The following is a 54803-nucleotide window of genomic DNA, read 5'->3' on the forward strand; positions in this document are numbered from 1 at the left end:
GATTAGCAGATATAACCAACCTAGCCAGAAAACCTTCCTATCTGAGGCTTGTGTTGTGTTCTCACAGATGTTCACAAATTCAGTCACTGATTATTTTCAGATTAATGGCATCCTGCTCTATTAAAGCTTTGCCAAATCATCATTTCATTGCCAGTCTTGCAAGGTTTTGCGCATTCTCCTAAAGCCTCAACTCTAAAAGACATTGATTAGCCAAAAAGCTCAGCTTTCCTTTCTAAAGTCTGCAGCAATTCTTGTTGCAAGCTTGACTCACTAGGGCTCAAAAAACAGGAGTTAATCTTCATGTTTCCTTAATCACTCTTAAGACTTTTAGGAGTCTGACTCATGATTTCTAATGCCTACAGTTGGCAATACTGCACATATATATTACATGTGTCATACCATCCATCTGCCAGTAAGCAAAATCTTTACAAAAAGTCTATTTAGTTACTACTCATACCGCTTTTAATAAATGATTTTTTTTTAAAGTACAAATCGCTGATGCGAGAGAAGTTATATCACTGCACTAGTCACTCACAGCAGAGAGAAAATGAATTCCTCAGTAATCTGAATAAAAATAATTAGTAAAATCTACCTCCTACGCAGCCGTGCACGTGAAACCTAAACACAATAGAACTAACATTTTCTTAAGTCAGCAGCCTACAAAGCCAAAGGTGGTAAGCAGTGAAAATTCTTACTAAATTATCAACTGTGAAAGCATTATTAGTTCTGCTATAATTAAAAAACAAGTATAAGATGCACCTTGCTCCATATGAGGGGTCTCAGTAGCCTGCTGACTGATGCTCTTCACCCATGAGCAGAACACAACGAGCATGTTCCGCTCAGGTTAAAGACACTTTGCCAAGAGCTACTACAGATTACCTGTGTAACTACCATTGAGATGGATGCTTTCACCAGGTCAGCCATGTGGCAGCAGATTTGTCCTACGCTGTATTTCTAAGAAACTGCTGTAAAAAGAAGGGCAGAGTGCCTCTATTATTAATACGGGATGGTAGCATTTCATATTTTTACATTAAATTTGAGGCTAAAATTTAATATTTTGTTTATACAGACATTTAATCATTTTTATACTTTAATTTACAATGCTTTTGGCATCAAGTGACCAAAACAAGTCAGAGAGCCATATCTAAAGCAGAAAGCTTACAAACACATACAGTAAAGCTACTTTCAGGCACACTTGAACTATCCTTTAACTTGGCTACATATTTGCACCATGCAATGTATTTGGCTAACTTTGGCTCTGCTTTTGAGCTTAAAATAAATCCTAACTACATTTTACACACACTTTAATGATTAGATTTCCAAATGAATCAGAAATACCTAAATACTTTTGAAAAAAAAAAAAAAAAGTATTTGCAACTTGTTAATCTGAGTCAGAATCATTTCCCCCCCTCTCTGTGACTCTTAGAAGCACTGTTTTTCTAATTTTCTAGACTGCTTCAGAGAAACTACAGGCAAAGTAAGAAAGCTTAAGAGACACCTTTATTTTAAGGTGCTTGAAGAATAATAATTTAATTAATAATCTAATTATTAGTCTATAAATAAAGGCTAGCAACAGATGAGTAAATTGAACCACGGCTCAATATTCGCAAATATTACAGGCACAGATAGTATGTACTGATGTGATGGAAAAGTCTACTGTTCATTTTGCCAGGAACTGAGCATGTTTATTGGTTCAATTCTTGCTATATAAATATTAAACACACTGTTTTCTGGCATCACACCGAAACATCCACATGAACATATCATATGATTCAACACTTTAATACCTTAGTCTTCCCTAGTAGATCCAATATCTTGTACTGATAAAAGTTACTTGCAATCAAAACCTCTGGTCATTTCCAGTAACAAAATGAGAAACTACTCCATTCCTTAGGAGACGCTTTTAAAAGTTTGCACTGGTGCCAGGAGTTATCAGTCTGCATCTCACAAATTTGTTCATTTCCTTTATAAAGATATCATCCACTTTACGTATGATGTGACTGACTGCTCTCAATCAAGATGCAGGAAAGGCAATATGAACATTGTTTCCAGGCCAAAAAAGTACAAAAGTTCTTGCATACGTTTCCTTGTCACTGTAGAGCACAGGTTTATATGCTTGACTGATTTTATTCAGCTTGCCATAATGCTTAGCCCTAATAAAAAATAAACAAAAATATTTAAAAAGCTGCTATATGAATGAGAAGAAAAAAATACATAATGCATGTAATAGGGCGGTAACGTTGAGCTAGATCTTAGTAAGCATCTGCATCTCTCACTGTCATTGCTGACACCATTTTCCCCATGGCAATATGTATTTCAAACTTAAGAAAAACAAATTGTGGCAGAAAAGCAGCATGAATACCTGTGACTGTAGAGGCATAGTACCTATATTTACTAATTTCATACAGAAAAATGAGGCAGTTATGCAAAGAGCTGCAGATCCCTCCAAATCTATTGTTTCATAAACAAGTGAAAAAACTGATCATGTAAAATCATCAAGATTGTGCTGATTACAGACCAATACCTGAAGAAAATACACAAATGCTGTGGTATGTATTTACTCAGAAAAGCAAATAGATAACTTGGTTTGTCAATGCAGTTAAATTCAATCCCCTCATATCACCAAGGAGACACTACAGTGCGCCGGAACACAGCACAAAATATATTTCTTCATGCACCTGGCCTAAGCATGCTTACGTTGTGATTCCTATCCAGCATTTTCTCTAGAACTTAGTAAGTAGACTTTACACAGTGTGAACTGAATGCTTGCTGTATTAGCTCCATTAGTTGGTCAAGAAGTTAAAAGTGACATGCACCAGGCCGGAAGATCTGGCTGTCTGTCCAAGAGCTGCCACTGTTGTGCTTTTGCACAGCTTACTAGCAAGATAAAAGTTTGATCTGGGACTCAGGTAAAGCGCTCATGTTGTGCGCTTTTATCCTCCCCAGAAGGCTTGTAATTCCACCTCAGTACACATACATTTGGGGGACGCTTAAGACATCAGTGGGGCAATGGATAACTTCCAAGAAATTAAGGGTTTAATGTTATTTTTAATTCCAATAAATAATCTCACAATGTATTTCTCAAATGTCTTGATAAAACTATGATACAAACATTAAAAACCGTTAACAGCTTTTTATTTCCGATAAGCCTTTTATTTCCTCTTTTGACTGAAGACATTCCTCTAACATAATTCAAAGGTCATTGTGCATTACTATTTGAGAAATTCACACTGAACAGTTCAGTTATGACAGCTTATCATATAAATGCTGCTAGCTCACACCAACTGCAAAATGAAATCCAACATTTGCCTATAACTTGCATTGCATTTCTTTCAGAATGAGACGTGACCATATTTAAAGTACCACTTGGTTACTACTGCAATGGTCATCTTAGTATGTGGAAGCCTGAGCTTTGGAACAGAACTAACTATTCAATGGAGCTTGAAAAACATAATAACACAGTACGAAAATGAAATACAATGCATTAACTCCAGATGGTGCACATGAAAGAACAGCATAATTTTTTTTTGACATATAATAGGCTTAAAACTAAAGCCTAAAATTAGGAATAAAGCCGAACAGTATTAAAAGTTATTTTGTGTTGTTTATGGTTTTTGGTAATCTGAGAACACTTCAGAGAGTCCATTTCATAATTTTGTGGCACGTCGTGATATTACTCAGCTATCCTACCTAATACCAATTAGGTTAGAATAAGTACTGGAATGAGTAGTATCCATGTAGACTGATTTATCTCTGGCACCTAGGTAGTGGTGCACTCCTCGTCATCACATTAGCTGTATTACCTGCTTTTACCCCTATACTGTGACGATCCTCCCACAAAAGGTCAGCTAGCCTCCTTCAGGATACTACACCACACTTTAGGTTGAAGCAGCTGAACTGCCTTTTAGCCTGTTAAGTACCTACTTCTGAAGGGAAGTGCCCGTAGAGAACAGATTTACCATCTTTAGTAACACGCTATAATGATACTAGTATAATTTCTTTAAATGTACAAACAAAAAAACCTTAGATCTGGAACAAGAGTGCATGTGAGTTATGCAGAACAGCCACGCCAGTGTAAAACATTACTGTCCGTCCAAACTGCTTTCTCAGCTCAGCTCCTCCTCTGCAACACACCATCTCTGAAGTCCTCTGGCAAACTTGCTCATGTGAACACTCCCTAGCCTGCTTAAGTCAGTTTTTCAAACTTCTTCAGCTAATCTGAGTCATTCTGACTGAATCAGGTTAGGAAGCACTGATGGAGTAGCTCTACAAACAGGGACCAATTCATTGCAAATAGTTAAGTGGAGAAACCTTTCATCGGTCCAGATGGACAGGAATCCCATCAAGAAGTCTCATCAGTCCAGGACATTCAAGCTAAAGTAGTACACCTGCAGTTTAAGTACATTATTAAGCTTCTCCTATCCAGATGAACCTTTGGATACTCCATTCAAAAGTTTTGATAATTACAAACCTTTAGGGACTAAACTGACAAGCTACTTTGTTTGGCTACACAACTTTGTTAAGGCTACTCAAAAGCCCCTCCTCCCCCATCTGGTTAAAGCTTTTGCAATTCTTTTGCACTACTTCAGCTTAGAATAAAGTTAGGTTTAAAATAAGAAAGTAGTAAAAGAATAGTGACAGCAAGGAAGAGGAAAGTCAAGGATGCACATTATTTCTCACACATTTTTAATTGACAAGGCTTCCCAGGATAGTATCCCTTTGAATTTAGAAACAAGTTTTAGGTTTAAATATTCAATTACAGTAAAGAAGTGCAAAAGACTGCTACTTTTCTTGGCTGTTATGAGAGCAAGACAGTTTGTAATAGTTAATCCACAGGTGGCTTCGAGGTTTTTTTTTCCTTTTAAAAATAAAAGAAGTTTACATCAAGAGTACAGTGACACTAACTGCACCTTCAGATTTTAAACTGTCATGAGAATCATCATAACCTATTTACCAAAAATAGAGCATTAATAACAAAAGGCATGCAGAAACTGTCATTTTTATAGAGTTAAACACAGTCACACAATAAGGTTTAAACTCTGCTCATAACTTGCCTTGTATTCACAGATAGCAACAGTGGAACAAAAGATTCAACATATTACACACATTGCAACATTCCTGCAACAGAAAGGATTAAGGATGCAGTTTCAAGCAGTATTCCAGGGTCAATTTCCTACCGGACAGTAATTAGAATTTCAATTGACTTGGTTTTTTGTTTTCTGTTTTGTTCTGTCTTAAAGACTAGGGCCCAAAGCTAGAAATGAAACACACTCTCAAAGTGGATTTTGTGGTGTCCAGATTCTGCTGAGATTCAAAACTCCTGTAACTTGGGAAAGGCTAAAGCCCATGAAATTTTTTGGTATTACACAAATACAATTTAAAAAGTAGTATCGCTAAATGAGAAACTTTAGAAATAAGGATCACCAAATCTGCTTGGCTCCATGTGAAAGATTCATTCTACAACCGTTACCAAAATCAAGGTAATCTATATCTTTCCAGTTCAAAAGCTTTGACATACCAGCATGCTCTGAAGAGTGTCATTGACTGCCAACAGTAAATTTCAGATTTGCTTTGGCTTTATAGACTAAAGTTTGTCATTTACTTTTGAAAGACGATTCATCGCAGCTCCTAGACTCTGCTAATCTCTGGGAGGAATGTTTTCAGTTCTGCATTATAGGTAAGTATTCTAATTGAGGTTTTCCAAATCAGAAAGGATTAGAGCGATTAAATGCACTAGCCTATGATTTAGAGCCTTGAGTCCAGTTCTCTGCCCACTGTTTAAAATCTCCATGTCTATCTTTACGTAACAGAATTGTGAAGCAGAGTTCCGAATTAGTGGCGAGGCTTTGATGACATTCAAGACTAATTAACTTCAATTAATTTTTACTACTGAATGTATTGTCAAAATGCTATGAATTCAGTTCTGGGTAAATTCTTATCTCCAGAGCTCAAGTGTCTAAAAAGATCTAAGGAGATGTTCTTTAAGTCTGTAGAAGAAGATCCAATAATACAGCAAGGACTTCCCTCCCTATGTTATCACTGTTCCTGCCTCTCATTCTATGCACACTTAGCAATCACTCTTCAAAATATTAATCTAGAACAAACATTTTAGACAGCCAAAATTACATATTTCAACAGCAGCCACTGTGTACTTTATTAAGAAAAGAAATATTTGCCAGTTAAACTGCCATCACTTTATTGACTCTACTTACTTGTAGAAATCTGTTCTTTAATAGCAGCTCTGGAAATCATTTTCAGCCACGTAACACTGGATCACTGGCAAGGTACGCTCTTCTTGGAACTATGACACAGCCTTATCATCAAAAGAGCTATAGACATCTTTGCAAAACACAAAGCAAGCAACACATCTTTCATTCAAACAACAAAGCCATTCTTGAGGCAGATGTCATGCTAGCCAAACAGCCAAAAAAATCTTTTACATTAAACTATCTTTTCCATCATGGCAGTTTCACAAAATGAAGTGCAATTTGTGGGAAACAAAATCCATGAGATGCCAGTTATGCATTCTCTTCTTGTAACTGTGGAGTTGGTCTTATTTTTCAGGCTAGAGAGGTCAAGCTCAAATGAAAGCATGAGGTACTATGTTCATGAAAACGTCTGGTTGCAGATGCATCTGCTTTTGCCTCCCTTCCTGTAATAGTTCTATGCAGTCCTATGCATTAGAAGTCAGAACAAGGCTTCTTCATTCATCCGGAGCTGAAGTTGTATTTAATTCTCTAAGCAATTCAGAATGCAGTCTATAGACATCTCTGAAAAGAAGTTCTCCACTCCTTTTTAAGTAATCCAGTCACCACAGAAGATCCCCCTATCTCCTCAGCTCCAAGTGTTGTTTTAATCCCTTTTTCATCTTCATCTCGTAGCCACGTGGCAAGACAGTATTGTCATGGGCTATGTATAGGGGGATTGAATCTTCATTCAGAGCTTCAGTAGATTGCCCGAGGATTTTTAGTACTGTAGTAGGCTTCACATGCAGCTACGTAAGCAGATTCTGGAAAGAAATCATCATGGTATTCTGCTAAAAACCTGAAAAGAAAGCACACACACAAAAATCCAAACATTTAAGAGAAGCCATTTTAAAATCAATTTAAGCTCAGCAAAAGCATAGACTTCCAAGTTAAAAATTATTATACTTGGAAGTTGGGCATACAAAAATGGGGCACCATTTTTACTAGTTTTGCATAGTGAGAAACAGCCTTCCCCTATCACTCTCAAATCCAAACAGCATGACAAGTTCTGCTCAAGCTCCCAAATACATGAGTAAAAGCTACAATCAGAAAAGAGTGCAAAGAGCTAGCAAAAGAAAAATACTGAACAAAAGCAACTTCCCTGATGTAGTCACGGACTCTGTATACTATTTTCCACTTGTGTTTAGAAGAAAAAGGAATTTAAGTTATCAGCATGTCAATGCCTTATCATGTGGCCAGTAACCATTAAGCTAACCCTATCTTTTAAGGTAAGTAAAACCCCATGATTTGTCCTTTCATGTGCCTATGTATATGTGCATTCACGTCATTCCGGCAGAATATAGTTTCTGTCAAGAGCCACTGGCTAGAGAGACGATTTAACTATTAGAAGCTAAAATGGTAGTCATTTTTGCCTAACCAATAGTTTGGACATACAGTCTGAATTAGAAAAGAAGAATCGTATAGCTGAGTGGATTAAAACCATACAGTGTTTCTCTAACTTCATACTCAACTACACTGCCTTAACCAGGCATGTCCTTTGATCTTAAAAAATCCAAAGCATCAAAGATTATTGACAAGATTCTATATATAAGGCAATCAAAATTTCAACAAGAATATATTGAAATATATTGCTGAGCGTGCATGCAGAAAGGTTACAGCATAAAAAATGCAAATAAATGAAAAAAGGGTTCTCTCTACAATCCTTGTACTGAAAATACTTATCAGGCAAGTGCTGAAGTGGAAGAATAACTAGTTATTTCCTACCAATTCTGGAAAAAAAATTGAGAGCAGTAAGAAACACAAGCTTTTTAGAATAAATCAACTCTTCAGTGTGTTACCACTTTTATTTAGAAGGCACTTTGTCAGCTTCCTCCAAACTTGTTCATTTCACAGAAGTTACTTTCAGTAATTAATAGTGTAGAAGGACCTAGTCTAGTTTCTGATGTCGAACATTTTGGATTCAAGACCCACAAGTGAGCTGGCTTGGCAAACAATATGCTTCTAGAAGATCAAATAGCAGTTTGTTTTTATTTTTAAACCTGACCTAGGGAATTAAGCAGAGAAAGCTCTATTACATGACCCATAACAAGGCCTAATTAGAGTACCTGATTTCTGGCAATACTCAACGGAGGCAGGTACTGCCAAAAGGAAGAAAGATACTCTCTTGTATTTAAGGCAAGGATCCAACTGGCTCTGCCAAAAACTGACACTATGCGAGTTATAACAATAAACATGCAAGAGCTAAGTAAAAGTTGAAATTCAATACAGTCTTAATCTGTAGAACCCTAAGTGCGTGAAATACTTCAGTAGCTTTTGCTGTTTGCAAATATTCATACTATGCTAATTTCTCATTGGTTCCAACAGCAGCTGTGAATTTTGTTTATGTTAAAACAGCACAAAGCAAAAAGGATTACCTAATTAAGACTTTGAGAGATCATATTGAAAAAACTTCCCTGAAAATTATTCTACGTCAAAAAAATTGTATTTAATGTTACGGCTATATTATACCAACTTTCTCTTTGCTAAGATAAAGGCATTTATTTAAATGAAATAACAAAGTGAAAAATTTTTCCCCTGAAAAGGTAAAAGACAGTCAGTATAACAGACTATGCAGGGAATCTAGATTAGTTTAAGACTCAACTTCAGCAAACAAAAGAAACAAATATTTCTTTTCTTGAACAAAAAATAGGTCACATCTAGATTAGAGCCACCAAGATTTGATCAATACACTGTTTGAACCATACCACTTCAGTGAGTACTAGTCTTAGTCATTAACACCATTCACCACCTACTTTTTAGGCTTACCAGGACATAAGGCAGTCTAATACTGTATAAAATGCTTACTTCATGAGATACAGAGATACTTTTCAGAAAATCATTTATATAAATATGAAAACAATCCATACAAATCAGATCCTCGTCTTCATAAAAAGACGTCATTCATGTGCATTACACACACGTTTTACTCTATGAAAACCACTCAAAAAAAGTACGAAATTATAGCAGCTTAGAAGCGAATAAAGTACCTGAGTTATCAAGCACTGTAGTTAGCTGCAAATCACTTTCTAGATTGTTTGGGGTTGGTATAAGCAAGCGTGATAGGGCCGAAACTTAACAGAATCGAGTCTAACTCCTAACATACTCAGATTGCACAAAATTAAAGTGAGCCCAAACAGGATTTAATTAATATAAGTCCTTCATTAAAAAAAAAAAAATCTGACTTTAGGAGAGAAAGAGCAAGTGCAAACTATAGGTGGTGATCAAATTCCTCACGTCATTAGATAACGCTGTCTAAAAGACAGTACCAAGTGCTGGATCATACCGAGTATGTTTAAAATCAACATCAATAAAACAAAGGAACCTGCAGAGGGCATCTGTTTAGCTAAAGTTTTCAAGCATTTCAAAAGGACGTAACAGGAAAAACGTTTATTTTCTCTTTGCTACAACTTCCTGGCTTTGTCTTAAGGTCATCAGTTGTAAATGGCAGTTTGGTACAAGCTAAAGTGACAGCTGGTAAAGATGAGAAAATTTAAACAGATGCTTGTGGCACAACTACAGCTCAGAAAAAGAGAAGCCAGACTGCATGCACTAAGATGTGCTTCCCATTGCTTATAACGTAACAGTTATGAAAGACAAAGCACCCAACATATTCAGGAGGTTCACATTACTTTCACTGAAGAAGGGGAAGTTGGCAAGAAAAAAAACAAAGGAAAAAAAGGCCTGGTCACCTTCTATCACAACCCCTTGTCTACCTGCGTGCAAAAAGCAGCATCCCTGCCAAAGCTGCCTTCTGCTTCAAACTACTACCATGCAGGAAGTTGGCACCAAAATATTAGGAGTCTCATACGACTCTCGGGCACTAGATATTTCACAAATGCTTTGCTTTTGGAAAAGCTGAAATAGCACAAAAAGATTAATTACACTAACAGCAAGTTGTGAGCCAAGATTTAAAAACAGAGGTTGCTGCACTTCCTTATTTAGCAAGCACAGTCAGTGTTCAGCTACATTCAGAAAACACGCTGCTATTTAGCTACTCAGAAATTCTTCCCTTATTCCTCACTTAAAATTCAGTTATCTGTTACATCATTACCTTTTACACTTATATTTTTCACAGAGCTTGTGCTTACACATAGCTTTTCTTTATGGAAAAAGAGACTTTACCAGTAACCAAGTTCTTTGAAGCAAACAGTCCACATACACAATCTAATGCAAGACTGTACATTTTTCTTCTCATCATGAGCATCCACATGAATACTTGTGCTTCATCCTCTTCCTCACAACACAGAGGTATGTGGCACAGTGCACCTATTCAAATTTCATTTCCTCTGTACTACAGATTTGTAGAGAGGCAACACTTCAGGAAGGGATAAGAAGGGATGGAGACAGGGGAAAGAGGGAAACACTTGGCCACCAGCTTGAAGAATTACAGTCAGAGTTCTTATCTTCAAGTGGCAGTCCATAACCAGGCTTACCTCAGGTGACGCCAAGCAATAGCTTCACAAAATATACTACTGGCTGTGAGTTACACAGGTAGATCTATCAAAAAAGAGGCATGCAACTCTTTCTTCATCCACATGCAAAGGCCAGTTGGCATATGTCAGGAACAGACATTTCTCAACCACTGAATTCACATGAGCTCTAACAGCATTATTTAGTAGTGAAAGAGTCCTTGTCCTGTTCAACACAACACATTACTTGAACAGTCTCTGCATGAAGATAACTACTGTTCTGCACGTCAGCTACCACGTGAACAGTCCCAAGGACTGCCTGAAAAGCATGAACATTACGAGGAAAACCTTAATTTGAAGAAGGATAGCCTCAACCATAAAAGTGTGAGAATGTGGAGAAAAGGAAACACTTCCAAGAAGGTAACACCTGGCACGCTTTCACCACAGCCCTGAATTCTAGAAAGCAGATGCCCCAATGAGATCAGTGGTGTGGGCTAAAAGCTGTTTGAAAGGCAACTGTAATGATCTCTCTAAACAAATTGGCTGAAAGAGCATGATGGGTCCTGACACAATGGGTGATCTCATCAAAACTGTCATTTACAGATGCAAGACCTGTCTCCGCTCAGAGACTACTGCTAAAAGTCTGCATTTCAAGCCAAAGTAGTGTAGTTCCGCACAAAGGTGTATGCCACCCTTCCCCCAACTGCTAAGCAGCTCTCCACCTGGAAGCCTGTTCAGGACAAGAACTCACCAACAAGGCTCATAACCTCAATGGAAGCAACAGAACAAGATTCCAGGCATTTACGCTCATATCCAGTTTTTGAAGAACCACATCGAAGAAATCAAAATATTTATCATGTTGACTAGACTCCTGTCAACTGGACTCTTGTCAGTTATCCACATACAAAACTAGTGAGATGATCCTCTCCAGCCTTTGAAGAGCAACTGCAGAGAACTACAAAAAGGCTGAGCTGCCAACCTAACATTCTGGATAATGAGGCTGTCTCAGTGAAAATTAAAAGTAGTAACTCCCAGCAGACCTTTTAGTAAAACAATCCTGCAAGACTCAATAGTGGAATTCTTGGCTGGTCTTGAGGACAAATGTGCACTCTCGGCAAGGCCAGCCCAGACCCCAGAATCAATTCTCAGAGCTAGCTTCCAAAACACGTGTTGTAACATATTTATAATATTTTGGACATGCTCTCATTTTAGGTGAGTGATTGAAACCATGGTATATGATTAGGAATATGCCCCTCATTCCAATACACAGGCACCTGATGGTTGAGTAAGCAAAAGAGAATAGCAATGCACATGGTTCAGTTCCAAAAAATAGTTCCTTGTGAGCTTTCCAAAAGCACTTTTTAACAATTTTGCAAGATAACAGCTGATTAAGTCAGAATAAGTTGAAATTCAGTAGCAAACAACTTAAAGATGTTTCCTGCTAGTTCATTCACCATGTGGAATGTTCCATCTCCTCCTTTTCAGAAAGCCACTAAACCTCTCATTAACTGCACATTAGCACAGACTAGTGGTCATAATTCACCATTGCAATTAGATATAATAAAATCACTACACAAAAAATGTTGAGCTATTGAAACCAGAGGATCTATTTCTTAAGGTTACTTCAAACAACTTGTCATCTTTTTAATGCACATTTTATCATCACAGCCTTCTGTATTTTGGTCACATACTGATCTGGCTCTCTCCCAAGGAAAACATGCAACACAGTGTTAAAGTACTTTTCTACCCATGGAACAGATTGGCACAATAGAAAGGTTATAAAACACCAGAAATAAAAATTCTGAGAACTGAAATGAAAAAAAATCAACTTACAGGTATACTGAGTTTGAAAGATTAGTGGGCTTTAACAAAAGAGAAATCTCTGACCATTAAGAACTTTTCTAGGATCCGAAAAGCTACATGATGGGCACACAAGGATAAGTGTATTAGAAATTTTAAAGGCACCATTTCAGGAACACAACTAATCATTTTTTCCATTCTTCTCAATTCCAGAATAAAGCATATAGCTATGACTTTCTGAAGGGCTGTAAAGGTTTGTGGGGTTTTTTTTTTGTTTGTTTTTGTTTTGTTTTGTTTTTTTAAATGCAGACTATATTGACCAAAATTACCTCACTGAAGATGGACCCCAAAATTACAGACAGATTGTGCGCTAACCTTAAGTATCTCTTAGTGGTCAAAAGTCCTGAGAACTGATCTCCATGATCCTGAGAGAGTTTTCCCAGTGAAGGTTATGTTCAAATCAATGGAAACAAGAACTGGCACTTTCTTGCCAATCATGTCTCATTATTTAAGCAGCATCTGGAGACACGCTAAATGCCTCGCAATACAGAGAAGGCATGTTTAATATAGCACAGACAGCATTTTATTAGAAATACGGCTGACATTATATAATTAGTTAAAAGGCAGTATTTATGCCAAAAACTAGTAACTGGCAGGAAGATTTAATCAGGTACCCTTGGTTAGTAAAAATTACTGGTTGGAAGATACTGAATGAGAATACTTATTGTGCTAGCCTCCACTGCTTGCTCCTGAAGACTAAATTCAAACTCTTACTGAGATTCAGTGAAATCAATTGGCAAGCTGGCCACTAAATTCCACTTCAGACTATTATTTTTCTACTGGTGCTCTGAATTATTTTAGAACTAAACAATTAGTTTTAAATGAAGGAGTTTTGTACTTAAATATACATAATATAAATATACAATATAAATAATTTTCTTTAGTTCTGCAAATTCTGTAATAAGAATTTCTTCATGAAGAAAAATTTATCAATTTCTGCTTTCCCCATGAAGATATCCTCATTATGCCCATTTGTAGAATGATGCACTAAGCACAAAGGGTAAAGCTTTAATTCAATATGAAATTCAAAGACGTATTTCATAGCCCTTAAAAAAAAATACATTGTCTGGGAAATTGAGATCAATCATGTCTAGCAGCAATCTGAGTTATGACTGGAGAATATTACCCAAAGTGAATGCAACGCATCTACCAAGTATTGAATAAACTCAATGAAATGAGCTTCCAGACAAAGTGGTGCATTAAATAAGTCCAAGTTTCTTAGCCCACAAGAGACTAATAGCACAAATGCTAAATGAAACTGTAAATTTAAGCCATATAATCATAAGTCCAAATTCAAAATTAGATCAGTATCTCTGCCAAAACTAAAGCAGCTATGTCTATCACATTAAAGTTTTATTTTAAAAAAGATAAACTGCTTATGCTTGGTCTATTCTAGCTAAAATTCAAAGAGGATTCAGAAATATGGTGTTATTAATGCGAACAGACAGCCTCAATTCCTTTTCTGCTATTAGAAGAGAAAAGAAAAAAAAAAAAAAAAAAAAGAACTTCAGCTTGTCACTCCAAACTGCATAATTTCTTTCAGTGAGTTGCTCTCAATAAACTGGCTACTATCTAATGCATATAGACTACGTAAGACGGTTCTTACCTTTCAGAAAGGTAGTCAGAGCAGAAATGAGGATAAAAGATAATTCTTAATAAACATCCACTAATCCTTTCATTCCCAAAAGGGAAGAGAGAATTCAAAATTTCTGAAGAAAGAACTAGTGTGCACCTCAGCTTCAAATTCTCTTAAGAAACAGATACAGTATAGAAGTATTTCTGTCATGAAGTCTGAACAAGTTTCTAGAAACGTAATTGTCTGAGCATTTTCAATAGCATATGGACAAGAGAAAGAAAAATCCAAATGAGATATGTCCTAAAGCTTCCTGAATAGGAGTTGAATAAAAAAAACATTAAGTTGTACTGGTTTCTGTGTACACTGTTTAAATGTGCAGTGCCATACCTGGAAAGGAAATCAGTCTACAAAGAATATCTGTGACAAAGCTACGTAAGACTGAACGGTTCATACTGCAATAACTGTAATTGAGAACCCTCTTGAAAAAGCTTCCCAATCTGACAACAAGCTCTGACAAAACTACAGAAAGCATGACTTCAGCACAGAAAATAAACCCTAAAAATGGCATCAACAAAACAAACACAGCATTGACCTAAAAAGCACTTGAAGGAAAAAAAAGAAAAACCACAGCCCTCAAACTGTTTTGTTTAAAACTCAGCAGCAACCAGACACACTAAGATTAAAGACTAGTAATCAAAGAACAGAGAGCGTGTCAAGACTTTGTTGCATTCTGAGATGTAACATTGATGTGCCATTGCTTGTCAGTTCTGACCTGATCAATTGGGGAAAAGGTAATAGCTGTGTGGACAATAGCAAGTAGTACAGCACAAGAGGAGTTAATCTATACACAAACCCTCTTGTACTAGCTACACAATACCCACACTATACTTGCTTGGGTCGGGAGGGGTGTTAATCTTGGTTTAGTTCTAGTCTGGTCTTAAGGACTTAAGGTCTTAAGGACTGAATGCCCCTTAGCACTGCAGCACTTTTCTGGTTAAGTGTTACCCAAAAGGAATTGAACTCACGTACTCCGAGTCCACTCTGCAACACAAGACAAAGCATGGTAAGTGGGAACTACTGGGGGATTTGCTTCTAAAGCTCAGTTCTATCTGACCTAATACGTTGATGTGGAGACATTCACTGATTTTTGATTTCCATTTATAGATAAATGCGCATTTCAACAAGATAGTCTCATGAAAGCATATGACCAATATGGATACTATCAGTAAGAACTTTTTTATAAGTTTGATCGTTTCCCTACTTGTACGGGGGGAGGTGAGCAGGGAAAAGAAGCCATGTTTCTTTCTCCTCTCTATTCCTCTCAACCTCAACCCATCCAAAACAGGGTATACAGGAACTGCATTTAAGGCAGTAAGGAGTTAAGACATGCTCTGACCAACACAAAAGAATCCGAAAGGGCAAGAGAAGTCTGATAAATAACTGACTGATCCACAGTGACTTAAGCATCCTAAATAATACTCACTCCAAGCAAAAATAACCAGTTTCTAGTTTCCAAGAGTAAGTGCTAATGCTGTCACCTTTAACTTGACAAGGACATTTTGAATATTAACAGTCTGACAAAGCAGAAACAAAAAACATTAATGAGTAAAACAAAAATTAAATGTTTCAAGAGGAAATTTTTGCTCTGTAGAAACCTTAAACATTTGAGGCTTCGTATTTTCAGTAAGCTGTTAAAGCAGTTTAAAGCTTTCATCCATCTCTGATTTTTAACAGGACTTTTGATGGGATAGTGCCATATTATTTTTTCAGTATGTTACTACTTTCATTTGACCAAAACCTAACAGAAGTTGCACATTTGTTCCAGATGCGTACCATTTACAACACTGCTTTCCTAAAAGCTTTCCTAGGCAAACTTATTTTTTTTGGCCATGCTGACACTACACTATACAATGCCATGCTCATTATTTGAACTAGCACTGCAGCGTCACGCAGAGACACTAAGCCAGAGTACCTGGAAAATAAAAGCTGATGCTGGTGCAAATATGACTGTACTGCTTCCAACTGTAGAGCTAGTACAGTAAAAAACAGTTTGGGTGTCTCTACAAGTCACTACATTGTGTGACAGAGTAGCCCTTTGGTTTAAAGCTCAACTAAGACAATTTATGATTTTTCTTTATACAACTAACACCATTAACAAAAGGTTCTAAAAAAACCCAAGCTTTTCCTTCCACTGTCTGTGCGACATCAATACCCTCAGATTATGCTCTCAAAAATAACAGTGCAGTTTAAACTTCCATAAAATATGCTTCTTGGCCAAGTCAGACATGTAATTCTAACCCATACTAGATAATAAGCTTTTATACTTCAGTTCTGTATCGCTCTGCATCTAACAAGCTTTAAGTACAGAGTTCGGCTTCCTTTCAGTTTGAATTATAGAAGCAGCTTATTCTTAATATTTCATCATATTAGCTTTTTCATACCCTTGCAGTTATATAAAATGAGTATCTTATTAAAAAAATCTCATGTTGTTCCAGAACATGGATCTATGTAACAACGCAATCACAGCTGTGGAAGATCGTGTCAGATTACCTCAGAAACATTTCGAAGTGTTTTACTAAGGCCTTTAGGTTTTTGTCAGGAAAGCACATCTTCCCCAATATTTCTGGTAACTTTACTGTAAAAAAGAAAAATAAAAGTGTTTATGCCTGTTCTTTTAAAAGCACCTTCTAGTTACTTTAATCCACTAAACAGAAAAGAGTACATAAATTTCACTGCAGCCTCCACTATTCTTTGTCAGTTAGTGATGGTTCAAAACCTTACCGCCCATAAGAAACATGCTAAGAAAGCTAATGCTGAAAAAGTTAACGCTGTTCAGTTTATTGACGTTTGATAGTGTATTGGAAGCAAGGCTTGTTTTTACAACGAGGGCTTACAGAGCCATTAAAAGTTGAATTTGTGAACAGCATTCTAAGAGTTTTAAACAGATTAAGTGTACCTTTATTCAAAAATAAAACTAAATGCAAAAAAGCACAAGTAGAAAATCACAGAAACAGACACTTTCATTGAAAAGAAATTAGAACAATTAAAACAATTTTGATTCACCACAGGGTTTTGCATCTGTTTACCAAACATCCGTAGCAAATGTTGAGAGCCATAGATATATGAAGGAGGTGGCGGTTGATCACTCGGTGGATAATTCTCTGGCATTAGTTTCCAGGACAAAACCTGGATACAAAACATGAAAAGTCTAGCTATGAAATCATTACAGCATCATGAGTAACTTGGTCTGCACAGAACTTCAGAATCAGAGCTTAATTAACCACTAAGCATATGAACTAATGTAAGTAATATCTTTTCTTACATAGCCCTACTCTGAGGTCTAGGACAGTAACATAAAAAGCTGTTACCTCATTCAATTCATTGTTTCTTCTACCTTCAAAGCCAGTAAAAACCGCACTCCCCTCTTTGCTAGGGGTCAAAGTGATAGGTGAAGATGATCCACTATGGACAGGGGTTTCTTAAAAGGGAAGCAAAAATAAAACAGAAGACATCAGACACACATTCTTCAAGAATCCACTCTATGTGACTATAAATCATTAAGCATAACCAAGGCCTGCTGCTAAAACATTTAAACACAGACATCAAAAAAAAAAAAAAAACCACTATCCAAAAGTAGCCTCACAGAAAAGCAGCTCCTTGCCTTCTGTTGAGAATTACTGAGAACTGCTGAGAAAACTGTATTTCTTCCTTGGGTGTAAAACTCCAGAGATAAACAGCTGACATAAAGTAAGGAGTGCCCACTTCAACCATTCAGTTCACAGTCCACACAGGTTTTAAAAACATACACACACACACACACATATATATGCACAAGGACTTAGCATGTTGTTTACAGCAACAATTTTAATATAAAAACTCACTTTTTTCCAGGTGCAAGAAGAGCTTTGGCATAGAAGCTGGAGTCTCAAGATGCCGCCGTTTAGGTTGCGGAGAAGCACTACTTTCTGATAACCTGTCGCAGTTAGAGGTATGGCGCGTAGAACGTCTCAGTGATTGTAGAATTTCAGGTTCAGCTTTTCGTCTTTTTGGTGTGGCTGGCTCCCCTGTCGTAGGCTGGCTGTCTGTTGACTGAGGTGTTGGTGGATTCAGTAGAGGAGGACTTGGGGAAAGTTCCTCCTGATTTCTAAGAAATCAAGTCAATTTTACAAAAGCAAGAAGTTTAGGGTTCTTCCCCAAAACAGATCTTTCTAGTTTCACAGATCTTGTTAAATACTTTTCAAATTAGATAGTCTCCTCCCAAGGAGTGGAAAATTTGATGAGACCCTTCTTTTAAATGCTGTTTTCCTCAAGCATAGACATTTACTTACTTTCAAATTTAAAAGTTAATGGCATCAATTTACATTTCAACTCTTTTCATAAAGTTACAAGGTAACTCCATGCCACTGAGTACCTTCAAATTTGTGAGTTAACCAGATAAAGGAAACGTTTATAAAACGCTGAATGTTTCTGTGAACTGCTTGCTTGAATTCAGAATTCCAGTTCTAAATTTTCCTATTCTAAATATACAATCATTGCATTTTCCACATGAGATAAGTGGTATTAGATTCATTACAATCAACCTACCTGTTACTGTTTGTTGAATTTTCTTTGATCGGAAGAAAGAATTTTGATGAAGTCACCTTCTTAAATTGGGCTTGTTCATATGGATAGAGCAAAATCAATGGGAGTGTGAAGTCAAAGGTTATTCGCAGCCCATCCACCATTTCTTTACATAGCTCAACACTAGCAGAAGGTAGGAAAAAAATACAAAGTTCAAAGCTGCACATTAACATTTTTCAATGTGATAGTGGGAAATTCCCCTTAAAGACAGATTAACGTATTAACTACTATATGCTCTGATTTCACCACTATACAATTAAAAGCATATTTAAGAGATAGTGATTGCTGCTCATAACTTCAAACAAATGGAAATTGTACTTGCATAATAACTTGCTTAATAAACTCAAAGAAAATCATGCAAACGTTCTGTTGTATTACTGTTTACCAGATTAGTAATGTTCACTTTATTGTAGGAAATAGAGTGAATCAGGAGTTTTTTCATGTAAACATTATTTTGGTTTTCCAAGTTTACAATGGTCAAAAAAAGGAGAGAGTCACCTGTCAGGAAATATAAATATTCAAACGATTGAATTTCTATCTAAAAGGTATACGTACAATGATCTATAGTAGCTGAGGTGCACTTTAAACTGTGCTTAAGAGCTCTCCTGTGAATCAACGAAATTGGATACATACGCAATAAAAGAGATCACGTTCCACTAGCCTGCTCCTGGTAACTAAAGTACCACATTTAGAAGCTACCAGAAATGTCTGTTTTAGGCTTCTGTAAAAGGCTTACTAAGTTCGGTGGTGGGAAAACGTGCTGTTCCAAGCAAAGCTAAGAATGCAGGGTCCACCCTACCCCCAACTCCTTATCACCTCTATGAAGGCATCCATCTCTCAAGTTTCAAGCACATGTGTGTGTATAGTGGCATGAACTTGATTCTGCAAAAATCAACTAAATCAGATAAAAATCCATATCTCCCTGTAGAGCTGCTTAAACTATTGCAGGTTTTGTTTGTTTTTTTAAGTCTAAACTGCATCAGAGGAACAGCAAATACAGGAATTCCATCATATCTAAGAAGGGCAATTACCTTGTGTATGAGAGCAGTAATGGTAATATAAAGAAGTAGTCACTGCAATCTCTCCTATCTATAGTCCCATCACAGAAATTACAAACATTTTCCCTAATAAAATACCTTCTTTACTGTGGAATTCACACAAATATACTCTTTCTAAAAGCATGACACACATGTGATTATCTGCTCATATTTCTGATGTCTCATTTAACTTATTGTTTGGGAGATTATACTACAAAAGAACAAAAGCATCATTAATGTGTCAAACAACAAATGACATCAATATAAACTGAACACTTGCACAAATAAAGATATTAAAAGGAATGGCATAATTGGGAACAACCGAAGTAGAATGTGGCAACTAAACTTACGACTTATTTTCTGTAAAATATTAGATTGCAACCCAATGCAGATTTAGATAAAGTAGCAATCTAGCCTACTATTGAGAAACTTCACATAACATTCAGACTGCAACCGTGTAGACTAAGTTAACAGACTTTGCATTTGTAGCACTATAAAAGACTACACAGATCAACTCACAAAACAGAAACTAAGATGCAATAAAAAAGGTTTTCAACTAACAAGACTGGTAACACTTAGTACTGAACACATTCAGTTTCCCTACATATTTACTGTAGAATTATGATCATTTGTCATAAAAAGGAATAACCACACAAAAAACCCACCTCCACACCTCAGGCTGGAGTTCCCTACGTTAAGTGTTCATATAAAACATTTATCCTTTATAAAACAAGATATGAACTGCATGTTCATACAACGTTCATTTATTTCAACAGGGGAATTCTTATATCGGAAACTCTTTCAGTGCTCAAAATAAACTCTTTATACAAACAGAAGCAACATATTCTTCCAAAACAGGTCGCAATATTTAAAGAAATTTAAGTGACAAAAGGGGATATTGATGCTTTTACATGTTTACTTTTTAGATTACAGGGACTCTCTCACCAATAAACAAACTCTTGCTGTTATTGTATTTTATGTATTTGTCAAATATTTTAAGTCTCATATACAGACAAACATATATATGCGTAAGTTCATAGAACTGAACAGTCTTGAAAAATTACACTTGAAAAACAAATTAATTTTCTTGGGACAACAGTGCTGGACTAAAGGTTACTTACTTCTTCTCTGGTGGCACATAATGAAGGTTCATATTGGCATGTGGAGTCATTTGATGATGCCGAGATCTTTCGTTGGCTGAAAAAGCAGCATTAATAGCAAAATGTTTCACATATGACTCCAGGATGGTTATTATATTTGTCTGACAAGGGAGCTTCACTAGCTGCAAAGGAAACACAATCTAATTATAACAAACTACAATATGACTAGTTTTAGTTTTACAAAACTAAAATATTGACGAGGTTTTGAATAAATTTCTATCGAATGAATTTGTTTCAGGAGTGATTAAGTCAATCCCTAAACTACATTTTTGATAAATCCTTTATAAACACCTAGAAAAATAAAAATATGGTCAGGTTGACAGGCTTACTGTACTTCAGGCTTTAAAGAACAGCCTGCACTCTAAAACACAATTAAGTACTGAGATGTTCACATCCTTAAACGCAAGGACAACTCATTGTTATAGCAATAGAGAAGCTTGCTCCCTATGCCCTTAACTCATTTTTCTTCTTTATACTCTAAGATTACCTTTGCTATAAAGTTAACAAAAAAAAAAAGGAGTTGTTATACACAAGAACTATTCTTGACATCCCTATGCATATTCATTCCATAGCTCTTATTTCATACCCGTTTTCTTCTGTTAATATAGTAACAGTCTTCTTCAAGCTTCTTTTTCAAGACTTCAGGAATTTCTATGCTTATTGCTCTCTCTTCCATGTCCCTTTTTGTGTGACTGTCTTGTTCTTCTTTCTACAAGAGAACACAAACACAATGCCGTTGTGCTTATTAATATGAATGAAAAAGAGCCTCCCTAGTCAGAACAGGTCGTTAACAATGAAACAAAAATAAAAGTTTATTATTTTCACAGTACAATAAGTATTTACTTAGACAGTAGTCTTACTATAAGCAATTTAACAATACTGCTTTTAAAACATTTGCAAATTCAGTTTTTAAAACTGAGATATTTAACACCAAGTAACAACTAGAAATATGTTCTGCTGCTTCAGATCAACAAAACCTTAGCACTTAGATTCCACAGACCTTCAGGAACAACTGCTTTCTGCTGTATTCTGTTAACGCTTTAAAAAAAATTCAAATATCTTCCAAATTCTAATTAAAGATCAGAGATGAGGTCTTCACAGTAAAGTAATTTCAAAACTCAGAAAGATCCTGCTTGCTATTAGGATTTGCCCAGCCTGACCAGACTAGTAAACTTTTACAGCACCTATAAATAAGGGTAATAGCTTGCTAGTAAGCCTCCTGTGTAGAAAGAGAGGGAAATGAACAAATTTGTACTTTTGGATTAATATCAAAGAATTCTAAAGGAACAGGTCATCTTTCATAGTTTTCAAAACCTCAATCACAGCAAGTACTTAAAAAGAATAAACAAATTATGCATGTTGATTCCAGCTAAATACTGGAATATACTATACACTGCGGCCAATACTTCAGTCATTTCAATTTTCCTAGAGTTTCAAACATAGTGTTAGATATTATTAAGTCAAGGAGTTCATGAATATACCATTTCGGTCCTCTCGTCAATGTCACTTTCTTCACTTTTTATTTCTTCATCTGTTGCATCATCACTGTCATCAGAAGAAGAACTACTTATAGCTGTATAAAAGAGATTTTATACATTTATCTCACATATCACATTGCAAAGCCTTAGATCAAATGATTATAGGCCCAAATTCAAAAAATAATCAGCTTGTTATATTTAATTGAATTAGAATTATTCATCATCATTAAACATGCAAATAATATTGACAGCACACAACAAACTTTTTAAATACGTAAAAGAACAGACGCTGACAGGAAATACTCCTGCACCTCTTTCAATTGGAAAAAAAAAAGACTCACTTTAGAAAATTCCCTAGATTTCTGAATATCAACAGATCTTTTCAATTTTTATTGGGCTTTAGTTGCGAAAAAGGGATTAACGTATTAATTTTTCAGTGAGGAGGTCTGGATTTGTGCAGCATCAGTTGCCAGAATATCAGTTAACTACCAATCTTCCTTCTGGCTTTCAAAGTGCAAAGAAAAATGCTAGAAAACAAAAAAGCTGGCTTAAGAGTGAAATCAGCAGCAGTAGCCCACTGACAAGAGAGACACCTTCCAGGTAGACTGAAAAAGGTTACTCCTTCAAAATATACATAGAAATATTAGCAAGAAAAACGTCTTGTTTCCTATCACCAAATAAGAAAAACTTTGCACTTGGTAATATTACCCTAAATAAAGCAGCATTAAGCTCCAAAGTAACTGACTACACTAGTTGAGCGGAGGTGACACAAAACTGAAAGCCTCTGGAGCACGTTAAGAAACAGCACAGGAATTAACTGTGTAGTCTGAAACAGAGTATGTCCACTCTTCGTATGGCTGCCTCAGCGTTCTTCAAATGGGACCACAATACTCCTGTATAAACCTAATAGCTAGGGGTACGGCGAGTCCTGCAACTTGCTTAAGAAATTAAAGGCATCATATCAGTTTTCAGAAAAAATGAAAACAAGCTCACAGTTTTCACTACTCTCGTCATTCTCCTCAGCAGGAAGGCTTTTTAATACAGAGTCAACACCAGGCAACCTGCAGCGTCTCTTCTTTCTTCCCTTTCTTCTCCTATAGAAGGTAAAATCGTTCACTTAATGTTAGCTAACGCTATTTGTTGATCCTAGCTAATGACATTACATGCAAATACACAGGAAGTGCACGTTTACAGTAATTTTTATTAATGCTGAAATAATCTGCACAATGCTTATTTGAGAGTGGATACCTTAATGCCTGTACATTACATCATACTCCTGTTCTCAGACCAGATCCTCAAGCCTTGGCCAACAAATATTAGATCACTGCATTTGGCTGAAAACTATTTCAGGTTTTCCTAAGTTATTTTCAAGTACATTTCTTTGGGAAGATGAAGATTCAATATGAATGCATTTTGCAGCACTAGTTAAGAACAGTGCAGAGTTATTAAATGTGTTAGTCCTTCGGGGTATGCTTTAATGATCACATATAGATATCATACCTTAGTACGAGAAAAGTAGCTCCCCATAATACACTGACTGTAGATATCTACACATAGAGAGATATCTGTAGATATCTGCGTGAGCTTAGAGACCAAACTCCCTTGTAGACGCTTAAATGCAACCGCTTGAAACTGAATCCTTGATATCAAAGGGTTTCTTACATGCGAGCCACAGCCTTCCGTGCCAATTTACGCTGTAATCTGCGATTTTCGTCCGTATCACGAAGAACATGATCTTCAGCTGCCCATCTATCCCAGCTAGCAAAAGGTCAAAAGAAAAACGTTAACAGTTAGGGAGATATTCCACTGACGATCACTAGTGAATTAATACACATGACACCTACAAAGTACTATTTTAAAGTCATTCAAAAGTAACATTTACAGTTGTATCACAAGGCTTGCATCCTTTTGTATTTTTATGGCTTTAAATCTCAAGATAACTTCAAAAAGCTCTTAAATTTGGACTTAGCATGGGCAGAGATTGCATTTATAGAATCACAGAATAGTTGAGGTTGGAAAGGACCTCTGGAGATCATCTAGTCCAACCTCGCTGCTCAAGCAGGGTCACCTAGAGCATGGATCGCGTCCAGGTGAGTTTGGAATATCTCCAGGGAAGGAGACTCCACTACCTCTCTGGGCAACCTGTGCCAGTGCTCTGTCACCCTCACAGGAAACAAGTTTTTTCTCAGATTCAGATGGAACTTCCTGTGGTTCAGTTTGTGCCCGTTGCCTCTTGTCCTGTTGCTGGGCACCACGGAGAAGAGGCTGGCCCCATCCTCTTGACACCTCCCCTTCAGATACTTGTATACATTGATAAGATCTCCCCTCATGTGCTTTTCTCTAGGCTCAACAGGCCCAGCTCTTGCAGTCTTCTTCCTAGGAGAGGTGCTCCAGTCCCCTCATCATCTTCACAGCCCCTCCGCTGGACTCACTCCAGGAGTGCCATGTCTCTCTTGTACTGGGGAGCCCAGAACTGGACACAGGACTCCAGGGGAGGCCTCACCAGGGCTGAGGAGAGGGGCAGGACCACCTCCCTCCACCTGCTGGCAACACTCTGCCTCATGCACCCCAGGAGACCACTGGCCTTCTTGGCCACAAGGGCACACTGCTGGCTCATGCTTAGCTTGTTGTCCACCAAGACTCCCAGTCCTTCTCGGCAGAGCTGCTTTCCAGCAGGTCAGCCTCCAGCCTGTCCTCATGCCTGGGGTTATTCCTGCCCAGGTGCAGGACCCTGCACTTGCCTTTGTTGAACTTCAGGAGGTTCCTCTCCGCCCAGCTCTCCAGCCTCTCAAGGTCCCTCTGAAAGGCAGCACAGTCTACATTCTGTGTGTCAGCCCCTCCCCCCAGTTTAGTATCCTCAGCAAACTTGCTGAGGGTGCACTCTGTCCCTTCCTCCAGGTCATCGATGAATATGTTGAACAAGACTGGGCCCAGCACTGACCCCTGGGGGACACCGCTAGCTACAGGCCTCCAACTAGACACTGTGCCACTGACCACAACCCTCTGAGCTCTGCCATCTAGCCAGTTCTCAATCCACCTCACTCATTCATCTACTGACCTTGATAATTAAACAACTTAGACCTAGATTTAACAAAGCATTTAAGCTCTTAATGCCTTGTTTTTATTAATAGGAGCCTAGGCGCCTGAAAATAGTTTAAACAGTTTGAGCCACAGTTACATGCCAAAGATAGATATCATATGAAATTTAAACTTCCAGCTATGAGAACTGAACCATTGAAATTTATGGATAAACACCCATGTGTCAACATAAGTAGGAATATTAAAGGCATTCACAAAACCAAAAATACTCTCATAAGTATCACTTTAACAAAGCCCTTTGATTTTTCTGTTTAACCTTTTCTTTACAGAATAAAGCAGAAGAATTAAAACTGTGCATGCAGGTTCTTACCTTCTGTTCCAACCATTAAAATGGATCAGATATTCTGGAATCTTTCTGCCTTTCTCATCTTTTCCAACAACAATATCAACAATCTGAAAGAATTATTGAATATTGTATATTAAAAAGATCAAAAGAAAGTGAACTTTCTAGCATTTAGGGAATTTAAGCATGTGGAAAAAACAGGCGTTTATTTATGTAAAAGAAATATTCCTAAACTTTTGTTAGTGAATATTGATATGAACAGAGGATATGGATTATACTTCAATGGCTAAAGAAGTTGCCAGCTTTTTTTTTTTTTTGTTAAATTTAGAGGACTTTAAAAACTGACGACCGCTAACCACCCTAACCCATTTCCAATGCTTTCAAGATAGAACTGCAAAACAACGTACAACCACAATATAGATAGGCAGATATACCACAGCTGGACAAGTAACATGTTCTACTGTGCTCTCTCTCTCTCTTCAGATCCTCAAAGCAGGAAACAATGTAATGCTATATATAAACCTCAGAAGTACTGCTCTATTGAGCAACATTGCATTTATTTTTTTCCCCTTTCACCCATGTAAAATACTCCTCTCTGGCAGACAACAGCTTGTTTTGACCGAACCAGGATGAGTATAACCATAAGCAAGAAGCCATGATTCTTGCTAGTGGCATTTTCTGACCAACTATTTAGGTGTGATCTTTCACCTTGTGGAAAGACAGAAAGACACATTACTGTTGCTTTCCTTCGTCTTGCCAGGAAGCATAGATTCATTGTCAAAAAACAAACAGACAACAAAAAAAGCAGAAATAGTCAGTCTGAAAGGAGCTGCAGCTCAAGAGAAAAAGATATTTCAGAGGGATCACTTCAGAACTATCTAGCCTGACAGAGCCAAGGACAGCTTTGCTGGAGGTTCGTGTTTCAAAGTAGAGAAGAAAAGGAATTATTAATTTGCGCACCTAGGTTAGCTACAGGGCTAGCAATTATAGCGCAGGAGGTTTGGGTGGTCAGAATGTAGGGCTACGCACACTAACTAAAGGGCAGCTCAAAATACTAGAGGAAGAAAAGGAGGCGTTCCTGATCAAAGAAGTCTGAAAACACTGACATACATTACTAGCAAAGTTGCAACAAGAACTAAGAATATGGTGGGAGATCCAGTTGCCATATCATTTTTCATCATTCACAGTATCTGAAAAGAACTCCGCTTACAAGTCAGGTAGAGAACGTTTAAGACTAAAAATTACTTCAGTGGTGTCCCACTAGCACCCAAAAAACAACATCACGTTTGCATAAAGCTGTACAATTATAATCATTACTTTTAAACCAGGCACAAGTGAGTCAATGAGCTTTTATCCAACAACTTACAGTCCACCACTCACTACTACCTTATTTCCGTATACCGTCCTGTACCCTCAGTACCATTTAAACCACTCCGAAAAGCGGGGAGCGTGCCAGGAAGGGCAGGAGAGCAAGGCGGGGGGGGGGGGGACCAAGCTACCTACAAAAGCGAGGGGACGAAACCAAGCTCTCAGAATCACTTTGCGGGCGACCAACCGCGAGCTGAAGGCGGGAACCGAGTGTGACACTTTCAAAGCTCTCTACCTGACGCGAGAGCACGTCCCCGCCAGCCGCGGCTCCATCGGCTCTTTGTCACCGGGGCAGCGGGACGCCTCGGCAGCGCCCACCAGCGGCGGGAGCCCCGCCGCCGCCGGCACTGCGCCGCAGCCGGGGCGAGGGGCACAGCTGCCACATACACCCTCCCCGCGGGCGGAGGTGCCGGGCTTCGGGGTGGGAGGGGTCCACAGGGGGCCGAGCCCCGGCGGAGAGCCGGGCTGACACACTCGGGGAGCGACGAGGGCGGCACAAAGGAGGGAGGAGGCGCGGAAGCGGCGCCTAATGGCGGCGCAGTAGCCGCCTCGCCCGGCCCGGCCGCCGCGGGGCTTCGCCCCGGACCAGGCACCGCTCGGACGGCGCCCGCGGCCGGCGAGAGGAAGGGACCGGCGGGGGCGGGCGCGGGGCCCTTCCCCCGCCGCGGGCAGGGCGGCGCCTCCCTTTGTCTCCTAGCCCCGTGACGGCGGGCACCTTCCGCGCCGCCGCCTCTTTTCCAGCCTCCCTCCCTGGGGCCGGCGTCCCTTCTCCCGCAACAAGTGCTGCTGGTGGGGCCGCCTCTTCCAGCTCTAAAGCAGCCGCCGCCGCCGGCGGGAAGCCACCTCGCCCCCCCCCCCCCCCAACTCCCTGCCGCCCGGGCGCGCGCCCGGAAGGGGAGCGACTCCGGGCGCGCGCAACGCCCAGCGCTAACGGCAGCAACGGCCCGCGGGCCGGGCTCCGCGCCGGCCCCGCCTCCCCGCGCCCGCTTCCTGCCCGGCGTGCCTCGCCTCGCCTCGCCGCGCCGCGCCGGGAAAGGGCGGGGGTGGGGAGGGGAGGGGAGGGGAGGGGAAGGGGTGCGCGCGCGCGCGCGCGGCGGCGGGTCACCTTGGCATCATAGAGCACTTTGGCCTTGGTGGGGTCGGGCTCGAAGCAGAGAACTCTCTCCCCCCGGTGGAACTTAAATTTCATTCCCCGCGAGGTCATTTGTTCATCATGGCGCAAAGGAGAGAAGCCCCGCCCCCCGCCTGGGGGGGCGGGGCCGGGGCCGGCCCGCCTCTCGCTGCCTGCGGCTCCTGAGGCGGCGGTGGCGGGAGGGAGCTGGGCTCGGGGTTGGGGTCGGGATGAGTGGGGCTGCCGGGGCTCCCTGCTGCCCGCAGCCAGTGCGGAGCGGGGAGGCGCCTTGCTGCCGCTGAGCTGAGCTGCCCTCCTGGGCCCCGGTCATGCGGGGTGCGTGGCCCCGGAGCGGGCTCGGCCAGGGGCGGCAGCGGCGAGGGCAAATGTCGTCCGGGCGGGAGGCGGCGCTGCCTCCCCGCCTCGAGCAGCGCCCTCGCCGCGGCTCGGGGTGCGGTGCTGGGTGGAGGGAGCCACTCTCGCCCCGCGGGCACCGGCGAGTGACCCGGCTTTGTGGGCCGTCCTGGCGAGCCTAGGTGTGGGCCCACGGTCTGGCGGTACCCGCTGGGTGAGCTGTGCTGCGCTGGCCGTGTTTCTTCCTAGGTGAGCGGTGTTCCGAAGAGCTTCAGTACCCCTACGAGATCCTTCTCTCTGTTTCTGCCTCGCCTGAGCGCTACCACGCAGTTCCCATTTGTCACGCTGCTTTTCTGTTCTGCGCTAAGCAGAGAACCATCACCTGCTCTCGAGCTGGCTGTTTATGTATTGTAACCTTCCTCAAGGTTTGCTTTCGTCTCCATTGTTCTTTCTGGAAAATGAAATAAATAGGATGTTGGACTAGAAACTCCGTTACTTCGAGTTTGATTTGTGTTTCCAGTGCTCAGTTGATTCTTACACAGAGCCTTGAAGAAGAGGCAAATAGTGGAAATAATCAGTTTGTATTTTTCTAACACATACATTTTATGCTGACTGATGCTTGGGAACCTGCATCACTGGGGTTCAGTCATGAGACTACTGCAGTTCCCACATGCAGTTTTTGGATGCTCCCTCAGGCCATCACAGTTTTGATACCAGTTCTGCATGTCCTACATGAGACCATAACAGAGCCAGGATACCTGCGTTTAGCCAGCCTTGTACAACAACCAGTTAATTTGTGATTTTTTTACCATTTCTGAATTTGCTTTGCCGTTAAAGATGTTCAGGTGATAGATAGCCATAAACAGAAAGAGGCCTGTGCCACTGAGCGTACGCTAGTCCAGCCACCCACTGTTTTGTCTGATGGGTAGAGAGGTTAAGGCATCTTTCCTTCGATGTCCAAGGCTGGCAACAAAAGAGGAAATTGGCAGGAATATCTTGGGAAAGGATAGGAAACTAGTGTCGCACTAGGACGTTTCTGAAGGAAAAAGAGGGGATAGGTGTCCAGGGAACAAGATTCTGAGAGTATACTTGAGGCCAGATGATAGGTTGTATTGAGTTCTAAATTTGTTTTGATTCAGAACTTAGTATTTTTCATACTAGGAGGTGTGAAAAAATGAGAACTTGCTGGTAAGATAAGGTAGAGAGGCCACTTAAACTTACAGAAGACAGCAAGTGTGAGAAATCAAGGGAGGCTTCTCTACATTGTTTAGAGCTCCCCACTGCTTAGGTCAAAAACAAGTCCCCAAGAATAAATGGGTCAACTGCAGAAAATTTTACCGAAGCTCCTTAAAAAAAATAGAAAGGAAAATGATGCTGGACACCTGCATAACAACAGCAGATTGCAAGGCACGACCATGTTTAAAAGAAACAAAAAAAGCAGTACAGCTAGTGCTTGTGTCCCTCCCTCCTAAGTGGGGTGCCAGGCACTCACACCAGATGATCCTCCAACTATTTCTGCCTTAAAAGCCTCATGTATTTCCATGCTGTCTCCAAGATTTGCCCCTCCATCCCTCCCCACGAGTTTCCGTCTTCAGACTTTGCTTCTCATTCCTCTTGCCTCAGCATCTCCCAGTTAAGCACAGCCCAATTACGTGATTTACAGCCAGACTTGACTCCTCCAGCCTTTTGCCTCAAATTTCTTCTCACTCAGGTTTTCTGATGGCTGCATACAGTTATGTGCCCTAGGCACTTAAGATCCAGTTTTTGCCCGTTCCCCCTGCCCCCACACTGGAAACACGCACATGTATGTACGCTCTTATCTCTCTTAGCCACCTTGCTATAGATCACCCTTGCCAGCAGATCCCCCACCATGCTAGATCTCTCTGCAAGGCTTTTTAAAAGGTGGACGTGAGCTGCACTTAACTGAAATGCACCCAGATGGAGCTCTGAGAGCAGAAAGATAAGCACGTTCAGGAAAAAACGGACCTGTGATAGCGTTACCCGGGAAATGCCGAGGTCTACCAGAAAATTAAATACGGAGCATCCATTTTCAAAAGTACCACATTCTCCAGAGTGAGGATTGCCAAACGGCTGAGCACACTCAAAAGAGCAAGGGTCATTTGGAAAATGATTGCAGTGCATGTTTATGTACATACTGTATGTGCAATGTCTGTGATGTATTTGCCTTATATAGCATATAAAGAAAAGGTCCAGTGCAAGATGTATCAGATTTACCAAACCTTGAAGAATTCCTCACTTCTATCCAGTAAGTCGATTAAAAAAACAAGAACAACAAAAACCAAAGACTACAGGACTCTACAAGGCTTGAATTCTTTGGGGTCAATATCCGAAATGCTGAGGAAAGGGAAGAGGGGTGAGGGCTAGGAAATTTCAGTAGAGCAAAACTTGTTTAATATCCCTAAGAAAACGGGATGAGCTGACCCGCCATGTATTTTGAAGAGATTCCCAGGACATTGTATCACTTCCAGGAAAAAAACCCACAATTCTGAAGTTCCTTTGGGAAACAAAGTGGCCTGGGAGATGAAACCCCAAATTGCTGTCAAGCAGTCGCAGCCAAAGGGATCATGAAGGTTAGTTTTGGGGGGGGGGGGGTTGTTTGTTTTTTTGTTTTTTTGAGGAAGTATTTCAACTGTCAGACTTCCTGTAGGCTCAAAAGACACTTTACAGACACCCCGGCGGTCACATCGTGTTTATTTACACAACGAACCCACCAGGGTTTGTTGCGAAGGAGGAGGGACGGGCTTGCCCCCTCCCTTCCCCACCACCAGCACAACGGCACAAAATGGAGGCGGTGCGCGGCTCCCCGCTCGCCCCCGCGGGGGCGCAAGGCATGCTGGGAGTTGTAGTTCCGCCGCGGGTGGGGGGGCCACGCGGGAGACCTGGACGGTCCCCACCCAGGAAGAGAAGGACTTGGGGTGGTTTTTTGACTTGTCCCTTTGTGCACAATGGTGCAAGAGGGCCAAAATCAGTTTTCATCTGCACTAATGGTCATACACTTCTAGTTTCTTCATTATTTTCATTATAACGCTGTGTATAACCTTAATTTTAGCTCCCATGTCTGCTGTTACTAGGCATCGAGCTATACTGGTAACGGCTTCTTTTCCACATCTGCAGGCAAAAAAAGAAAGAAAAAAGTGAGAGCACCTTAGAGTACCTCTTAACTATGTAGATGCATTTGTGGCGTGAAAATCATACAGATTGCTGTTCAATCAGTCAATACCAGCAGAAGAAAATAATTGAGTTTGTTCAGGTTTCTGCTAAAGAGTTTCCAAAGATACTGCCGTTCAAATTGGTTGCCAAAGATGTAGTGAAAGACTTCTACACCTAGAACACAAATTGCAAAAGTGTATTTCTAGAAGCAACAGTAGAGAGACACATTGCATAAAGTTAATAGTAAATTACACACTAATTATAGGTTGGTCTGAGTTTTATTAAATTGAAGGATATAACGGAAAATATCTCTAAGAGAAAAGAAAGGACTCCCTCTCAAACACTTGCAGGTCATCAGCGAAAATAAAACATGCAGGGCACGTGTTGTTTCACTACCTATTTCATCTTTTTTTTTTTTTTTTCTGGTCTGGAGGAAGGAGTACCACGTAGCACACGAGTGAGCACTACAAATATGAATACCTCTTAAAAAAAGTCCAGAGGGAGCTTTTTCCACAGGGTCCTGGTTGAAGGATGCAGTGATCAAAGACACAAACTTCTTCTGTGTTTGAGGAAAATAGATTTTGTATTTAATAAATAAACATCTTTGCCTCCAGGAGGGACCAGTTGCATCAACAGGTTCTCCTAAGGTGAACGAAACTGCGTTATCCTTAATATTGGCTAAGTGCTTGGATCAAAAAGAAACAATTTACATTTAGCAGAAGTCTATTCTATGTGGATATTTTTACTGTTAAGCGAGCTTGTAATATCCTAAAGACATATCCAATTAGTTTGACAGAATGCAATATTCATCTTTGCATTAGTTGCCATTCTTTTAATCTCCCCCAGTTTTCATTATTTTGCCTGGGATTCATATTAGGCTGGGAGTTATGTTGTTACCTGTGTCATCTTAATTGGCCCAGTGCTTAGCCCACACACACTGAATGGGGAGGCACATGACTTGAGGGCAGTAGCAGTGACTGGCACATCTGGCAGCGTTTCTATGAGCTGCAGCACCCACAGTGCTAGCAGGCTTCTTACAAATGCTGGTGTAACCTCAGCTCAGTTCTATTTCAGTGATCACTGTTATTTTAGCCCTGCAATCAGGTTTTCGTTGGAATGTCTCCTTCATTCTCTTTTCAGGCTAGAAAACACAAGCAGTATTTTTTAAGCATTCTGAGGGCGTTTTTGGCTTCATGAGGTGCTCGGGACATTGCTCAGATTAAACTCTCCTAAGATTATGTAATTTTCCTCCTATACCTGTATTTGGTCACCTGCAAGGGTTCCATCTCATGTTTTGTTTGTTAGAAAGCAAAATCATTTGTTTCAGAGCTGATCAGGGAAAAATAATACATTGTTTCTGGCAGAGTGACATTCCTCCTTCTCTGCCCACTCAGTCTTTCACATGTAATTATAAGCAGTGGTTTTAATATTACCCTCATGTAAATTTTCCCATTAATGTTACAAGCCATTCGAAGGACGCGGAGGAGGTCTACAGTAAGCAGAGCAGACAGTTAGAACCAAAGCACAGTTCGTAAGAAATTGGCAATAACCCTCTGAGAATATTTTGCTGCATAAAAATCTTACTGGATTGCGATGCATAGAAAATACAGTATCTGCACATTTAATGAGGTAAGGGCCTAGTTGTCCTTTCCTTGAAGGTAAAAAAACAAAAAAACAAAAAAACTTCAACACCAGCACAATGCTATCCTAGGTTCTTTTGAGATCATCCTTAGCAAAGCTCAAATGGTTAAGTGTTTAAAAAGGGGAACATGCTTCTCCAGTATCTCTAAACTACTTAGACTGTCTATCTGCTTCATTTTATTATGGCAAACCCCGGTCATTTCAAGTCTCCTACAGTTAAACCCTGGTAGTTATGCTCATTTCAGCTGTTTACAATGCCTTCATAAACCTGCACCCTTAATAGAGAAAATGAGGTAAGGATTATTCTCAAGAACCAGCTCTAGAGCGGCAATTCTGACATCACTTAGATGAAGCATATGTCCTACTTCATCATCACGAAGCTGTGAGTTTTTAAAAAAACCCTGAACCCTGAAACTTACTGTAAAGCTACAGGCACCTCTGCCAAAAAATGATCTTTCCTTCCATATGCTGCAGATGGGGAGGTTATCATTACCTATGAAGGATGTTCCTCATTAAGCTCTTGCTTGGATATCTGTTCCAAACTGAGCAGTTTCAGCCAAAGCAATTAGTTGCTTCTAGGGACGAAGCTAACATTTGTTCTGCTCTAAAACAAACAAACAAAAAAAGAAATCTCTGCCAGTTCTAATGCCCTCATGTCAGAGCAAGGTTTTCAGCAGAACTGTGGCCTTAGCATCACAAATATCCTTCTGCCATCCCTGTGAAGGTCAATCCAAGTTCTTCAAGTTGGGTTAAGTTTGTAACACTAAATAAAACAGAGCAAGGACTGTTCTCTGGCCAAGCGCCAAGACCTGGTGACATCCACATTACACTGCGATCGTTTCCCCTCTGTGGCCCTAAGACATAACTATTCTCATGTTTGTGCTTTTTTTGTTGGCTGTTTCTTTTAAGGTCCCGGAAAAAAGCTTGTCAGAGTAATGTTTTCATAGAGTGAAGCTGAGAATATGTACAGCGAGCCCTGGGGAGCGTGGGGGTGGTGAAAAGGATAACGCTGGGCAAGGGAGGGGAAAAGCAGGGAGCCTAATATGGTCTTTGGCAGTCTTTGGCAGACTGGCTGTTGTAGTGTATGCCGTCTCCTGCTCTATGCCTGGACACTGCCTGGGACAGTGCTAGCTGACATGGGCCATAACCAGTCCAGGGCACGTGCTAGCAATTAAGCATAATGGACAATTAGCAGTCCAGTCCTGAAGCTCGTATCCAGGCCCTGTATTTTTAGTGGTGCAAACATAGCCTTAGAGACCTTTGTGCAGAAACCAATCCACACTGCACATGATCAGTAGAGACTGCTTTAATTTTAGAAGGTTTCAGGCCAGGGTTCCCAAAAGCAGCTTAGGAGGTTTGTGCCTCTGGATGTTTTTTCCTGCTCCATCCACCATAGTCCTTCATCCATGCAGCTGTCCTGGCACAACTCTGTGCTGATCTGAAGATCGGTTAAGACCTTATAGCTGTAGCAAATCTGAGTGAAAGGTTGGGCTGAAATACAAGTACCATATAGTAGCAAATATTCTTTTAAAAAAATCGAGACTTAAGTAACTCCAGATGGACATCCCAATTACATTTGATTTCAATATTTTTTGCCTTGGTTTCTATCTTTTAAAATGGTGATAATACTTTAAGCCAGCAGGGAACCAAAACTTTGTTCAGAACAGGTTTTGAACATGTGCAAGTAATGATGCACATTTGACAAAGCACAGAAAAGCAAATGTAACAAATGCACTACCTCAAAGCTTTCCAGACAGCTTCCTGCATTACTAACGTGACTCTGACCAGATTCTCATGTGTAGTTTAGTGTTCCCAGTGAAAAGAAAGGCCCAAGCAAAGCTGACATTTCAAATACTTAAGTATAGATTTAGGTAGAAAAAGTTTAGGGCGGCTCAAGCTCAGGTGTAGGGGTTCTCAGCAGTCTTTCTCTGCATGCAGCCGCTTGTTATCCCAAGACTGATTTGTCTGCCTTACGCCAACCCACAGCTATAGACGTTTTGGCACCCTTCTGGTTTAAATCGACCGTGCACGAATCATGGAGTGGGAGAGGGTGATGCAGGCATCAAGGCAGCAGGCTGTGTAATCCTTAGGTCTTCAGTTCATATTTGCAATTGTTTCCTCAGATTTGCCCTTTTCCAGGCCCTAGACTCCTAGGGGACTGAGCATACTTATACCGAGACAAGTTTGACCACAGTAGGAGAGTGGAGGCAGTGAAGCTATTTGAGAAAAAAAAGGTGAAATGCACATAATCAGAAGTAATTCAATGGCTGTTAATTGAGGTTCTACATATGAGAATCCTCACTGCTCAACACTATCAGCACAAGATAAATGTAAGGAATACATATAAAATCATGGTGTTTTCCCTCAGATATCTGTCATGATTTCCCATTGCTATGGAGGACAAAAGACTGCAGAGGAAGAAGTAGAAATAAGGTATTTGTAAACACCACATAGTGTGGAAAAAAATTGTCTGTGATATAAAATCCATTCTTTCTGAGCATTAGGACTGTGCATATTTTGCTTGCAAAAAAATTGCTCTGCTTGGAATCAAAGCATTCATTTATTCATAGCTTTCATGCTGAGGCGTCCTTAATAATGCAGTAAGCTGCTGTCCCAAAGTCAGGAGCTCAGAAGGAAAGAAGAAAATATACACACGCTAGAGCTGGCTCGGTGTCTGGAGAAGTGGGCACGTGCAATTCGAGGGGGAAGGAAATGACTCTGATCACTGGAGGAGGGCTGGGCTGCCTAAGCATTTCGTTGCTGTACAGAAGCCTGTATCTGACAGAGCACAGAGGGGCCAAGCTGAGGAGCGAATCCCCCACCTGTAGGAGTAGGTTGTCCAGCATATGAGGTACATTGCCTTAGAAGGTAGCCTTTTATGTTCTCCACAACACAGAAGAAAGCTTCTTTGGATTCTTCTTCTTTTTAAAGGCATTCACTGAGTATTGATGCTTGCAAGGAAGCAATCCTTTGAGGTGGTCTACAGAAAAGTCCTTGAGTTCAGGCAGCAGCAGAGACTGTGGTGAATCCTTGACTTTTGGAGGTGACCTTGGGATGCCCAGATGGCTCTTGTTTTCCACTTCAGTGTGAGTTCTGCAACCCCAGCAATGCTCTTCTCTTCCTATTGCAACATTTTTGACTCTTTGACCTCATTTTTTTGTCCCCCACCATCATCTGATTTTCCCCAGGTCTCTTTCCCAGCCATGTCCCATTTTTTTGGGGATGGAGAGCAGGTAAAGGACACTTTGTTTTATTAAGAAATAGGCTGATTCTCACGCGTAGTTTAGTGTTCCCAGTGAAAACAAAGGCCCAGGCAAAGCCTGGATATCCTTGGCATGCAAAATTGGTAAGAAAATTCACATCTTTCTTTTTCACCTAAGCCTCTTTTTTTCTTCCCTCTCTGCTTCCCAGATAAGAAGCCTGAGAGCATCTCCCTGAAGCTTTCTAGTAGTGCTCAGGAAAGACTCGAGATAAACTAAGTTCCATGTAAGCAACTTCTACCCAGACCATGCTACAGTTTCTAATCTACCCTAGTAGTTGGACTTGCAGCTTCCCAGGCCTCCTGCTTCCTTACTTGGTAATCTTCTTACCATTCTTTTATTATAGGTTTTTAGCGTGACTCAGAGAAGAAAGGGTGAATGCAAGCACAAAGATTTTTCCTTGCGAGAGTATAAATTGGCACTTAATTCATTAAACTGCAGCTGATATGAGAATCTGGCCCTGTACACTTGTTCAAACAGAATCAGAAACGTTAATGTGAAGTACAGGTAAGCAAACTGCAGCTTTTCCTCTTGAACTATGCAATTTCATTTTTGCACAGGGAGGCACATCCTCAAACTGCCAAACACATTGTACATCTTCAGCTTATGTGCTGATACATTGAGGTCCTCCTTTTCCTGTGTCTATTCTTTTGCAATGCTCTATTCTTCATAGTCGCCTTACTCCAAAGTAGAAAGAGGAGGAGAGATTATCAAAAGATTTTTAAAGGTACTTAAGATAACAAGGTACAACACGATGTTGTATTCTGTAGGGCCACTCATTCAATACCTGGTTGCTCCTCTCCTCACTTTGGTACCTGTACGTCGAATGAGTCAGACAAAGCAAAGCGCCAAAAGTCAAGATGCAGAGTACCATTGGAATACGATTTAGCATTCTTTGAAGGTTTAGCTGTTTATGACACAAAAGGATCTTGACTACACAATATGTGGAATATCAATGTAAAGGAGTTACCAAGGTAACCTTCAGAAGAAACAAATTAGAAGACCTAATATAACGAAGGTGTATTTCCATGGAGCGTTCATGACAGTTTTTTATCTTATATGGCAAGAGTACTTTTGAATTATTTCTAAGCAAACTGACAGGGCAAAATCCATATTGAATAAATTGTTTCTTAATTTAACCTACTTTTATTATTTCATTGAAGAAGTAATGGTAGAGTTCAGGCTGTTCTTAAGGTTTTAAATTCACATTTTCATTTGCTTATAATTTTTCTAACAATTTGGTATTTTCCATGCTTTATTTGATTCATATACTTTCAAGTAATGGTTTTTACCATTCACAAAAGTTTTTTAAGCACCTGCTGAGTTACTTAGACCCTGAAAATAAATTCCTGCAGTTAAAACATTTTGGGGATGTGTATTTTATTTTCTTGCTTGCTTTGGTAACTCCAAAATAACTTTAATTTGAAACTCTGAAACTTGGCATGTACTTACTTTGGAACAGGATACAATTTCTTTGAGTGCTCAGTAAGAAAATTATCTCTGAAACAGTAAAGCCCTCCACACTGTTTCCTGTATGATTTATATTTGCAAAGGAGTCCATTAGTTTGGAGCGTCAGTCCTGGATTCATGGGAAATAACCATGAACGGTCATCTTTGCTGTCCTTAGAGGGAGGATCTGACTAATGGGTTTTGGAAAGGCTGGTGCAGGAAGGGATGGAGTTCTGGGAATAGTTTTGTGTCTTCCCACATTTTCTTCCTCTCTACCCAATTTTGTGGAATAAGCTGAGACAGATTACTGTGGACGGAGAATCTGCGTTATCGTAGCCCTGACTACGGTTATAAAATGAAGGACATTTGGCTTGAGGTAGAGGTCAGAGTTAGGCTTAGGAGAAAGGACTAAACAGTGATAAGCAGCAGATGGTGTGGGGATGAATTTGTGGATTCATACAGATCTCTCTGAATTATGCCATTGCAGCGTGAAGCGCCACCCTTTTAGTCCTTCTGGCAGATAATTAAAAGACAACTGAGAAATACGTTTGGTCAGTTTCGATTAAGTTATTGTTGCATTAAATAGAAAAAAAATCTGTAAGTGGATCATACAACAAGAGTTGCCAGTTTTTGTCCTCTGTTCCCACTCCTCTCTTATTTTGATCTTCTTCTTTATATAATGAAGACAGGCCTCCTTTTTTCTTAGGGGAGATCACAGCTGAACACAACTGTGGATAAGCAAAATGGATAATGTTCTCACATTAGAGCAGAAGAGATGATTGAAATAGCTCCCTATTTGTAAACAGAGACATCCACATTTCGTCTGGTTTGTTGATTGATTTCACTGTAATATCCGTACTAAAGCTGATGTTAGCTTCAAAGCTTTGATGGCAGAGAACTTGAGAAAAGGAGAAAGACCTATTCTTTCAAGGGATGTGAATTAGGAGTTGATTCAGCAAAGAAGCTCAGCAGGAAAAGAAAGGAGACATGGAGTAAGGGAAAGAGAGAAAGACACAGAACAGAAAAGATACAAACGGAAATGGCCTGAAGGCAAACTATCGTTCTTCCTAAGTGATACTATATAATGCAAAACACTGAGAAAAGCCTGAAGTTGTGAATGTATAAATGTACTTGTACCATTCGTTCTCTCTTACCTTTATGTTTTCTACAACTTGTATTCATGAGGATTTCACATTTTCCTCCAGAATATTAGTGGCGTCATGAAACTTAGTTATACATGAGATAGTTGCATTCCTTCACCTGACAAGGCAGCTCTTTTCCCTACTCATTACAGATGAGTGTTTTCAGATCATCATCTTGCTTGGTATGCTTTGGTTTACAGAAGTCAGCTCATGCTCCAGCCAGCTTTATCTCTTGGAACACTGATCCATAAACATTCAAGTCCTTTTGCTTCCAAGCCCTGAGTGACTTGAAAACAAGTAAAGCTAATTCAGAAATACAGTGCACGTGCTTCTCATCCCTTCTACCCATTCAGTCCATCCTAATTAAGTTGTAAGGAAGGCTATGCAAACAGTTGCCAGCCAATGTGAAAACGTGAGTGGAAAAATAAAGTTGTCTTTGATCCTTTCTCCTTCTGGAAGAAAAGCTTTGGCAATTAGTGCATTCCTGTGGAAGGAGTTCAGACCCACTCTCCTGTTGCCAGACTTCCTCCCGTTTCTTAGGATGCCACCTAACATCAGGTTCGAAAGTACACTAAAATGAGCTTTCTTCAGGCTTCTGTTAATACTGTTTCACTGTGTATAAATACTACTGTGAAAAAGACTAAGTGATCAAGAGTGATTTTGCAGGCTGGTGGCTGGGGCATTCTCCCACGAGGTAGAATGCAGGTCTGTTCCCTGCCCCACTCAATGTTTAATCATTCACAGAGAAAGAAAGGGGTCAAGAGGAAAAAATCTCGTTCTAGTCTAGTCTATCAGCTGATGACTACAACATTTCCTCAGTTTTTGCATGACATGGATGCAGATTTGTAAAGCAGAGAAAATACCGTAGCCCTGGTCTGCCCCATCTTTAGTGAGTTCTCTTCAATGAACTAGGAGCGAAAATCCTTGTTCTCCAATAAGTCTATGATGATCTGAGTGCATTTTTTAAAAATCAAAACTATCCAAAGCCTACTTTTTAATAGGTTTTATACCTATTGTCAGGACAATCAAAAATTAATTTCCCAATTAATATGATTTTTTACTCTCTTTTCTTTTGTTCACTTTTAGATGTAAGCTTTATTATTAATATTTTAACAATATAGATGTTCCCATCATGTTTTATTAATGTAAAGCAGAGGACTGTGTATGCTAAATTAAAAAAAAAAATCAGTTTGTCCTGTCTGTCAGTCAGGCTGGTGTACAGAGAATTAAAAATCTTGTGATATTCTGTCAAACGTTGAGTAATTTCTTTCTCAGCATATTTATTTTGTGCAAAATGAGTGGGTCTTTGTTCCTTCTTGTCTCCTCTGCCTTCTGTTATTAGTTAGTGTGCCCTTGACTTAGCAGCACTTCCCAGGGAAGTGCTAAATTCCCAGGGAAATTAGCATTTTCCCTGAAAATGCACTTCCCAGGGAAGTTCATCTAAATAATGTGTTTATTTTACCTTTTGCAAATAAAGCTAACAGAGATAATTCACCCCAAAATGAGAAAAGAGGAAAGCTTCTCAATGGTGGGCTTGTAGATGTTCTTTGCTTGCCTTTCTGGAGGATAGTAAAGCCCCAAAATTCAGCAAAACACGTAAGCCCATGTTTGAAATTAACTGGTTTTGGAAAGTATGCACAAACTAAAGTCAGCTCCTGTTCAGCAAACCATATTAGCACATGCTGAAATTGTAATATCTATTTAAATCTTTGGTTTAGTCTGTGCCTATTTAAGATTAAGACAAATTCATCTTTTAGAAACAGCTTCTTGAACTGTTCTTGTCAATATATTTGTGTGTGTAATCTGGAGGAATTCAGAGGCAAGTTGGAAAAGGGGAAATGCGTATGTCATGGTTAATCTCGATTTATAGGAACACTTTGATACAGTTCCATTTCATGGACTAGTTAAACTAAGGGCAGCAGGGGATCCTGCTTGAACCATGGGAAAGAATAAAAAACTTGGCTAAAGGACAAAACAAAATACAGAAGGGAAAAATGGATTTTTGCCTAATAAGGAGAAAAGGAAAGCACTGAATAATTTCTTTTTAAAGCCTATTGTTGTTACCTGTCTTTAATAATGAATAGAACTTGAGAGATAAAAGTGAGCTACATACATTAAACTTGTGTTGATCTAGAGCCCTTTGTATCTGCAGGCAAGTGAATGGACCAGTATAAACTGACGTTAAATCTGCATGTTATATCATATTTTTATCTAAAGGTATAGCTTTTGGACTGGACTTTAAAATGATACTTAAACTCCTGACTCAGGAAAATAGTTCACAGTCATCAGTTTTACAAATAAGTGAGATGATAGGTTAAGTAACAATAAAAAGTAGTCAAAAATGACTGCCTGGAGTTGTACCATTTAGCATATTTAATAGTCTAAGCTGGGTAGAAAAATAGTGTTTGTGAATATGGAAGATGAGAACAGCGAAAGAAGAAAGAAAGGCTTTTTTATCTCTGTTGTGGACTTTTTTTCACCCTACTCTTTGCAGAGAATCACTTCTTATTGCCACAACTGCAGCAATCACACTGTGATGTGTTTTGCAGATGGACTACCGGCAGCACATGTAGCTGGCACACAGACGTTTTATTCAGAATATTCCAGAGATCAGATTATGCCTCAGGATTTAAGGGGAACACTTATTCTACAGAAATAGAATTAAGACAGTTCTGCACTGCCTTTAGTGCCTCTCTATTATGACTTACCTATTGAGGTGAGGATTAGAAAGATAAATGATTTCTGTGAGTTTTCCTGGTTCACTGTAGGTCTTTATAACATTCAGCATAAGCTGCTTTAAGTGTAATGATATCATTACGTAATTGCCTGTATTGAAAATGCACTCCAACAAGGCAATACTGGATAATACTAGTGGAAGGGTAACAATTAAGTGTTTAATTCACTGTTTGTAAAGGTACGATTTTATCTGTTGGTTCCTTTAGATGATCCCTGAGCACAAAGATCTTGTGTAGCCAGGGCAGGAACATCTTTTGGTCAGTGATGACAGCTCTGATCCAGCTGAATTTATCTATGAATATGCATATTTTTGAAGGACGATATTGGATTCCTGTGAAACAACCATGGCACCACTTCGATCCTAGTCAACACAGTTAATTGCAGCTTCTTGTTCTTCTCCCCTGAATCTCCGCTGTATGCAAGAGCTGTAAAAAGACCTGCCTGGAAAATTAGAAATCTACTTTTTGAGGGGTAAGTGCATGATCAAAGGCAGCATGGGAGATCTTTTGTTGGAGCACGCTTATAGTAGTAACTTGATTCAGTTTCCATTGATGAAGAATTGCTCGTTGGGAAAAATCCTATGGATTATTACTTGGTTAATTTTTGCCAAGACATCTTAGTAGTTGACAGTGTCCAAATGGATGTGTAGCCTGTGTCTCCCTGCAACAGTGTAGCTGGCCTGTTCGGATCCAGTGGGTCGAGGTGCTCTGCGACAGAACAAGCACAGGAAGGTGAGATAATATGGGAGGAAGCAAGCAGTGAGCTAGAGGCAGTGTTTCAGAAGAACAGCGGTTTGGTTTGTGGGTACCAAAGAGTGGCTTATAAATGCTGACACACTACTAACACAGTGATTCTTCGAGGTAAAAGAGAGCCAAAGTTTTTGAGGATGTAACCTTCATCCAGCAGTGTTTTGTCCAGCATGTTGAGCCTGGTGCATCTTTGGCTATCCACTGTGGGCCCTCCTTTGCCGGAGCCAAGGCCTCTTCCCTTCCTGTGCCTACTGCAGAACCACTTCCATCCCAGCTACCATTAAAGCTGAAATCATTCATGCTATATGGCAGCAAGCAAAGGATAAATAAGCAGCTGCGGTGGGGGCTGTGCACGTGGGGATCATATTCCTGTGGCTCGGCCCACTTCAGCTTGGGCAGAGGCACCGGACCGTCATTTTCTCAGCGTCTGTGAAAGGAGCCACTGCTGGGACCTTGAGAAACAGTACCAACTACCACACGTGTCTGCAAATGCACTAGTACAGCTACTGTAGGAATAAAGGGACTAAGGGTTTGAGGCAGACCTAAACAAAGGCTGAGGAAAATAATGGAAGAAGCCCTGGGACCACCAGTGTGACAATAGAGAAAGCTCCTGCTTGGTCTTAGTTTTCAGGGCAGGAGGACAGAAACAAGGATGATGCCCAGATGTATGGTTCAGTCTGTCATACTCCTGTTTAGTCCAGGCACGTGTATGCAAATCTGCACCTTTCTCACTTGCCCGACCGTGCTGGCTGTGTCCTGGCACCTTCAGCAAATTATCACACATCTCACATGGCAGCAATTTTAAGAATGTAAAGACATGCACGGATGTAGCTAGCATTTATTGGTTACACATCTGGGTCTGCATTTGTTTTCTTAATTTCTTATTCCAAGACCAATTTTCTGCAGTAAGGTGAAACTAGGAAGGACCTATTTGTCTCTCTGGCAAGTAATGGTCAGCTATTCCCTGATCCACAGATAGCGTGTCAGCGATTATACAACTGAACTGTAGGTATTTAGGGTATCGTTCCCCTGGTCTTACATAGGTTGCCTTCTCCTGTCCAGGGGTTCACAATATTTATGGATACCCAGTGCTTGAACGATGTAAGGGCATATTGGTCTGGATTCCCCTGGGCTTGAGTAAGATGCAGTTTCGTTGATCTGGAGTAAAAGAAGTTCACAGGAACTAATGGGTCAAGTTAATGTCCTGATTAAGTCAGTCAGGAAGAGTTTATCCCTTCAACAAAGCTATATTTAACAGATGCCCCACTAATGAAGGGCAAAGAGGAGAGACAGACCCTCTGCAGCTGCTTTGGGGACCCCAAGGCCAGAATGAAACTTACGAAAGAGTGGACCCAAGTATGGGGAGAATGTGGAAATCTTCTTTGATGGTGTCTTAACCTGACAGCCTGCCAGAAAAAAGGAATAGATCAGATACCTTGCAGCCAAAGATATGCTATGCTCTGATTTCCTAGCATATGTCTCCAAATATACTGATTTTGTTTAAATGAAGGAATTAATTAATTAATTAATTTTCCCATTTTTATCTCTAAGTTTATTTACAGTTAACAATGACTAAAGGTGGCCAGCAAGCCAGAGGCCTCCAGTCCCCAGAGGAGTTCAGGCCCTAAGCCCTGGCCCAGGTCCACTCTTGCAATGCCCAGCACCTCAGTGCCGAGGGGCCCAGAGGGACCTGCAGGATTCTTCTTCATCAAACATCAAGCAAGGGCTGCGGTGGTGGTTTGTAAGAAAAAGTGCAAACTAGGCGAGTTACTATAGGCCAGAATCTTCCTGGTGGGCAGTGAGCACTGAAGTGAGTCTAGGGGTCTTCTCAAATTGTGAGTCACATAAGCAGAGAATGGAAACATGCTGAATAATCTGTGAAGTGGATCATTTCCAGCAGGCCTAGAAGAGTGCTTTTTCCAATTCTTGCACTGGAAATTTTGACAGAATGTTGGGATAATAGCAATGTTAGTAGAAGTAAGCAGCTTGTTCCCATCCCATATTAATACTGTATTTGGCATCAAAAGGATGACATTTTGCACTTAGATTCCTGTGTAAACTAAATCACTTTACATGACACTGTTGTTTTTATATTTCTACTTAATTTATTTATTGAACTCAATTGTTTATATCAGCCAATTAGCGTAGTGTCCAAACTTCTTTGGATCATGTATACCAAGCTGTTAAGCAGAATAGCTGTGCTACTGCAAGCAGTATAGGTTTATATCTTGCACAAATCTGGGAACACGAAGGATCAAAAACGAGTTCTTGAGAAACTTTCAAAATACCTATTGAAAAGAAGGTATGCAAAAACTCACTTCTACAGAAGCATAATATAGTACAGAGCATATGCTCTATATGTAGAGCATAAACTTAAAAATGAAGGCTGAAGGACATTTTACTGCTTAAGTTCCAGAAAAAACAACAGATGGGAAAGAACAGGTTATTTAAGGGCTGAGAAATGAATACTATTAGACCCTGACCATATTTCAGTGAATAAACAATGCAATCCGTACTTTGTAGTAATATAATATGTCATTCTAAATGCTAAACAGAGTTGGAGATGAGGAAAATGCTTCCTCTCATTATTTTAGTCATCCACCACATTTTAGTGATAAATTGAAGTCAAACCTAAGTATGAAAAGAGAAGGGGGCTGTGATTTATTTATGGCTAGGTTTATTAACTGTCTCCTGAAGACCAAGCTTTCAGGAGAGTGCTTAAATCCACTCATCTGCTAATAGACAAGACAGGGAGTATTTGATTTTGGCACTCTGTTAGTGACACCACATGCGGCCAAACCATAATTAGAATATACTACAGCTTTGTTCCCAGTGCAGTTTACACAGTGAGATTGTGGGTGTGACGCATAGCTAATACACTCAGACAAGGGGGTGTGAGCTGTGAGTCCGGAGGGGAGCCCTTGGTCCCGACTGCCAGCTTTGCTGGGAAGAGACAAAACTCAGAGTGAATGAGGACGTGGAGATAGGAAGATGACCCACCCTCCGAATTATGGTTTTAGGTAAAAGCGACTCTACCCTGCTTTCCCACCAGGTGGCCCAGTGATTTAATTCCTTCTGCGATAGCACCATGGCCTTCTGCAGTTATTTTATAGTGCACGTTGGATAGGTAGTTAGCGAAATGAGAGCTGAAAAATACCTGTAGCTTTCACCTGCTTTTTAAAGGACTTCTCTGTGGCTCTGTTTTTCTTGCATAGTCATTTGTTTTCCTCCTTACAGAAAGGCTCTAGATACTGTTTACGTAAATGTGTTAACATATATGAAAATAACTTTATCCTCACTAGAACTTGATATCATCTTGCCGTAGCTCAGTTAATGTGAGTTAAGTGGCATTTTTCCCTAAACTGGATTCACACAGAGCATTCAAGGGGAAAGACAGACCACGAAGCAGATTATCACCTTACATTTTATTTGTAAAACATTTACCGCTGACACCTTAAAGCTTCTCTGGAGACAGATGGTTACATTTCCCACCCTGTTATGAAAATAAGCCTCCTCTCTTCTTCAGGATTCCTTTTCTATTGAAGCAGATTTAAATATCTGATTTACAGAGAGACTTGCTGTGGTTAAATCACTGCCAAATGTTTCTCTTTGTAGTGGTATCAAAAAAGTATGGGAAGGCCATCGAACTTCCTATCGCACAGTGATTAGCCCTCTTAGTTAACAGGGCTGAATACAGCCAAAAATACCTTTTGCAACTATATTCACCCTTGCCCCAGCAGAGTTCTGTGTTGCTTCAGGTGTCATTTAAGCATGTAATAATATTCCCAGAAACTCCGATTGTCTCTTTATGGCTGATGCTGTTATAAATAGGACAGCATTTTTCAAGTAGAAGATTTCTGTGCAAATGATTTGCAAACGCGTCCTTGATTTTTGTGGAGGCATATGCCAACATTCTCCCTGTTGTTTGGCTTATATTAAAAGAGCCAAGTAAGGGAAGGAACAGCACTTTTTAGTTTAACAGCAAAGGAACCCTCTTCTAGGATGTGTCCTTTTTGTATTTTCAGATATGAACTCCATTTCTGGTGCTGATGCAAACTACTGGACCTCTTTGTACACAAATCTCTTGAGAAGCTGTGCTAGAGTGCTTGCACAAGCATGTTACAGCATTGGTGTTTGGATACCAACATCCAGAAAACTTCATCTTGCTTAATATTTCCAGCTGAGGATGGAAAGATTTCCTTCCAGCCTGGAATGATTTCAGGGATATTAGCTAAACATTCCCAGTTTTATTGCCAAACTGAAATGTGTAAGTAATTGATTAATGCCCCTTTTGTGCAACTTCTTAGCTAATTATTTAATTCTGGGCACACACAGATTCCCCTGACATGCATATGCTTACAGTGGAGACTTCAGCTGCATGCTTGTACTTGTAGGATTGAAAATTTGTATGAAATAGCTTGTTTTATTACATGCTTAAGCTGTGGTTCGACAAGATGGTTTAGGGTGTCTCACACCATAGCTAACAAATGCAGATTGCCAAGTGCTAGACAGACTCACTCTGCTGGTTCATGTAGAAGATGTAGGTAGGAGGTATGTCTTGTCCTAGAGGGTTGTGTAGTCTATCTGAATTGCTCTTAACTTTTTTTTGGATAAGGTATTGTTTGTCCTCCTGCACCTGACATAAAAACAGCATATATACCATATTTTCCACTCTGATTCAACATAATGCAGCGGTGCTCACATCTAACATCATCAGATTTGTACTGCCAGATAAACCAGTAGCACAGATTCTGTATTTGTTACCATGACTAATGTCACGTTTAAAGGAGGACCTAATCCAAAGATCAACAAAACTGCCCCTGAAGAGTCCCCCAGAGGACCGTAGATCAAGGAAGAGTCTCATCTGCTTTGCCCTCCCCCCACCCTCCCAAATTGGAACAGACTGGAAGACTTAAGTGATTTTAAAATAATATTTTATTACTTAAGAGAACTGCTTTAACTTGTCTCCTGCAAAACATTGTAAAAGTGACTTTCTCAAAAAACAGAGCATAGTACATTAGCTTTTAAGAAAAAAACATTTTGTATTTAACCATACCACATGTTAAATGAGTTTTAAACTGATGCATAATACTTTTAAAAGTAGTATAGTTTCTAAAGAAAGAAAAATTCACTGTGGTTATTCTTTTGTTCTTGTATTATCCCTGGGAAGAGCAGGGATGGAGCATGTGATGTGATACCTGTTATGAGACCAGTCCCTGGCTTGAGGAAGACCTTGGCCTAAGGTAGACAGCTAATGCATCTGTTAGCGGTATCTGCTTAAGCTACAAAACTCAGATGTAGTTTGGGATTTCAAAGGCTTCAGAGTACGGGAGTGTTTGGGTCTGGTTTTAGTTTTCACCTGGCTTAATTACAATTATATGTTAGCTCAATCTGCTGATGTTTTTTTTCCTGGTAGCAAATCTGAGTAGAGATTGTCGTTCTTGTAGAACTTGTAGTTCTCTTGACAATGATCCTATTCTCAAACTGATACCCACGATAAAACATATAACTGAAGGAAAAGATATATGCCTCTCACTAAGCTAAATCTAAGACCTATTCAGAAGCTGTATTTTGATTCTTGGGATATGTTTTCCTAGATTATCTTCCAAAAGGTGGGCACCTGCCAGGCCAAGTGAGGCCTGCCTTATCAAAATGGTCAAGGAGGCCAAGACGTTTCATATCTCAGGTGAAACTGCATTACCTCATCTTTCCAGATACTCATTCACCAGCTTACATTCATGCTTCTGGCAACAGGCTCACAACGTGAGACATGATGAAGTCACAAAAAAGAACGCAGGTTGCTGTAGGAGTAGTTAATGTTGGAAAAACAGTAAGCAGATGTCTGCAGTGTTTTATATCGGTTCCTACAAACTCTGCTTCTCTATAACTTGATGCAGACCCACAGCTCCACATCATTAGATTGTAAACCAGATTGGAGATGGAATGATTCTTTCTTCTTCTTTTTTTTTCAGTCCTTTATTGGCTCATAAAATGAGGTCATAGTACGCACTGGGAACCCTACGTAGAAGAGCATGCAGTAATAACTAAGCAGAAACCACTGCGCTATGGCGACAGGAGGAATAGTGGTTTTAGTTAAGTTACTCTAAGATTGACTTTTTCTTTGCACAGGCTCTCAAATGGCATAGAAATACTTAAGAGTTTAGTATTTGTTGAAGTAAATCTTAACTCAGACAGTGGTTTTATTACATTGTGCATGCTGAGAATGCATTTTTGTGGGGACCAGTAGTATCTGGAAGCAGACTTGAGAGTAACAGCAAAACAGCACATTTTTCTTGGGGAGACAAGACTGTAGCTAACTGATTTTGACTTTCAGCCGTGTTAAAGAAAAAGCTTGGCTTTCGGAGGAAGGAGAAGTGCATCTTGCCCAATAGAAAGTAAAACAACAGAGCAAAAGTAACAGGTTCAAAAGAGAGTTCTAGTTTGCTTTCTTGACCACAGGGGCTATGGGGCCTTAGATCTGAAGGCTGAAAAACGCAGATGGGAATCTAGAACACAGCAGGAGGCTGGTGGGAAGAACGAGGACGCAGGAGTGGTAGATGGGAAGGGATGGAGAACCTGCACAACACTACAGCGAGCATGAGCATGAGGAGCAACAGAGAATGAGAGGCAAATTCATCATGCTTAGGTGCAGTGAAAAGAGAAGGTGAGAGGACATCTAGAGCCTTAGGCAAAGGGAGGGCAGTGGAGGATGCTGGTTTAGGGAGCTGGGGCACACAGAGGCTCTGGTGTGTGATGCAAGGAGACAGCATAGGAAAGCAAGTGCATGATGAAGGCCCCAGCTGTAAGGCTGGAGAAAAAAAGGTCATGGGTGTTTCATTTAGACGGAACTAACCTGAGTCATAGTAAAAAGAATTTTAAAAAATTAAGGCAACAATAAAGAGTGGAGAAGGAAAGACGGAAAGTGTGCAGGGACTAGGTGTAAGACATAGAAAACTCAGAAGAGACTTTAGAAGAAAAATTCTTCTAAAGATTTAATAAATAATTCTGTATTGTAGGCCTGAAATGAAAAGGAGCTTATGGTGTCCTGGAAAGGTGCCTTCTCAGATGGTGTCTCCTCCTTATCAGTAAGAAATAGGGCTAGGTTAATTAAATCCCTCCAACTTAGTCTAATAATGTTTTGTTTAGTAAGAAAAGTATTCTTTTTATTTTTTGAAAATAAAAAAATCAGCTCAAACAGACAGAAAGCATATTTCCTTTAATCTTTTAGTTTGCTTAAAGAGCTGACAGATCAGTTTGAGCCTCAGACACAAGAGCTGCAGCAACTCTGCAAGTTGCTGTCCACATCTACGCCCCTTCTCAGGGCGTGCTAAAATGCATCTTTGCATGGGGCAGATGAAGAGCTCGTACAGTTCCTGACAGGTGCCACAACTCCACTTCTGCACCATAAACGCCTAACATACCTTGCAAATGTGTCTGAGGCCTTAGTCGCATTACTCAGTTAAGAATTTGTTCAGCACATCCGAAAGGAACAACAATGCAGTTCATACTGAAGCACTGCTTCTAATCCGATCCTGAGGACTGCTCTACATTACGTTGGTTTATAGTATGGACTCTTATGCCAAAAGGCATTTTTCAGCAGTGCATGCACTAACTGTGACCTCTTGCTTTCAGCAGGCACATCTCTGACACTGGAAAGAGGCCAGAACAGCAGTGTATAGGGCCAGCTTTGTTGACTCACACGAGCCGCACATCCTGCCACATGGGTGAAATCCTCATCTGACCCGTGAACAACGCAAAGGCGGCTTCTCACGGGCCCCTCAATCGCTAAGTCAGAATTCCTCAAGCTTGTTTTTATGATATGTGAGGCTCATTCAGTTTTTGATGGGTGTATAGGGTTGAAATCAAACAGCAGAGCTAGCACATTTTCAAGTTTGCAGCTCAAAAGCAAAATGAGTATCTAAATTTAATGGGAAGAAAAAGGATCAGAAGTAACAATCTACCAAATTAACCGTTTCAAGCATATTACCATGTTATCAACCATTAGCTGGCCAGCACTTCTTACAGTATTCCTCTTTATACTGAAAATACAAACATTAGTTGAATATGAGCATACAGGCAGATGATGGGAAGAATGGACAGGTTCTATATATACTTGCTCTTGATTTAGGATGTAAAACTAATGCACACACATGCAAAGATGCACACTTGGGTCCCACTTTCCACTTCGGGCTGCTCTAACTCATCATTTCCATTCCAAATGTTTGTTTATTTTATTTTTTTTAATCTCTTCCCATCTTTTCCCAGGACACATAGCTGTTCTCAAAATGAATTTCCCCCCTTAAAACTCTGCAATACGTTAGAAATCATTTCTCCAGCCAGGACAATCTGTGTAATAATTTCTGTGTTATGAAAGCATACCATATACTCAAACTTTGTAAAAATCAAAGCACTCATTCATTATTTGCTCTGTAGTCTGCTGGGAGATCTAAAAGCAATAAAAGACAGACTGTTAGTGCCTCAGGAGGATAATGAGAACTTTTATTGCCCAGAAAAGAAAAGTTTATGTTGAAGCTTAGTGGATACCAATTCTATGCATGTGAAGATGCATCCTGTTTTAAAACTTGATAAATAGTTTTCTGATGGTGGGAAATTTTCCTGGGATACAAGAATGACGTGCACCAAGAGAGAAATCAGAAGACACTAGGCCTTACAAACTGTCTCTGATCTATTTTTCTGTCTACACTACAATTATCTAGATTGGTCCAATAACAGATGCCTTGAATTAACAGGATTTCTGGAAGAAAATTCTGGCTGTAGCTTTATGGTGCGCTGTTTAAATAGCAGTTGTCCCTCTCATGAATTTTAGACTGGGGCTACTACTGCAGTCAGCAGAGAGCACAGCCACAGCTACTAAGTGTGCAGCACCCAAGGCAGCTGGCTTTCTGATTCCCTCTCCATTCTACAACTGGGAAAGGTCTGACAACTTCAAGAGACCTCTCTGAATTGCACATCTGTAAGCGTGGTTTCAGATAAAACAGATGCACACAGACACTTTGTTTATTTGTTTAAGCTTAGATCATTTACATGTAAGACTTAACATGAAGCTAGCTTTATTTTCTTTTTTTTTATTTCTTTATTTCTTTATTTTCTGTGTTTTTAGATATATAAACTTAGCTTTACGTATTGGGGAGGTAGGAATAAAGGTAGTGCATTAAACTTAGTCACATGCAGGTCTAATCATTGCTGTAGCTGGGACCAGGGTGACTTGGATCCAATGATCTTGTATGCTGAAACTGTTTTGCAAGTAAAGACCTGGCTCTGTAGCTCAGAGGTGGATAGAGGTGGGCAGCTGCCTTGTCTGCAAGGGACAGAAGAGCAATGGTTCACATGCTTCTGCCTCACTGGGGGCAGTGAGGCAACTCTGTGGGGAGCTCGACTCACCAGGCTAAATAACCAGTATTGTTGGCAGAGGTCTGTGGTACCAATCGCTGGGATTAGCCAGGCTCTCTGCCCCTTGCACCTCCCTCTGCTAACAGTGACAGCGAGCCTGCATGCACTCTTCCACACTCATACTCTAGCCTTGTACATGCCACGCATTCAGCTTTCTTGCCTTGGCTCTTCTCTGCAGTATCAGTACTCAGGTGTTTTTTTCTATCAGTATAGAAGAAGTATAGAGAAGGCTTAGCATTTTGCTTCCAAGTCTGGATCACATATTCAGCCCGGCATTACTGAGGCACAACATAACCTAGCTATACCAAATGCCTCTTGATCATGAAATGGTTGATACTATCTAGGTCTTGAGAAGAGTCAGGGCAGTGTCCGAAGTAAAATCCAACCCTAAGGAATCACTTGCATGAGTGAGCTCTTCATTTCTAAATCCCTAAGTGCTAGATCCTATGGTCTGTGCACACCCAAAAATCTCATTAACAATGACAGCAGAAATGGCTGCATACAGTCCTGAAATTAGAGTTTCTTCATGTTAAAGAAAGATGAAATTCCAACTTTACAGCAGCAATCAAGATTTTTAATTGCTCTTTTCAGTTGTGGTTTGTAAGAAGCAGAAAATAACTGCACAAGCATTGGTTAATTTAGAAAAGCCTGTTCTGAGTGGAGATTTTGAAAAACGTGAGGAATAATAAAATGGAGCCATTTTTACATTGTGCCAGAAAAACTCCCAAGTTAATAAGAGAAGTCTGGCTCCAAGCCGGACCACCAAAATAGAAGCTAAAAATAGTGCTCCAAATATAGTCCCTTAAGTTGGTTCATATCAGTGTGGTTATCCTGTAAGTAAAAAATGAGGAATGATTTAAAATTTCTGATTTAATAATGCTTTAAAGATCCCACTTGTATTGTAGACTATCTCCGTTAATGGAAAAGCTAAGACTTGCTACATTGTTAGTACACATACCTTTAAGCATTAACAAGTTGCATGTAATTAATTATGGCAAAACAATTATAATGTACCTCCAAGGCTTTGCAGTAAAGCAAGTAGAATTTTTGTGCAAATATGATTCCTACCGTTATCAATTTTCCTTTCATGGATTAAAAGGGAGCAAAAAACATCTTACAACAATCTTGTCGAGTTTTTTAGTACCTGTTCTATGGAAATTGCTGTTTGTCCTGAAAAAAACATGTTCTGATACTGCTGCTGGTTTAAAATAACATCTTCGACAATGAAAACACTGAATTGGGAATGCTTTTTAAAGTAAATAAATGTACTCAGGTGTGATGCTGAACATAAGAGGCACATCTGCTGAGAAATACTGGAGTAATCTTTGTGAAGCTGCTCCTACAGCCACTACATTTTAAAGAAAATGAGTTCAAACTTTTTTTCACATAACTCTGAATCTAACAGGTTGACCGCACAGAACAACATCAGATGAAACCCAGCACAAACAAAATCAAAGTAGGCCACGTGGAAGGTAAACCATGTATACACCTTAGAGCGTACTCAGGTGACTCAGCATCACCACTGATTTTTGGAAACTTCTAGACAAAGAGAAAACAGATGAAATTCTTAGCACAAAGACTAGAGTAGAAACTGTAACAGAAAATACCTTAGTAAAAAAGTGCTTATATGCTGCACTTGAAAAATTGTCCTGTACAATGCATCTTTACTTTCACATTTCTGCGCTGTGTCTCAGTATTGACTGTCTTCAGCATGACATATAGCAAAATCCAGCAGACTTTGCTATTTCATTACTGTTCGGAAAGGGCTTCCAAACAAATAGTAGGAATATTTCCTGTAGGGCACTGTCGACTGCGTTCTCTCAGGCCTCTTGAAGCTCCATAGTCACCATTTCCAACGTCCACATGCAAATTTGTAAAATTGTGCTTCACTAGAAGTCAACTAAGTTCCTGCCTCTGCCATCAGCTCCCTAGGCAACATGAGCCCTCAGTTACAACACAGCCACGGCCCAACTCCAGGTCGTCTTCTTTATCATTCCCACCAGCTGCAGTTCGCAACACCTCTTTCCAAACACTACTAGCAACTGTACTAGTACAACTCTGAACTCCGCTGCCTGGGCATCACAGGGCACGGGGGCTAGTGAACAGACCTTTCCTCCTGCCGAATCCTCCACAGCAAGCACTCCATAAAGGGAAGGATGGAAAGCAAGGAATCTATAGTCATCCCATAACATCCTCCCTTTTCTGAAGTGCTGTGTGTCCTACTAGTGTGTGTGTGTACACTTCTCCCAGCTCCTTACAAGGGACATCATGGGTGAAGGTCATCTAACTAAACATTAGACACCTCTCTCGTCCACAGATACCTAAAGTGGCTCACTCTTCTTCACTGGACTAGCAGGGTATTTCTGGCTTTTGACTCTAGTCCTGCCTATTTACAAAGAGTGCAGTAAGAAAAAGGAAAGATCAGGTAAATGGAAATCCGTACCACCTCTGTAAGTGAGTAACTCTAGCCTTCATGTTGATGTCTGAAATCACTCTCCTTTAGGAACAGCAATTTTCCTCATGCATGTGGAAGGGAGGGAAGAACTGAATAGGTCCCTTTGCTTGTTGTTCATAAAGCAATTAATTAGTAAGAACACTAGAAACCTGTGGTGGAGTTTCACAGGCATTATAACCGTGATACAGA

The 54803-nt window shown here is 40.1% G+C and overlaps 1 protein-coding gene across 4 annotated transcripts; it reads right to left on the reverse strand.

Annotated features, from left to right (window-relative positions):
• Nucleotides 1-3022: 3022 nt before the first annotated feature.
• MSL3 (MSL complex subunit 3) lies at nucleotides 3023-28399 on the reverse strand. Of its 4 annotated transcripts, none has more exons than XM_068920618.1 (13): nucleotides 28241-28399; nucleotides 25795-25877; nucleotides 24048-24143; nucleotides 23379-23479; nucleotides 22389-22480; nucleotides 21494-21616; nucleotides 20869-21029; nucleotides 18675-18833; nucleotides 17972-18234; nucleotides 17459-17568; nucleotides 17177-17276; nucleotides 16641-16725; nucleotides 3023-7044 (listed from the first exon to the last, which is right to left on the reverse strand). In XM_068920618.1, the coding sequence occupies exons 1-13, from the start codon at nucleotides 28337-28339 to the stop codon at nucleotides 6945-6947; spliced, it is 1572 nt and encodes a 523-aa protein (XP_068776719.1). In that variant the 5' UTR covers nucleotides 28340-28399; the 3' UTR covers nucleotides 3023-6944. The 4 variants fall into 4 exon arrangements, 3 of the variants coding, with proteins under 3 accessions (XP_068776719.1, XP_068776729.1, XP_068776737.1); XM_068920628.1 differs by lacking the exon at nucleotides 28241-28399 and adding an exon at nucleotides 27371-27507 and having other exon boundaries at nucleotides 3031-7044; XM_068920636.1 differs by lacking the exon at nucleotides 28241-28399 and adding an exon at nucleotides 27271-27425 and having other exon boundaries at nucleotides 3031-7044.
• Between the last annotated feature and the right edge of the window lie 26404 nt (nucleotides 28400-54803).

This window comes from Struthio camelus, chromosome 1 (genome assembly GCF_040807025.1).
Source record: "Struthio camelus isolate bStrCam1 chromosome 1, bStrCam1.hap1, whole genome shotgun sequence".
Lineage (NCBI taxonomy): Eukaryota > Metazoa > Chordata > Aves > Struthioniformes > Struthionidae > Struthio > Struthio camelus.

Bases quoted from the DNA above. Each gene is read 5' to 3' on its own strand.
- MSL3 (XM_068920618.1), bottom strand. From the start codon at position 28,339: ATGACCTCGCGGGGAATGAAATTTAAGTTCCACCGGGGGGAGAGAGTT. The intron at 21,617-22,388 runs GTATATTCATGA...GTTCTCTTGTAG, and splicing joins TTGACGAGAGGACCGAAATG to AAAGAAGAACAAGACAGTCA. The intron at 7,045-16,640 runs GTAATCTGACAC...CTTTCTTTTCAG, and splicing joins CACTTCGAAATGTTTCTGAG to GTTTTTAGCAGAATACCATG.